The 72,089-nt window shown below is 31.4% G+C and overlaps 1 protein-coding gene across 2 annotated transcripts; it reads right to left on the bottom strand.

Annotated features, from left to right (window-relative positions):
• Positions 1-27,032: 27,032 nt before the first annotated feature.
• LOC115721273 (uncharacterized) lies at positions 27,033-55,375 on the bottom strand. Of its 2 annotated transcripts, XM_030650539.2 has the most exons (11): positions 54,824-55,371; positions 54,528-54,630; positions 54,396-54,409; positions 54,024-54,248; positions 53,368-53,439; positions 40,607-40,696; positions 40,229-40,267; positions 39,924-40,028; positions 27,673-27,838; positions 27,371-27,480; positions 27,033-27,260 (listed from the first exon to the last, which is right to left on the bottom strand). In XM_030650539.2, the coding sequence occupies exons 1-11, from the start codon at positions 55,079-55,081 to the stop codon at positions 27,171-27,173; spliced, it is 1,272 nt and encodes a 423-aa protein (XP_030506399.2). In that variant the 5' UTR covers positions 55,082-55,371; the 3' UTR covers positions 27,033-27,170. The 2 variants fall into 2 exon arrangements, with proteins under 2 accessions (XP_030506399.2, XP_060959779.1); XM_061103796.1 differs by lacking the exon at positions 54,396-54,409 and having other exon boundaries at positions 54,024-54,265; positions 54,824-55,375.
• Positions 55,376-72,089: the final 16,714 nt, after the last annotated feature.

Here is a 72,089-nt window from a genome sequence, read left to right as displayed (position 1 = left end):
CACTTACCTTAATGGTTTTAACCATTGCTAGAAATTAATGAAATTTTTAAAACATTTCAAATTTCTTTGCTAAAAGGTATAATCTAGAGTTATCGTTTTAAGAATACAACGAAAAAACTCATATCCACCCCTGAATGTACATCCATCTACGAATGAGATGAACTACTTTCAGTGGATATAGGCATATTAACTCTTTGCAGAGATTGATCTTGTCAAATCCACTATGAACAAGATACAAATGCCATAGATTAAAAAAAATGGTAGTGTCTTTTGATGACATAGGTTTAGTTACATCAAAGAGTTCTTAGAATAGTGCAAGTGGATTCTGGTCACAGAATACCTAACTCATATTCCATACAGTTTGAATCCATTAATAAAAGATGGATATTAAACACGTGAGAAAGTGTAACTGTATTGTATCTGGAATTAGAAATATAAGAAAATTTCTGTTTGGATTCTAAAATTAAAGTCAAAGACTTAAATTCAACCAAATATGATGAGTAATTCTTTCTTGGACCACCACTACTAATACAAACTCTAAGTCAGATTTGCCCATACAAGTAGGAGATTTCTAAGATTGAGGATGTATATCAATTGGGAATAGAATTTCGGAATTATAATCATATGCGTCATTTAATTTCTTAAGAGAAAATATAGAATGACATGAAATGATTTATAGACCATTCAACCAATGATATATTTTTAAAGCTAATTCGAAATGAATAAGCTAAGAGGAATTAGGATAATTTCGTTTATAAATAAGAATCCAACGATGCTTCGATTAGCGAAAGACAAAGTAATCTTATTTATGTAATCTTCTTGTTTCATATCGTAAAAATACTAGTCTAAGGTGTTATCAATTGATGAACAGCTAGATGTTGCATATACAATATTTATCTTTCGAGATCTTACACTATTATGTATGTCTAATGGTGAAAATCCACTAGGGATTTATCTCATTAGAAAAACAAACATGTTAGACCAACAATGAAGATTCGAAATTAAACTACAACTTAATAACAGAAGATAACATGGTTCAATATAAATTCATACACAATTCAGAAATTATAAGCATATAGCAAGTAGGAATGACTAGTGAAAATACTAAAACATACAATCCTAAATAATTTCCAAGGTTTTCAACAAACTAATACAGTGTCCCGGTAGGCGAGAGTCAAAGCATCATTTATTGAATAGAGTTGTCAGCTCATCTAAAATAGAAACCATTCTAGCAACCTTTTATTCGATCAAAATAAGAATCCAACATTGTCTCGGTAGACGAGAGTCAAGGTTATTCTCATTTTATGAGCTTCCACCATTGTTTCATGTTTCATAAGTTTATCTCTAAGTAGTCACCGTAGCGGAGAGTCTAATAGAGACGAAAACTTACAAAACACTTATCAAATGAAATCTTACGGTGTTAAATGAGTTCAACGAATAACCATCCATAGGGGGACGAAGTCTAGCGTCTCGAGGTTATATTGAAAACATTTAACTTTTGTAAGACCAACAATGGAGATCGAATATCTTAATAATAATCAAGCTCATTATTTAAAGTGAGTTGTATTTTCTTTGATTCTCTTTATTTAATTTATTTATTTTAAATATATATTTATTTAAAATTTCCAATTTAGAATGAAAAATTCTTAATATAAATTTTAATTTAATATTTATAAATTTTACTTAGATGGATATGAAAATAACATGAATTATTTCCATCTTAGTAATAATTTCCAATAAATATTTAGAAAAATATTCAATTTAAGTTGTTACAAAATTAATTTAAATTAATTTACAACTCAAATTTAATTTTCTATAAATATATATTGCATTTCGAAAAATTAAAGTATTTAAGAATACAATTTTCGAAAATGCATGTTAAAATAAAAAAAAATTAATCCTGGAAAAATTATTCTAAGTTAATGTTGGCCCAAAATTAATTAATAAAATTAATTTACAACAAAAAATATAATTTTCCTATTTAATTAAATATATAAGAAAAATTTCAAATATTTAAGTATGATGATGAAAATCAACTTAAATATTAATTTTCTATTTAATTAAATACACTAGAAAAATACTTCAAGAAAAAATATCATCTATCTAGATTTTCCTTTGACTAATTAATTCAATTTCTAATAATATACTTTAATTCAATTTATTTTAAATTAATCAATAAATGAAAAAATTATTGATTTAAGTTGATCCAAGAATTAATTAAAATAAATAATTAATTTACAACTTAATCTATTTTTCAAGATAAAATTCGAAATTCTAGCATTTAAGAAATGCAATTTCGAAAATTGATTAATAAAATAAAGAAAAAATATATTTTGAAAATTATTTCAATTTAGTTGAAAAAATAAATTTCAACTAAAAATAATTTTCTATTTAATTAAATGTCATGAAAAAGAAATATTTAAGTATGATGATAAAAATCAACTTAGATATTCAATTTTCAAATTAATTAAATGTATTAAATTCAAGAAATAAATAATTAAGTGTAGAGAAGGCTTAATTATTAATCTCTAGTTTAATACTAGGAAAAATATACTTAAAATAAATTGTACCAAAATTAATTATTTAAATAATTAATTTCACAATTTATAATATTTTCCTATTTAATATTAGATATAATAAGTAGTCTAGAAATAACTATCTAGAAAATATCTTATTTGACTAAGTATCTTTTCCACAAAATTTGAAAAAATATCTAATTTAAGTTGTATTAGAAAAAAAAAATCTAGAACTTAAATATTTTTCAAATTTAAATTTAATTAAATATCAAAAATTAAGTTGTAACCACTTAATTTGAAAATATTCCATTTTAAGTTAATATTTGAAAAGATATTAACTTAAAAAATATCTAAAGAATTTTAATAACCAATGCCTAAAATTCCTCAACTTAATTTTGAAATTTGAAATTCAAAAGATATTCAGATTTAAGTTGGTTAGTTGTAGATAATTAAATGTCAACTTAAATAGGAATATTTAATGAAAAATTTTAAATTAAGTTCCAGAAAGAATCTAGATGGTTATAATTCTATATTTAATTAAATACAAGAAAATACATATAGTTTAGCTTAGAATAAAGAATTCTTTAAACTATAATTTTTTTAAATTAATTTCAAAATAAATGAAATTAATTATGTTGCTAATCAATTTTATTAGGTTAAACTACTGTAATTAACCTAGTACAGTTGTTCAATCAGGCAAATGGGCCTTCACAATTGGGGTGGTTCATGTGAGGGGGTGCTGGGTTCAGTATGTCGTACCCACTTCTATGGCTCCCAACTCTCACACAAGGCCAAAAGAGAGGAATTTAACCTTAATAAGAACAACTGTTATTAATTGAATAGGCCCAATAACTAAATGGGCCTAAATAAATTCTATCAAGAACTATGATAATTTATTTTAGCAACAACAACCTATATGCATCTATAATAAAATTAAACACATAGGCTCACACAGGCACACTTTGGATGGGTCCTATCATGTTGCTAGGTCATACACAGATGAAAGAAGATTGTGAAAATTACCTGTTACAAATTATTTACTTGACCAAGGGAGCCATCAGATCATTAGATCTGGCAAAAAGTAACCATGGCTATTTGCAATCAAGTAATAATAGGTTTTGAAAACTTACAAACAAGCTAAAACCACATACTCCTGCAACAAGGTTAGCTGGATAGTTGGATGTAGGATTTATTTAATTTTAAATTAAATAATTAATTTCGAAATATTATTAAAATGGATTTTCGAAAAAAAAAATTTAAAAAAAAATTTCGAAAATTAATTAAATATTTAAATTTAAAATTAAACCTACAATTTTGAAAAATTAGGTTTGAACCAACCTAAATATCATTTCAAAAATTTGCTAACTACTTTTAAATTTTAAATATTATTTTATAAATAAAAATTAAATAAAAAATTAGAAAAGATAAATAAATATCTTTTTCAAATTTTAAATGTAATTTAAATAAATAAAATAACAAAATTTAAAAAATTAGCAAAATATCTTATATCATTTAAAAATTACATGATTATAAATATCTTATTTTAAATTTAAAATAAGATAAGATATAATCAAATTTTAAAATAAGATAGATTTTTAAGCAAGAAGATAGATACTAATTCTATTCAAATTCAAATTACACTAATATCTTGAATTAAATTTAAAAAATATTAAATTAATTCAAAATGATAATTAGAATTGAATTAGGAATAGTAATAGTATAAATACCAAACTATACCAAAAATCGGAAGTTAATTCTATGAAAAAGCATGAAAAATCGAAGAAAAACGAAAAAAAAAGTGAACTGTACAAAAAAGCATAACTAATTCAAATAAAATCCAAATTAAGTTCTGTAAAAGGGTAACTTGCTTAATTTTTTCCATACTATCCAATAAAAATAATTCCAGAGATGAAATCGCAACTATTTTTCACGAAAATTTTACAAACATCAATCAATCATCAAATAACACTCAATACAACATGATACCATCCAAAGAACATACAAACAATCGTTTTAAAGTCCAAATTTCTTGCAAGTAAATCAATTACCATGGCTCTGAGGCCAGTTGTTGGAAATTTATTTTACCAGGATCTTAGATCTACTCACAAGTATGTTTATTAACATCCTAACTAAGAACTTTCTAAAACGATAAATTAAACACATATAAAGTTTAAGAAACCTTACATTGGGTGCAGCGGAATATAATGACTCCTTCCGTTCAGATATCTAGCCCTTGATTCCTTTCTGTAGCAGAGCATTATCAATATCTGAACCTTGATCTCTTTCTCTGAATCTTTGATGCTGAAACTCCTTTGCTGATGATCTTTCTTCACGATCTTCGTCACTATGATTGAGGTATTGCTTGATGTGTGTGGGCACTACTCTAATCACTAAGGATTTCGAAATATTGAAGAAGAAGAGAGGGAGTGGTCAGCTAAAGATAGGGAGAGAGAAGGCTCAGTTTTTTCTGATTCAGAAGTCTGAAGAAAAGTGTAATTTTCCTGAAGCCTTCACTATCTATTTATAGCATTCTACTAGGGTTAGATTTGAATTATATGGCATTAAAATAATGAAAAAATCAACTTAAAATAGCTACAAAGGTGGCCGGCCATACACTTAGTGGATTGGGCCTTGCTTTTTGCAATTTTGCAATTTTAACACCTTTTGTATCTGATTTTCTCAAAAATGCCAATTTCCTATTCAACCATTTAAATGCCAATTCTAACTATTTAATAACTATAAATAATTATTAAATAATATTGTCATTTATCATATTTATTAATTGAACCATACAAAGTATCATAATTAACAAATATGCCCCTATTAACTCTTTCTTTACAATTTCGCCCTTACTTAGTGAAAAATTCACAAATAGACATAGTCTAATTTGAGAATTATAATTGATTAATCAAAACCAATTACATGAGTCTTACAAGCAATATTATCTCAACTAGTGGGGGAACCATGGGTCTATATAACCGAGCTTCCAATAAGTAGATCAAGAATTTAGCACTAAAATTCACTAACTTATTAATTCTTCGTTGAATCCACGCATAGAACTTGGAATTGCACTCTCAGTATATAGAATGCTCTATATGTTCCACCATATAGACACATCATTAGTTATCCATTGTTATAATCCTAATTTGATCAATTATCCTCTATATGAATGATCTACATAGTAAAGGGATTAAATTACCGTAACACCCTACTATGTATTTTATCCTTAAAACACTTGACCCCGTATAAATGATATTTCAGCTTATGTGAAATGAGATCTCCACCATTTATTTTCGTTTGGTCAAGCTCGAAGGAGATCATCCTTTGCTTACTATTTGCCAGATAGAAGCTATAGATTCCATGTTTATGCTAGCGCTCCCACTCAATTGCACTACCGTGTTCCCAAAAAGTACGTATCACCCTGACCTAAAAGTAGGCTTAACTAACAAATCAAAGAACACGAATAGCCTTTCAAGATTGAGCCTAATCATAACAGGATTAAGATCATTTGATCTAGGATCAACTTGGCGATATTGACTTGAATAGATTTTACGGTAAGTTTAATTAAATCTAAGTCAAAGTTCAATATCGGTCCCTTCCGATGCATACTCCATGCATCCAACCTGAGCTTTACTTTAACCAATGTTCTGGAAAGAACATAGTATTTCTCCAAATACAAGTAAACTCTTGTTGTAGATTATCATATCAGTAAAACCCTGTGTCTGATAAATCTAGGAAACTTTATTCACATAGTCATGTTTACTTTCCAATGTGTTGACGGCACAATAAACAGGATCAAGTATGTGAAAAGGGTTTCAGATGAATCTATACATTATGTACATATAATCATGAAATAAATCATGTGAACCATGCAACATTAAATGTTATTTCTGATCTATATTAATAAGTAAATCTGATTATATTGAAATGAGTTTTATTTAGGGCATAAAACCCAACAATGTATGACCTAATGCTCCAGCTAGGGGAAATGCACCTCTTTAGCCTGCACCAGTTGTAGCCAGGCTCAAGGTTATGATTGGAGGCTCTCACCTTGCTTGGAATTCAAGGAAGGCATTAGAGAGATGTGCAAGGTCTTTGCAACATGAACCAAGATATCCAACAAATTTTGAATGCTACAAGTGTGATCTCATCACATTTGGAGACTCCGCCTCCTATCATGTCAGCTACCCTTACAATGATCCTTTGGTTGTTGAGGTGAAAATAGCAAACATGATGGTGGCAAGGGTGATGATCGATGTTGGAGCATCCTTAAACATCTTATTCAAGCAAACACTAATCCAGATGGGTTTGTCACTTGAAGACCTAGAACCATGCAAGCAACTAATGTATGGTTTTAGCGGAGCTAGCATAGCTCCATGTGGTAAGATCAAACTACCACTCATAGTCGGCACTACCCCAAGGAAGATCACAAATATGGCAACAATCATAGTGGTTGATGTGAAGTCTCCGTACAATGTGATGCTCGAAAGGCTAGCCCTATACAACCTTTGAGCTATCTTGTCAATATACCACTTGACCGTCAAGTTCCCAATGGCAGCTGGTATCTATTATTTCCTTGGCAATCAAGGAACTTCCCACGAGTGTTATAACGCTTCATTATCTCTTGCAAGAAGACCTCCTCTTCTACTTTGGCACTAGGGGAACGAACAAGACCTCTTTTGCAAAATCCAGAGAGATGACAACGACCTATGGTATGCAAAACTATGGAGAAGAAAGAGACAACCTAAAACCACTTGAAAGTGCGCCCAAGACGGGGAGGACATTGACCCCATTTTAGGGAAATTAACTTAGGAGTTGGTCTGACTGAGGAACTCAAAAAACTTCCCCTCAACATAATCGACACGACCAAGGTTGTCAAGATTGGAACACACCTGATGAGGTTTTAAGAGAGATGGTCAAGGCTTGCTTCAAGAGAAATCAAAACATTTTCACCTAATCAAATGAGAAGATGACTAGGATCAAACCCCAGGTCATTTATCATGCCCTTATTATGGACAAAGTAAATTTCTGGCCTATACAATAGAAATGCAGGCTCCTTGAGAAATAGCGCTCCAAAGTTTGTTATGAGCCAGTGTAGTGGACTTTCAGGGTTCTTGGAGTAAATATTTGCCTTTGATAGAGTTTTCCTACAATAACAACTATCAAAGTACTATAGGGATGGATCCTTATGAGATGTTGTATGGTAAGAAATACCATTCTCTGATTCATTGTGATGAGACTAAAGAACGAAAGTATTTGGGTCCTGAGTTAGTTCAGACCAATGAGGCAATAGAGAAAATCAAGGCTCGGATGCTTGCTACACAAAGCAGGAAAAAAAGTTATACTAATCCTAAATGTAGAGACCTAGAGTTTTAGGTGGGAGAACAAGTTTTCCTATGTGTCTCCCCAATGAAGGGAGTTAAGTGTTTCAAAAATAGGGCCAACTTAAGGCCTAGGTTCATAGGGCCATTTGATATACTTGACAAAGTCGGGCAGACAGCTTATAGGCTAGCCTTACCACTACCATTATTAGTTGTGCATAATATATTTTATATTTAGAAGATGAGGAAACATGTATCAGACCCGACTCATGTCTTTAGCTAAGAAGCCCTAGAGCTATAGTCAGATATGTCCTATGAGGAACAACCGGTTAAAATACTCGATAGGAAGGAAAAGTTTCTTCAAAATTAGACCATAGCATTGGTCAAGATACTCTAGAGGAATAGTAAGGTGGAAGAATCCAACTAAGAGTTAGAGTTTGACGTCAGGACTCAATATTTAGAATGGTCTAGGTTAGATATTGAGGATGAAATCCTTCTAACGGGGGGATAATTGTAATGACTACATACTTAGGATATGGATTAGTAAGGCAAGTAGCATTAACTAATTTTATTATATGATTAAATGTGATTATTATATATTGTGGGCTCTATTTTCAAGAAATAAAAATTAGGGTTATACTTTCTCAATTTTGGAGATTTTATTACACTCTAAGTGTATCTTTTATGTTATATGTGAAAATTTATATTTTTGTGATTTTTACTCAGTAACGATAGAAATACGATAGTTTGGCCATTAGAGTCACACAAGTTAGTTTAGAATCTTTGATTTAGCGAGGTTTATTTATTTGATATTTAGAATATCGAAGTTAGGTAGGGTTGTGGTGTTGGACCTTTTTACCCTTAAGCCTTAAGGTAACTTAAGCATGAAGTAAAGGGGTAAAATTGGAATTTTTCTTATGATTATTGGTTTGCCTTGTAGTGGTAGTAGTAGAGAATTCCTTTGTCATTTATGAGCTGATTATTAAGATTAGTAAAATATTATTATGGATGACTTTAGAAAATTCAAGACAAAAACCCACCTCTCTTCTCTCTCTCTCTCTCTCTCTCTCTCTCTCTCTCTCTCTCTCTCTCTCTCTCTCTCTCTCTCTCTCTCTCTCTCTCTCTCTCTCTCTCTCTCTCTCTCTCTCTCTCTCTCTCTCTCTCTCCCTCCTATACTTCGGCTCTAAGAAAAAACCAAGGAACCATGCCATTCTTTGTCAATTTTTGTGGGATTCAACAAGAATTGAAGAAGTTTTGGGATGCTAATCCAAGGTACAACCCTAGATTTTTTTCTCTTTGAGTTTTGTAGTTTTTTTCTTTGGTTTGACCATGCAATTTTGAAGAATTGGCTATGTTTGGGGATGTTTTCTGAAGTTAATTGAAGTTGTTTTAAGTTTATTTGAGATAGATTATTGTGGTGTTCAGCAAGTTTGAGTTCAAGGACTAAAACTTGATTAAACAATGGTGGCTTTTGTGTTTTTGTATTATACTTGGTTTTGTTGCTTGAATTATATTTATTGGACCCTAATTAGGTATTCTGGAGAGTATCTTGAGGTTTTGGGGTCAATTTTAATTTGAAATGAAATATGGTGTGTTTCTGCTACAAAAAATGGAAGACCGTTTTTAGAAACGGTCTACCATTTTTACTAGCAAGGACCCAAAGAAATGATCGATCGTTTTTACAAAAATGGCTTGCAATTTTTCAAGTAGTTTTTTGAAGTCTCGTTTTTGTGTTTCCTCGATATTTCGGGTATTGCCATGCTATTTATAGATAGGGAAACTTCTAGTTTTGAATTTAGGTCCTAAAAAAGGTTTTAGCAATTTGTTTACACATTTTGTGTGGTTGTGACTTAGGGCCTCCGTTCAACAAGAAAATTTCAATTCAGGTTGATCGACGCACTTGAATTAGGAAATAAGGTAAGATTAATATAAGATATGTATATGTGTATATGTATGTATGTTATGTGCATGTTGTATTATGTGATTTATATACTACAACCACTAGTGCGGTTGCGGTACGGAGTGCATTGGTACAATATATGATGTTAAGGGGTATGAAAAAACATTACCAACACTAGTATAGGACGAGTACAGAGTGTGTGTGATTCAACACTCAGTTGTACTCGAGTTGCGATTTAGCTCAACCAACACTAGTACGGGATGAGTACTTAGTGCACGTGGTATAGAGGTCATACTTCTGTGAAGAACATTCTTAATCATTTGTTTAGCCTTGTAGATAGGTGTACATGTGCCTAAATACAAGTCAGTAATATGTTATATGTTTTATGCTTTTCTTACTGAGTTTTTTGACTCACAAATATGTTTACATGTGTAGGTAAAGGAAAGGAGAAGGCTGAGCACCAGTGAGTCTAGAGGTTGAGGATGATTTTACATATTAGGATGTGTTGACCTCAGATTTGGCTAATTGACAGTAGAGCCGTATTTAATACTTATGCTTGTCACATGTTACAGAATAAGAATAATAAAGTAAAATAGACACTAGATTTATAGAGGTTCACCCCATTAGTTAGAGGGTAAGGACCTACTCTCCTTTTAGTTGTATTGATACTAGAGATAATACCACTCAGATCACAATAGCAATGAGATCTGGAGTGGCTCTCTTAAGATTAAAATGTGAGTATCAAAGGTTGCAAATCTCTAGTGAGAAGGATTCTTGGGCACGTGAGAGAGAGGTGAAGAGAGAAGTGAGTTTTAGACTTAGAGTTTAGAGCTTAGAGAGCTAAAGACTTAGAGTCTATAGGCTTAGGACTTTAGACTTAGACAACTAGGGTTAGACTAATTCTCTTTATATAGTAAAGCTTACATGAATATTAACCACTTATATCCCTTGAAAATAGGAAGATAAAGCCTTATTTACATAATTAAATAATAAATAGGATAATTATCCTTAAAAAATAAGGAAGTTGCTAATATTTTCCCCCTATTTATGTGGGTTGTCAAGGTCGAACTCGCCACTTAGCTTGCTATCCACAGATGAAGGCTACGCATTAAAGGCTTGCCAAGAAAAGGCTAGCCAGCCATGCTCCTACCATGGTCTGGTCGGCCATGTGCTTGCCAAGGTATGTTGGTCGCACATCAAGGGCTTTCAAGCCTTTGCATGTATTGGCCAGCCTTTGTAGGTGATGGCCAAACTTTGTAGGTGATGGCAAACCTTTGTGGGGGATTGACGGCCTTTGTACCACTTTCTTTGCAGAGGTCAAGGCTTCCTTGGTAGAACGAGCTTTTTCTTGGTCTGATAATCACCTTTGGTCAGCCAGCTTGTGCTCAAATCCTGGCCGACCATATAAGTTCATCCTGGCTGGCCTATGTACTCCCCTTGGCTGGCCAAACATAGTTGTCTAGCTTCTTGATAGCTTATTTAACACCTCTCACTTATTTCTTAACGGTTCTGCCATGCCCCATAAGGAGACTTTATCCTCCTATTGACAATTTTTTATTCCATGTGTACTTTGTTTTGGCTTACGTGGACATGCCACGTCAGGTGGAAAAAATTTGGAATAATATTTGCCCCCCAAAACCCTGTTCAATCATCTGGTCGGATAGGGACTTCCAAATTCTTGTCTTGCTTATAGTAGCCTCTATCGAGCACTCTTATCTAGTCGAGTATTGGATTTTCGCATGGTATGCATTTAGATCTTCTCTCTCCATATATGCCTCATCTTTTTTTCTTTGACATCTCTTCTTTGAACCTACCATTGATAAGTTTCAAGCTTTTTAAGCTTTTAGAAACTTTTTGATTCTCACATTAGATTGTATCTTTTAGGTATTTTGATCTGCATGATAGTTATGAAAAGATTAAATTTTGACCTTCGTTGTGATTCTTGACTCTTTGAGTCATGAAGAACATATTCAAGTGAAAAACACAAATTTTGATTAAAAACTAACCTTGGCCGACTCTCGGGGTCTTATTTGAGACTTGGCTAGCCCTAGGATTCAATCATGGGAGTTGGCCAACTCTAGGGTTTCACCCTAGGAAGCTAGCCTATTCATGCTTGGGTTTTCTAGCCCTAATCGGTTCTTGGCTGAGTTGTGGGACCCTGGTCAACCCTCTCAAGGCTTGGGAACCCTGGTCGGCCTGGCCTTTCGTTCCAAGTAGGTGGCCAATTTTTTGTCCTCTTTTGACCTTGGTAAGAATCCTTTCATGACCTTGTAGGCATATACAACCTTAGTCTCATGCGTGGGTCCTTTAAAAACTTTGTATGAAACTTAATGGTAGGCTGATTTTTGCCCACCTGATGTGGCATGTCCACGCGACCGGTATTAGTGCCACGTGGGAGTATAGCTCGTCAACAAGAAGGCCAAGCCATCTAGTTATCACTACAACCAACAAGAGGTCCGAGTACTTAGGAAGGACGACGAAATGACGGATTAGGCACCTCAAGGGGATTGGCCGGCCCTATGGCCAGCATAGGTCAGCATAGGCCAGCCAGCTTTTGGACATCATATGGCCGACCAACATGCACTCTGCAGGTGCACGACCATCCAACCTTTTTCCTTGCAGGATTTTGGTGCACAACTTTCATCCATGGACAGTAAGTAAAACAACGAATTAGGCTTTAACCGCCCACAAAAATAGAGGAAAATATCAGCAATTTCCCTATTTTCAAGGGGTAATTCAGTCATTTGTATTTATTCATTTATTGTGTACATAATAGCTTTATTTGCCTAATTTTAAGGGATATTAGGGATGTAAGCTCTCTTATATAAAGTGCATTAGTCAAGCCCTAAAATCCTAAATCTCAAACCCTAAGCCTTATGCTCTAAGCATGATAACTCATCTCATCTCTCTCTCTCTCATACGCCTATTACTTTACTCTCACTTGAGATTTGCTATACTGATCTAAGTGGTATTATCTCTGATATCAATACAACTAAAAGGGGAGTAGGTCATTACCTGCTAATTAAGGTGGCCACACCTCTATAAAATTCTATGTCTATTTACTTTTCTATTCTAATTGTGTAACACATGGCAATCATCAATATTAAATTCAACTCCGCTGTCAGTTGGCCACATCTAAGGTCGACAAGATTAAACAAGTAATAAATTTTAAATCATAAATTAAGAAGAGTCTTAATTAAAATGATCAAAGAGAGTGGACAAATAGGAAATTGTCTAAATGAGTGGGAGTATTAAGTATGTTGGGAGTATATTTAAAAGACCATTCATAAGGAACTGTCTAATTGAGTAAAGATATTAAATATGCTGGGAGTATATTTGAAAGACCATTCAAGAGGTGAATCTATTTGTGTAAAGTTATTAGAATTTAAGATTAAGGGAGATAATTAATTGAATGTATATTATAGTATTATTTGAGAAACGAGAAATAAATATTCTTATTATATATAATCTTAAATTAAAAGAATCACTTAATTGTGATAAGGATGTGAAATGAAATAGTTTATTCCATTCGTCCGACTTGACTAACAATGGGATCTATTGAGTTCATTAATTATCTTAAAATAAAGTTTTGAATAAACATATTTAATATATAGAATATTAAATGATTAATCAAACAAAGTGAACCTGAAAGAAATATAAGAGTAAATAAACAAAATATACTAGAATCTAATTCTGTATATTTATCCAATAATGAAGTGGTGGTCTTCGTGATCTAGGACTGCATCATGTGGAGGGTCTCATTCATATGACTTAGTCTGAACAGTCGAATAAGATATAATGTCTATAAGAGTTATAGAATCAGCTACACTCTTAGTGCAAGTGAGAGATTATTGGGATTTATGCCTTAAAAGTAAGTAATTAATAGATAATATATTAGAGAATATATGAAATACAATTATAAGATAAATGATATATTAATTATAAGAGTATAATTACTAAATATCTAAAAATTCCTTATTCATATGGAAGAGGTATAATCTTGTATGGATGTACAAGAGAATTATGATTATACGATATAAATAAAATAAGTCGGTAGTGTATTAAATTTTTGAGAATCTTTAATAAGGAACTTCCAAGTATGATTTACTATACACTGTACTTCTAGTGTGTGTGATTTTGATTCAGATCACATATGTAGATGGACATGTAGTAAAGGTCTGTGTACAATCAGATTATGCATGACTAGACCGATATGTAAAAAACATCTTTCATTAAATTGCCATTTACCATGAAAAAAGTTATTCATATCACAATGATGATCATTAGTAGATCAACCTGAATCCTGAATATATATGAACTCCTACTTTTGTATTGAGTTCTTTGATTCACTCGTTAAAGTTTCTAAGAGAAGATGATTCTTATAAATTCTATTTTGGGATCTTAATAACATGAGTGGCAAAAAACATGTTATACAATAGTGGAATCGAAGATTTCTTAACGGATTGAATATTAATTTCCTTCTAGTGTTAATTCTGGGAGTACTAACAGTTAGATCCAAATCTTATAATGAGTTATAGATTAACGTTCACATTAAATTAATGGTACATAAGGAATCAAGAGATATTCAGAATAGTAAAGTGGTATTTTGACCAACTCTAATTATGAACTAATAATTAAAGAGTGAGCTACTTATATTGATTATATATATATAAACTACAAGTAAGAATTTAGTAAACATAATTATATACTGTCAAAGAGTGAAATTCCATTTTCATAGTAGATTAATAATATAATTAATAAATTAGATTATTATATTCATGAGATTGATAATAATTTTAGGTTTATTAGAGCTTTGAAATATAGATTCATGGTCCCTGAGTCACCTCTATACAATATTGTATCGGAGAAGGTTTTATTTAATGAATGAATTTCGAGTAAGAATTAATTTCTATGGGAAATAAATTCTTAAGGGAAAAATATAATTTGTGAAATTAATATTTTGATTATTTATGGAAATTATGAATTGTATAATTAATAATATTTAACTATATAGTTTTATTGGATAAAATTATATTAATTAGTTAAATATAATAGTATTATTAAATAATATATAAGAGAGAAATAAATTATTTTAGAGAAAGTAATATTTATTTTAATCTTAGTGAAATAAGATATTAATGCGAATTAATCAATTATTATTTATTGGTAGAATAAATAATAAATCTTATTTATGACAAAATTAAGAAATTAATTTTGGATCTTAAAATATGGCCCACACTTGTAGGCCCATTCTACACGTGTAGGGTGACATATAAAGATCCATAATTAATTTAGTTTAATTATTTTATTGGTTAAAATAATTTAAATTAAATTAAGTTAATTATCTTTTAATTATTAATTAAATAAATTATTTAATTAAAAGGTTAATTATTAAAATAAAAGATCTACTCATATTTGATATTTATATTTAAATTTAAATTTTGAATTCAAATTAAATTAGATATTTTATTTCAAACAAATGATTAAAGATGCTTTATTTATAACACTATATATAGGATATATAGGATCATAAATTAAGAGCACAGAAATAATCTAAAATAGATAATTTAAAGGCAGAAAAATAGAGAGAAAATAGGAACTGATTTTCTCACTCTTACTATCTCTCACATGCCTACTCTCTTTGTCTCTCTCTGTCTCTCCTCTCACATGTGTACGCACCATTGCTAGTGTGTGTGAAATCAAAACTCTAAACTTTATTACAGCATCTTATGAGTTTGAGTACACACTATAATATCTAAATTTGTTCATCGAATAAGATCTAATAGTCCATTCTATTAGAATATTTCTAATTAAGGAAATAAAATAATATTATTGATTCTGATAAATAAATATTTTATATTCATTGAATCTGGACAGAATCAATTACGTAATATTCTATATATGGTCAGATTTCTATATTCATTACCTGATTTGATTTCCTGAATTAATTGTCAAAATATTCTGACAATTAATGTGGCACAGATACTGATGGAGTATCTCACCTATAAATATAGGGTCTCGGTCCCCGAGCTCCTCACTCATTCTGTTCATAATAGCAAAATTCCATCTAAAGAGAGTTGAGAGAGCGAGGAAGCGCGATTACCCACATCAATCGGTTTCTTTTGCAGATCATGTTTATGTGGGACTAAAGCTCAAGAATCAATGGCTGGAGGTTTTTCGATCCTTATTCATAGTGTATATATGTTTTATTAATTCCGCACTTTATATACGCATACATATATTTCAGTTTATAAATATTAATGTCTAACAGTTGGTATCAGAGCGGTTTTATCTCTGCCTTGATTGTATTTAAGTTTCATATATATATACACACGTATATACACTCGGTATTCATATATATGTTATATATTTGTTTTTCGTATATACATTCATATATATATATTCACATTATATATATATTTTCATACGTATATATCTATATACATTCAGTTTATATATATATTCATATACATTCTGTTTATATATACATTCAGTTTATATATATACACATTCATATTCAGTTTATATATATATAAACTTACATACATATATATCCATATACATAAAAGTTATTCATATATATATACATCTTTCATATATATATTTATATATTTATGTATGATTATATATATTTTCATTATATATATTTTATATTGGATTGATAATTTTATGTGATATATATTGTATACGTATATATGTATATATACATAAAGTTTTAAGTTTCGTTCTTCGTTAAAAAAAAAATATATATTTATATATATATATATTTTTTGGGTGTATATTTTAAATCTTTATTGCAATATCACATTCATATAAAATTATAGAGTGATTTCGTGCATGAAAAAGATTGAATAAATATCAAAATCTGGAAATTTTTTTTGAAGAACACCTTTGGACCCAACTCATCTTCATTGGAATTAAAATCGACTTTTACGTGTTTTAGATGCATAAAATCCACATAGATCTCTTTATTTTTTTATTTGGATCATTTCGGAATTAAAAACACGTAATTTGGTCGTCTAAATTCTCTTCACCGATCGGGTTTGGGTCGGGTCCGTCGGACCCACGTGCAGAAAAACGGGTCAAAATGACCCGGGTTGACTGAAGAAGACGACCCAAACGACGTGTCGTTTTTAAGTTTTTCTGGCTGCTGTCGTTTGCTAAAACGACAAGTCGTTTTTCCCTTGTGGAAAACGACGTGTCGTTTTTCAAGTATTGTTGCTGCTGTCGTTTGTTTAAACGACATGTCGTTTTTCAGCTGTGGAAAACGACATGTCGTCTTTCGTCTTCTGAAGCAGCCTTCAGATTCATAAAACGACGTGTCGTTTTCCCGTGTGAGCAGCCAGCCTTCATTGTAGTAAAAACGATGTGTCGTTTTTCATATAGCTAAAAAACGACGTGTCGTTTTTCAGGGCAGATTTTTCAAAAAAAAAAAAAAAAGGAAAATTAAGAAAAATTTAAGAAAATTCCAAAATTTTATTATTTTGATTTATTTTTGGAATTTTATTTTATTTCCTTATTTTTGTTGATTTATTCAATTAACTTACATTTGTTTTAAACTTTCCATTCTTATTTAACATATATCTTCATATATTATATGTTATTTAGTAATAAATTATTATGGAAAGTTTTTAACTTGGTAAATTAATTACATGCTTTATTTTTACATGTAATTATAATAATTGTGATATTTTAAGAATGTAAATATTTAATTATTCTACAATTAAGTGCGCAATTATTATATTTGTTTACCAATTAAGTAATTTACTGATTGAATTAATTGATAACCTGCCATTAAGTACATTCTTTAATTTTGCATCTAATTCATTTCATATAATTAATTGTACTAATTTGTATATTTACCTTATTTATACAAATTTATTATTAGTACAAATATTTAAGATATTATATGGTCATAAATGCATAATTAATTTCATATTAAGGAATTAGCATTTAATTAGTTATCATACATTAATTGTATTATTTTGTATTTATTTAACAAATTAATGTTTAATGCAATTAATTTAGATCTGTATGATTTAAATGCTATACATAAATTCCTTTTATAGTGCTAGATATATTTAGAAATATTCAAACATTAAGATAGGTTGAATATTTTATTTAGCAATTAAGTTTCATAAAATTTCATAAAATATTCATAAAACTTTATAAAATGAATAAAATGTAACTAATTTTGTGGTTTGACATAAGAAAACATGAACTTGGGACAAATGCTCATATCTAGAACGGTTTTTAATGATCTTCGGACGACCACACTAGGAGCACTAATCTCAGTGATTGTCTATTATGTTAATAACGAAATTACTTTTAGGTAGAGCCCAATACCTAATGTCTAAGTGAAAATATAATTTTAAATAATTAGAGAGTAGCCACAGCATCTTTAATTATATAAAATTATATATAAATTAAAATTCACCTTAATGGACAAAACTTGTAATTAATTATTTGGATATAATAATTTTACCCCACAGGGATTTTATTATATTTGTATAATTAATTAGGATAATATGTAAAATTAAATTTTATAATTTACCCCACAGGGAGTTATGGGGATTTAATTTAATAGTGTTATCACAAATTTAATAAAGATAGATAATAAACTTTATTTTCCTAAACTAATTGTTTAATTAAATCTATCATAAAGTTCATATAATTTTATTAAATTTAAAATTTAGCCCACAGGCAATTTTGGATTTAATAAAATTTTAATCTTCAGTTTATACTTTGGTGTCTAGTGAACCACATAATTTTAAATAATTAGGGAGTAGCCACAGCATCCTTAATTATATAAAATTATATACATTAAGTGGATTAAGATCACATAATGGACATGAATTATGTGAACATAATAATCTTACCCTACAGGGATTTTATTATATTTACATAATTAATATATCAAATTAAATTCTCTTAATTTATCCCACAGGGAATTATGTAGATTTAATTTAATAATTTTATAATAAAGTATAAAATTTTGAAACATTTATAAATAATTAAGTGTTTCATACCTTTCATTAAGATAGAAATATTAAACTTTAAGTTTTTCATAAATTGTGTAAATCTATCATAATCTACATCTAAATCTAATCTTATTAAATTAAAAATTTAGCCCACAGGCAATTTTTGTTTAATAAGATTTCATATTTAAGCATGTTTATTTATTGGTAAAAATATGATTCATTTAAACCTCAAAATTATAAATGTAATTTTATTACATCACTATTCATCAATTTCTTCTATACGAGTAGAAATTTCCAATATTTATTCTGATAACTTCATCTAAAATGTACAGTTTTTACTCTATAATTAAGAAAAATAAATCACACTTTATTATCACCAATAAATTTTAATTTATTGTGTATGAATTCATTCTAATATAGTTAATGTGATTATTAACACATAGTGGATTATTTTAGAATGTTATTCCACATTCATAATTTCTTGCAAGGTTTACAAATAAACCTAAGAAAGCCAGTAACTGTGAGCAAATCTTATCCATAGACAAGATAAGTTCTCACATTTAGAAGTTTAAGGAACAAGCAATATAGTAGTGACTTTGTTTTAAAATTGGCAAAGACCTTTTTTGTTCCAAGATTCTATTGAAACTTGATTTAGACACATTTAGAGGTCTTTACTACAAAATGATGTCACTCATAAAGATATGCAAGTTCAATCTGACAATAAGAAATGTGTTATTAATAAGGATTCTTCTACATTATAGCACTAAAAATTATGGAACATATATCCATAAATAGAATAAATGTTAGTAAATGGTGGGGATATTCATTACACTGATTTTACTAACTTTATTTAGAACTTGTGTGAAATTCATTAAGAATATGTATTCCAACAAGTCAAAATCGGTGCATATTAGAATTCTATCATATTAGAAATCATACAAGTCAATTAATTTTGAAGACATGGACTCAAATTTTGCATCTCTTTTTTAATGATTACTCACATAAATTATATTTCTACGAAAGTATAGATTTATATGTTTCAAAGACATTTAAATCTTAAGTAGAGAAATAGTGCATTTTGCATATTAAGATAGTGAGATCAAATATAAAATGGAGAATACTACATTAAAATTCGTGAGTATGGATAAACTCCCAGTCCATTTGCAAAGTTTCTTTAAAAGCATGTGTTCATTGCCCGATACATATGCCTGGTACACCTAAATCATAGTGTGTGACAAATTTAAGAAACTAAGCATTTTTTTGGACATGGGGTGGAGCCTACATAGCAAACTCCGAACCTTCATAAATCTTTGTCTATTGATACTCTTCAATGGGCGTACATATCGAATCGTGTTCTAACCAAAGTTGTTTCTCAAATATACTTTGAGTTGTGATAAGGTTGAAAACCGACTGGATGACATGTACACATTTTATAAATACCCATATATAGTTAGAGTACAATTGTTGAAGAAAAGATCTGGGCCCAAAACCATAAATGAGCATATTTCTTTTGAAAAGCTATAAGGTTTAAGGGTTACATATTTTATTATCCATCTCACAACACTAGAACTGTGGAATTAAGAATTGACTTGATCAGTGGGAGTGATCAATCTAGGAACCTAGTTTCTGAGAAAGATCATTCATATTTTCTCAAACTTCCACCTCAAGTGTTAGATTAATTATGATTCACAACAACCCTTAAGGTTAATGGTTATTGAGAATTCATAACTAATCATTAATTAATAATCTACAAGTCATTGATACAATTCTAATAAGTTATGTTATTTAGTAATTGCTTATAATTTCTAAAATAACATGCATATTGAACCATTTTCTCTTTTAAGAGTTTGTTGGTCCATCCTTAAGATGACTTATTAGAACGATAAGATCAATGTTTTCTAGTGATTACATTTTGTACAATAAGAGTTCAACTACAATATTAAGTTGAGACACAAATTAAATTATAGGATGATAAAGAATTGAAGTTGTAGTACAACATGCCATGAATGAAGAAATGAATATCTTAAAGAGCAATAAAGTTTATCTTTAGTAAAATTGCCTAATGGGTGGAGAACATTAATTAAGCATAAGTTTTCTCACCAATAATATTCATTAGGCAACATTGAGAAACATAAAGATATAAAAGAATATTCATTGCTAAGAAGTTCATTTTGAAATAAGAATCAATAACAAAGGAGATTTACATTCTCACTTGTTTTTATAAAAGATTCTATTATAGACCTTGGCATCTGTTGCTCGTTTCAATTCATTAATCAATTCCAAACAGTGAACTAGAGGAGAAGGTATACAGACTGCCATAAAGATTTTTCTCTAATAGTGGTGAACATATGCAAGCTTAAGGTGTCTACCTGTAGATTAAAACAAACATCTCACAAATTGGTATTAAATCATCTTTTCCTTTAGGTTTGAAAAGAGAATTATGGCAATAATTATATACCAGAAGGTTAGTGGGAGTAATATTTATTTATACGTAGACAATATGCTACTTGCAAATGATGATAAAAGTTTTCTATATAAGTTGAAATCATTCATATCTTAAATTATTATTTTGAGATAAGGAATATAAATAATGTATATAATTTTAATTAATTAGAGAGTAGCCACAGCATCTCTGATTAAATAAAATTATGTATTATTCATCAGATATAACTTTTATCTTTAAGTGTGATAAATTCAACTCGAACCAGCATCAGAAAAATGATCTGGAGTGAGAATAAATTAAGAACATTCATTTGCTTCTATTTTAGAAGCCTAATGTATGCCTAAGAGTCTGAATAAGACTTTGCATTACATTTGTTTCAGGATCGTTAAGTAGTATCAGAATAACTAAAGTTAAGACCACTTTATTCTTCATACAAAGTGATAAGGTGTCTTTAAGATACTAAAAATTATATTCATACATATTTTGTTAAGATGAATTGACCATCTGGAAATATAGTTAACCAATCAGATTCTAACGTACTTCACTGGTTGTATTGATTCACGTAAATCAATATTTTATTACAACCTTAAGATTACCAGTAAGATTATATTATGGAGAATCTTGATTGTTATTTCTACTATAGAAGTTACATTCATTTATTGTTTTGAGGATACATCTCGTATGATGTATTATAGAGTTTCATAGTAGGCCTAGAGTTCAGAATTACAGTTTCATTAGGCCATTAAGAAAATTTTGCGATAAATTCGGCTACAATATTTATGGCTAATAACTCTAAGAGTACTGGTCGAAGCTAGCATATCGACATTAAGTATTTAGCCATAAAAAGGCGTGATAAGTGGTCATTAATCACGCAAACTGAATTGGGTGATCGCATAAATCCTTGACTAAAGGCATGCCGCAATACAAATTCAAGGATCATAAAGTAAATATGGGATTCAGTTAACCCATATGCAGTTTTTTATATTTGTACAACCAAAAATTATTCAATGAAACTCTAATTTCGATATTTTCTCATATTTATGTGCACCTTAATTTCATCTGAGAAAATTATCGTAAGAGGACCTGAATAAACATAAGGGTTAGGGTTTATTCACTTAAGTACATTGCCACATAAAGTACATTGTTATATAATAAATATATCGCAATACATGGAAGATAATACTCGACTTATAATGAGGACATGTCGCTATGATTCGTATGTTTATTATATAATGAGGAACGTTTGGGTTTGAATGTTTTAGTTTAAATGCTGACCAAGTGGGAGAATATTAGAATATTTCTAATTAAGGAAATAAAATAATATTATTGATTCTGATAAATGAATATTTTATATTAATTGAATACGGAACGTAATCAATTACGTAATATTCTATATATGGTCAGATTTCTATATTCATTACCTGATTTGATTTCCTGAATTAATTGTCAAAATATTCTGACAATTAATGTGGCACAGATACTGATGGAGTATCTCACCTATAAATATAGGGTCTCGGTCCCCGAGCTCCTCACTCATTCTGTTCATAACAGCAAAATTCCATCTAAAGAGAGTTGAGAGAGCGAGGAAGCCCGATTACCCACATCAATCGGTTTCTTTTGCAGATCATGTTTATGTGGGACTAAAGCTCAAGAATCAATGGCTGGAGGTATTTCGATCCTTATTCATAGTGTATATATATTTTATTAATTCCGCACTTTATATACGCATACATATATTTCAGTTTATAAATATAAATGTCTAACACATTCTATTCTTGAGTGTTGAGGTTGTGGCTTGGAAAGTCAAGGTGTGGATTCTTCAATGCAGTTCTTGGATTGGATGTGCGATATTTATACAAAAAGAAACAAGGATACCCTAATAGGCTTCAAGAGGAAATTGAATTTCTTTCAGTAGTTAAATTTAATCTATATCTATTATGTTGAGATCCTTAGGCTTATGGTTCATATTAGATAAAAACTATTTTTTTATCAAATCCCACTTCAGCTTTTACAACTCTGATATGGACTGTAAAAACCAACACTTTTAAGCAGATTTCTAGCTCTGTAAAGACAAGGTTTTGAACCCCTTTAGTGGTGAGCATGATGCCATATTTATATCCAGACATGCAAACCGGGCTAGGTTGACCTAGATAAGTAGGGTTTTTCTAGGATTAAAGCCCAATGGTGGGGTATTTACATGATTAAAGCTATTGGGCCTTAAAGGCAAGACTTAATGTCAAAAATTATAGGTGTGACACACCGTTTCATAGTACTAATGATGCTACTTATCTATCTGTGAGCTTCCGTTCGGTGCATGGGGAAACAATGATGTCAAAGTAGTGGCCATTGCAATCCCTATTATAATTGTACCATTTTGCAAAAACCCCTCCTCATAGAAGATAAAGGAGACACTCAGCAGATTTGGTGGGATCGTTTTAGAATTGTGTCTCGTGGGAAAGTAGCCTGAGCTGTTACATAAAACATGCCCAAACTACAAGGCTCTTTCTTGGAAGGAATTAGCTCTTGGTAGGAGGTTTGGTTCTCAAAACAGTTTCCAAGGGCAAAAGGTCTTGGCCTTGACTCCTTATTCTATCCTCGAGCATTGACCCAGGAAGTGGGGATGTAGCTAGCTATTTTGGTGTTCCCAACTTGTGAAATAACTTTGTCCTTTTAATGCCATCCAGAGACCGATTTTGAAGCAGTCTTTTCCAACTCAGTGTCTTTGAGTAGGGACCATCTAGTGGCTTTAGGGTGTTGGGTTCTTGGTTCATGAGAGATAGCAGGTGGGCCAAATCCTATCCTTTGTTTCTAGACTTAAGATGGGTTAGTTTAATTCTATGAACTTCACCGTGGGGGGCCATATGTCGAGATGGGAGAAACGGATAACACAAAACAATGATGTCAATTACAATTTCTTTAAGGTGACAATTTTGAATATACCGAACATGTATTTGAGTAACAAAACCACGTGCCCTAGGTTATATATAAACCTAGGCACTGGTAAGTAGGTGTGCATCACCAGCGTGCAAGGCAAAATACTACTTGCAGCTGATGATCATTCTGGGAAGGCACAACTGTTGGAATTTATTTTACCAGGATCTTAGATCTACTCACAAGTATGTTTATTAACATCCTAAATAAGAACTTCCTAAAACGATGAAATAAACACATATAAAGTTTAGGAAACCTTACATTGGGTGCAGCGGAATTATATGACTCCTTCCGTTCAGATATCTAGCCCTTGATTCCTTTCTGTAGCAGAGCATTATCAATATCTGAACCTGGATCTCTTTCTCTGAATCTTTGATGCTGAAACTCCTTTGCTGATGATCTTTCTTCACGATCTTCCTCACTATGATTGAGGTATCACTTGATGTGTGTGGGCACTACTCATACACTAAGGATTTCGAAATATTGAAGAAGAAGAGAGGGAGTGGTCAGCTAAAGATAGGGAGAGAGAAGGCTCAGTTTTTCTGAATCAGAAAGTCTGAAGAAAAGTGTAATTTTCCTGAAGCCTTCACTATCTATTTATAGCATTCCACTAGGGTTAGATTTGAATTATATGGCATTAAAATAATGAAAAAATCAATTTAAAATAGCTACATAGGTGGCCGGCCATACACTTAGTGGATTGGGCCTTGGGCTCTGCAATTTTGCAATTTTGCAATTTTAACACCTTTTGTATCTGATTTTCTCAAAAATGCCAATTTCCTAATTCAATCATTTAAATGCCAATTCTAACTATTTAATAACTATAAATAATTATTAAATAATATTGTCATTTATCATATTTATTAATTGAACCATACAAAGTATCATAATTAACAAATATGCCCCTATAAACTCTTTCTTTACAATTTCGCCCTTACTTAGTGAAAATTTCACAAATAGACATAGTCTAATTCGTGAATTATAATTGATTAATCAAAACCAATTACATGAGTCTTACAAGCAATATTATCTCAACTAGTGGGGGGACCATGGGTCTATATAACCGAGCTTCCAATAAGTAGATCAAGAATTTATTACTAAAATTCACTAACTTATTAATTCTTCGTTGAATCCACGCATAGAACTTAGAATTGTACTCTCAGTATATAGAATGCTCTATATGTTCCACCATATAGACACATCATTAGTTATCCATTGTTATAATCCTAATGTGATCAATGATCCTCTATATGAATGATCTACACTGTAAAGGGATTAAATTACCGTTACACCCTACAATGTATTTATTCCTTAAAACACTTGACCCCGTATAAATGATATTTCAGCTTATGTGAAATGAGTACTCCACCATTTATGTTCGTTTGGTCAAGCTCGAAGGAGATCATCCTTTGCTTACTATTCGCCAGATAGAAGCTATAGATTCCATGTTTATGCTAGCGCTCCCACTCAATTGCACTACCGTGTTCCCAAAAAGTACGTATCACCCTGACCAAAAGGTAGGCTTAACTAACAATTCAAGGAACACGAATAGCCTTTCAAGATTGAGCCTAATCAAAACAGGATTAAGATCATTTGATCTAGGATCAACTAGGCGATATTGAATTGAATAGATTTTACGGTAAGTTTAATTAAATCTAAGTCAAAGTTCAATATCGGTCCCTTCCGATGCATACTCCATGCATCCAACCTGAGCTTTACTTTAACCAATGCTCTGGAAAGAACATAGCACTTCTCCAAATGCAAGTAAACTCTGTTGTAGATTATCATATCAGTAAAACCCTATGTCTGATAAATCTAGGAAACTTTATTCACATAGTCATGTTTACTTTCCAATGTGTTGACGGCACAATAAACAGGATCAAGTATGTGAAAAGGGTTTCAGATGAATTTATACATTATGTACATATAATCATGAAATAAATCATGTGAACCATGCAACATTAAATGTTATTTCTGATCTATATTAATAAGTAAATCTGATTATATTGAAATGAGTTTTATTTAGGGCATAAAACCCAACAACAACACCTAAGAGTTCTTGGAACAAGGGTTCATTGAGGTTTACTCAAGTGGAATTGTTAGAAAGCTTCATGGTGTGCAGGTTTACCCCCATATTTTAACCCGATCACTGGTAACCTGGGGGGTTGTCGTCCTGGGCACCACTCAAATGTTTCCGCCACTAGATTGATTTGTTTAATATCAAAAAGTGATTGTATCCTCTTATTTGATGAATACAAAGAAAATGACTGCAAAACATCTTTTATGAGCATGTAGAAAGCATCCCAAGTCAACATATATCAACCTGGATGTTGGGTCAAGGTCGAACTATTTTGGAATCTTCTTCTTTCGTATCTCATTATTTTCCTATTTGAAAGAACGCATGTGAATCCTAATTGTCTAAATCAAAGATGATTTGCTTAGAGATGCGATTTAGGTAACTTGGGCGCCTAGTGAGTGCACACTATCAACCTAGGCGTTGATTTGGGTTTGTTCCCCTCTTGGCCACTAGATGCAAAAAATCTATTATACACATCGTTCCTTGATGAATTTGAGGATTCATGGTTGGAAAATGTTTTCGAAAACCTAAACATTAATTGTCATGTGTCCAAGATTATATGATGTCAACCAGGATGCTGACTTCTACCTAAGTACACTCTAGGTATATTGTAATCCTAAAATTGGTTTAGTACATCAGGACATAATTGTGGCATATTTTATATCTAATTTTTCATAATTGAGTTGTTTGCTTAGACTATTGAAGGATGAAACATGGAAAGTCCTTGGACAATTTAAGCTTCTATCTATGCTGCTCCTAGAATGGAAGTGACACTGCCCTGTCCGGGAACCTGGGCCCATGGTTGGCAAATCGAAACTTCTTTCTTTCTATAATCCTTTTCATCTCATCACTCGTGATAATCATAAGAACAAACTAATAATGCTATCAACTTCAATTAAATGATATTAAATTATTTTATATGCTAGAGTTGAAGTAATAATATATTAACGTATATATAGTTTTAGTATTATTGTCTTAGAATATGATGAGGAAGCCTATGTTTATGGTATACATGGTGGTATTGTAGGCTCCATAGCGGTGGAAATATTCCTATCACACTTGTCCGGACCAATGGTCACCACAGCTTCATCCTGAATGTTATGATTTAAATGTTAATTTTTAAAATTCAAACATAATATGAGATAGAAATAAAAGTTGGATATATGATTTTAACATTGATATAGTTTATGTATGCACTCACCTTTGCAATATTTCTAAAATATGTTGTGGTGTAATTTCCAGTAGGAAATAATGCCTCAATCAGATCTCCTAACACCAATTGTGGCTGAGAGATGGCTCCATTGTACCAATCTAATCACATCAAAGATAGTTCATAATCTTATACTATCTACATGTTAATACATTATAATTTAGAATCTCAATCATTTTCTCATTTAAACTTCTATAAGGATCCATTTAGAAGCTATGCAAATTATAGGAGTAACTACAAAATATAGGAAAACTGAAAAAAATATTAGTTTGTATGGAATATAGTACAATTACCAAGAATGTTTGAGTTAACAATTCTTTTATCATATCTCCATAAGCTTTTGCCGGTGAGGAAAGCGAAACAAGAATGATCTTCAACATTTGTGTTTTGGAGAAAGGTTGACAATTTGTAGGAAATTGGATCCGAAGCTATTGTTTCATCAATAACCACATCCACCGTCTATAGTGACACCAAAAATTTAAACAAAATAGTATCATAATAAATCAATTACTTAATTATGGAATGATTTATATGAACACAATGTTTGACACAATTTCTCAACACAAATTTTGGATCTTTAGATGAAATTAATCCAACCATCCATGTTAAAACTCATATAAGTACTAAATTAAGAAAAAAAATATTTTATTTTTTATTTAATTTCTTTTTTAATTCTAAGCACGTAGGATTAAATTAAATGGAGCCAAATCATCTGTCCCAATTTTTCCCTGTCTCCCTATCCCAATCCAATTAAAATGCTCCACCTCAATTAATTTAAAATGTACATCCCCTTTTTCAATAGAGTTAATATATTTAAAGACTATTTTATTTTACCATTAATTTTTTCTCATGAAATTTTTTTTTTTGGGTTAAATGTTCTTTTCATACTTTTTTTTAATAAAAAAAAATATACAATAAAGAAACTTGAATAAAATAAAATAAATTCCGTTAGAAAAAAGAAGAAGAAGAAGAATAAAATAACATTTTAGTTAAAAAATAATATAATTTTATATAAAAAAAATAGACCTATTTCTTTTATTTCAGATTTTTTTTATTAAGAATCTTCTTTTTTTTCTTAAAAAAATTAAACTATGTTATCTTTAATATTTTTTAAATATTAATATTAATAATATATTATTTTTTTTTTAAATGTATTAGTATTACAATTTACGTTAATATTAATAATATATTAGGGTAAAATCTAATTTATTCAAGTGTCTTCATTATTTTTTTTTTAAAATAATGACATGACAATAAATTATTATTAACAATAAAATAAAATGGTCCTTAAATATATTAATTCTCTTTATTTTGGAAAGAAAAATATATTCACTCTTTTAGGAAATATACATTTAATTGAGGTGGAGCATTTTAATTGGATTGGGATAGAGAGACAGAGAAAAATTGGGACAGAAGATTTGGCTCCAAATTAAATACACAATACACATCATTGCTCATTATTTGTCTCTCTCCTTCAGTTTTATAGAAAGAAATCAAAGAATCCAAATGGCTACCCGTATTAATCTTTTTAAAGTTAAACTTTTAGATAAAACTTAATCCTAATATAAAATTTTTGAATTAAAATTATTATTATAGAATGCAATTGGGAGTGGCATTGTATTGTCTAGCATAGTATATCAATATCACCTTTAGTGGTAAAACCGTCCAATATGATTCTAGTTTTCATGGACAATGAGTTCAAGGGGAGAGAAAAATAGTTCAATAATTCTTACGATGTACATTTTGAATCATCATATTCAATTTGATGGTAGGATTAGAATTAAAAGGAAAAATAAATAAATAAATAAATAAATGGAAGGCCTTTATATTTAATTTAGTACTTATATGTATTTTAATATAGATGGTTGGATTAAGTTTCATCTTAAGGTCTAAAATTTGTGTTAACAAATTGTGACAAAACTTGTGTTTACTGAATCTATGCCCTTAAATATATATATGTAAAAAGTACATATATATTCTCTCCAAAAAAAATACGTACATATTAGTTACTATACCTGTAATTAAAATTATCTTTATAAATTTTAAATACGTGTAATAAAAAAAACGATAATATACATAAATAATTTTTTAAATTTTGAATGCTATTATCAATTTAATTATATTTTAAATCAAGTATTCTACTAACTTTATTATACCTAAAATTGATTTTTAAACAACTTTTGAGATTGAACATTCATGAATAATGATATTTCTTTTGTACTCTTTCTTATCATGAGACACATTTGGATTTGGATGATCTAAAGGCAAACTTTATGTTGTTTATATGGCCTAAGCAATGAAAAACAAGAGCATCCAAACACTTTTAGCATATTGTAATTTGGTGGTTGATTCTCAAAAAGTGAGACATGGTCAAGAACAGGGGCAGGGAGCCTATTTATAAGATAGGTTGCTGAAGCAAAAACTTCTCACCAGAATGTTAAGAGCATATTAGCTTGTACAAATAGTGTTAAACTAATATCAACAACATGTCTATGTTTTCTCTTAACTCGACCTTATTGTTGGTGAGTGCGAGGGCATGAATTTTTTTGGACACTGCTTATGGTTTTGTATAAATTGTACAATGGTTCATATTCTTTGCCAAGGTCAAACTGCACAAATTGAATTTTAGTGTGAAATTTTCTTTCAACAAAGTTATTGAATTGAAAGATTGTGCTGACCTTAGATTTAGTTTTCATAGGAAAGATCCAAACAAATTTGGTGTAATCATCCATAAAACTAACATAGTACTTAAAGGCATCATTAGAGGGGTAAAAAGAGGGGCTCCATACATCGGTTAACACAAGTTGAAAAGGATGAACAATTTTATTTGTAGTAGGTTTGAAACTAAACTGATGTAATTTGCCAGTTTGGCAAGCACTACAAAAATCAAGTTGTTTACATTTGACATTAGGAACAACTTGAGGTAAAACTTTATTCAAAATAAATTGAGATGGATGACCAAGTTGACAATATCAGATGTTAGCAATTTGTGACTTGTCATGAACATGGTTGCTAGTAGCGGTATGATTCTAAGCTTTAGGCTGGGAACTGAAAGAGACAGGAGCATTATTGATAGAATCTTGAGAATAGGTGGGAGAGACTCGAAGTTTCTAGAGATCTTCACTGAGATGGCCCTATAGAAGAACATGGCTGGTTTTCTTGTCCTTGATAAGACAGCAGGGTCATCAAATTCAAGAATGACATTGTTATCTTTAGTGAATTTAGAAATGCTAAGTGAATTTTTGGTAACATTAAGCACATGAAGGATGTCTTGTAATATGAGAGATTGGTTTGGAAATGTGGTGGAAACAGAACTTGTGCCTTAATCATGAGTTGATAAGGAGGAACCATTACCTACAACAACCTTTGCTTTCCATTTGTAGTCAGCAGCAGTAGCAAGATTGTCTGCATCATTTGTCATGTTGTGAGTGGCTACACTGTCCAAATACCAGGCTCTTAAGATATCTGGAGTGGAGTTGATTTTAGATAGGTGAGCTTGAGGATTGTCACCATTCTTGGAAGATGATGTTGAGGCAGAAGCTGCTCCTGTGAATGTTATTTAAACTTCTGGTAGCATTTAAGGGCAATGTGGCCAACACGACCACAAAGTTGACACACAGGTCTGTTACCATGGCCTCATCTGTTTAAATTGTTGGATCGACCACCACGATATGCACCATGAGAACCTCAATTTTAATATGAACCTCTGGTGTTGCTGAGATTCACATTGGCCATATTGGCTTGAATATTATGAAGAGAGTCTATTGTGTGTTGTTGAATGCCCATCTCTTGACTTTGCAACATGAATTGAACTTTTGGAAGAGAGAGTGGTTTAGATCGAGAGGTGAGGTTGACAATCACAGCTTCGTATTCAAATCCTAGGCCACCAAGAATGTAAAGAACCAAATCATCATCTTTGATGGATTGACCAGTAGCTGCCAAATTCAGCATGTTATTTCATCTTCAGTATATATTCTTCAATCGATAAGGAGCCTTTCTTGATTGTTTGAAAAAGATTTTGAAGTTGGAAGAGTCAAGCTCGAGATCTTGTGGCAATAACCAAAGGTGGTCCAGATCTCAATTGAGGTTGCACAATGGATAACATGTCCAGGCATGTGTTCAGTGACAAAATTCATTAGCCAATGCATCAAGAATTGATCAAGACGAAGCCATTGTTGAAAAGCAGGGTTGGGAACATTACCTGCAAGGAGAGCTAGAGGTTGAGGAATGGTGCCAAGAAAGTAGCCACCAAGTTCATAGGCACAGGCAGCTACAAGAACCAGGGATCGCCAATGAGTATAGTTTGTACGATCTAATTTGAGATTTAGGGGAAGGAGGTGATTGTTGGGGAGGGGAATTTGAGCTTGTGCTTGTTCGATTCTTGAACCAGTTGGTGGATCGATTTGAACTCAAGGACCATTGCCATTATCGCCATTGTAACCTTGATTAGACATGGCTTTGATACCATGAAAGAACTCTAAGAAATAGAGTTCAAGATTGAGCAAGAAAGAGAAATGAAAGAGAGAATGAAGGTAGATACAGTGGAAATGAATGCTCAATCTTTAACTGGTTGAGTAGAGCTTTATTTATACTGATTTGGATACAATACAATTTAGAGTAAAACTCTCACTAACACTAACTACCTATAATAGACTCTTAACCAAATTTTACAATAGACAACAATAACAGCTATTAACTATTTAATATTCTAAAAACTTTGCTCTTAAGATTTTGAAGAGTCCATTTTTTACTTAAAAAAAAAAAGAAAAAGATCTTGTTGGTACATCCAAAAAATTAATCTCAATATGAAAAATCTCAAGTCTCCTAAAACAATTTATTACTTGGCCTTCCATGGCTTTCCTAACAAAAGACAAACTTTATTACTATAAATAAACACTGTGATAGGTCATGTAAATCTACTTTAATTGCAGAAAATACAAAAAATAGAGATTTCCTGGCCATACCAAACACATCTAGGATAATTCTTCAAAGCAAAACGATCTACTTTATTACAATGTAATCTTGAATCATAATACTAAGGTAGCCTTCTAAGGCCATCATCATGGACCTATACATTAACCACACCCTAATAAATAAACTAAAGTACTTTGATTCTTAGAAATAGCCAGATCCAAACTACCTTTAATACGATTTGCCAAACACAACAATAATCTTATAAGACATTTTACACCAACAACTAGGTTAAAAATCTAGAACTTTATTAAGAAGTTTTATTTTGATGAGCGCACACAGATGAGTGTGGTAAACCGTGTGCAGCCAACATTATTATTCAACACCTCTAAGCACACTTTCACGATATCAAGGTCCACTACCACCCAGTAACCATGATAAAACAAAGAAGTAAAATCATCACACCATGAAGCTTTAAGAACATGAATTTGAGAAACTGCTCTATCCTTACACATAATAGTAAAAGGCTTAAGTCAATGCTCATTATTCAAAAAAAAAATTAGTTTATTAGGGAGACATTGCTAATTTGGAGTTTGAGGCCTCTATTTCGAACCATCGAAGTAAAAGTTGCTAAACAAACATATGCGATGACAACCAACTCATTAGTTTTGTCATGTAAACAAAAAACAAAAAAAGCCTTTCATCTTGTTATTTTGTCTCTTTTTTTTCTTTTAGAAGAAGGCTTGTTGAAAAGGCAAGCATTGTCGTCTCCATGTTAGAGCCAAGGGGCTCAACTCCTTTACTTACAAAAAATTTTATTTTTAGCAAGACAAGCATTATGGCTATTTTCCAAGTTCTTAAGAAGTAACCAGTTCTCTGAACAAGTAGATCTTGATAAGTAATTAATTTTTAACTTAAGTTCATTAATTTGCTTATGCGGATCTTTGTTCTTATAATTTCACCTTTAAAGTCGTTGCTCACGAACAAGAATATAATGATGATGCTAGCTTGAATAAGAAATAGGCTCCTCATTTCCCTAAGGATTAACATCAATTTTTCAATAATCCTCACTATTAGACAAAGCTTGCTCATACTAAAATTTGGAGGACTAAGTCTTGGAACCCCGTGAAGTGGTATAAGTATTAAACAACAAAAGTAAATTTTTATAATCTGAGTTGTAAGACTTAAAATGGTTCACTTTTGAGACCAAAAATAATTGATCCCACTCATTATTATTCCCAACCTTCTATCAACCCTTTCAAAAATAGGGAATTCTTTCGACCATTACACCATGAGTAGAAGCCACCTTCAATTAATGTCTTTAAAGCAACACTCGTCAATAATATTGCAAAACATTTTCACTAATACTTCAATTAACAAGCCTCTCATTTCTTATTTGATTATCAACAATCTTATTAAAGGCAACGCCGCAAACCCAATGGCCACCATATTTCTCTTCTAGATGACAAAAGAGAGTCCATGAGTGTTTTTATTGTTCCAAGTCTAGGTTCAGGTCCTCATTGAACCATGTTGTTCACACAGTAATCAGGCCAACTCGCTCGTATATTTAAACGAAATAAAATTTAGAAGTAACTAAGTAAAATAGAGAACACACGCATGAATTTATAATATCCATGTGACTACCCAAAATTTGATTTTCTCAAAAAAATTCTCCACTGATCTCTCAAAAGCTTCAAAGATTCTACTATTTCACTTGGTCCACACATCCCTATAATAATGCCAAAAGTGTAGACCTCCACAACTTAACTCTTCTTTTGCCCCTACTAGTTTGCGTAGCAAACATGGAAAACTCAATTTGACTTAAATTCTTTGTATAATTAACACCTGATTTTTTGAGTGTATGTGCATTGTAGTAACAAATGTTCAATTGTTTCATAACTAAATCTACAACAAAAAATTGGTCAAAAGAGATGTCCATGTATGGTCTTCTCTTTTCCAAAACCTCATGCACACTTGCTTTTCTTAAAGCCACCAACCAGCCCAAGACTTTTACTTTTACAGGTACACTACTTTTCCAAAGAGTTTTGGTCCAATCTAAATCAATTGAACACTAATTTGAAGTAAACTAGAGGAAAGAAAATTTACAAGAGAATGATTCTCCAAATTTTGGCGTCCAACCTCTACAATCAATTGATATATGGGCTCAAAACTTCCCTGTCCAAAGATTTTCTCCTGAAATTAAAGTCTCAATTGATCACCCGAAAGCTACCTTCCTCTACTATTGACATATCTTTGATGCACATGCTCTTTGATCTAGCCAAAATTGCTAATTTCGGGTAGGAATTCAACAATGAGTTCTCTCCAATCCACACATCTTTCCAAAACCAGATTCCCTACCAGAAATGACACTAAACTTAAGTAATTACCATATAGCCATGAAATTCCTTTCCAAGGTCCTCGGAGGACATTCTCTCACCTAATTTGGTGTCCCAAAAGTTATCTGATATTCCATAATGACTTTTGATCACTTTATGAGTGAATCTTTTTCACAAGGAAATCTCCATAGCCATTTCTTCAACAATCCCTTGTTGTGTGCATCCAGCCTCCCAATTTCTAGTCCCTCTTCCGCTTTCGGTTTACACACTTCCTCCCAAGCAACCAGGTGTTCACCTTTCGAAAGATCACCACCTTCCCAAAGAAAGTTTGTCATCATCCTCTCAAATGTTTGTAGCATCATCTTTGGTGCTTTTAATATAAAAAGGTAGTAAATAGGATGAGAGGAAATAACTGATTGGATAAGTGTTAATCTCCCCCGCCCCCTTGTCAAGAAGGAACATTTCTAACCATCCATCCTCTTTGTACATTTTTCAATAACTGGCCTCCAAAACTCAATTCTATTAGGGGATCCCCGTAAAGGAATTTCAAGATATTTCATTAGCAAGTTTCCTACCTGACACTCGGTGGATAAAGCACACCTAGAAATCACGCTCTCCTCCAAGAAAATACCTAAATATTTGACTCTTTCTCATGTTAACTCTCAATCCTGAGATCGCACAGAATGTATTAACCACTAAAACTATATTACTCAATGAAATCTCGCCTTTTACAAAAAGTAACGTATCATCTACAAACTGTAAATGGCTAACTTGGATCTTCTCCTTCCCTACCAAGAATCCAAATAACTTCTTAGACTCTCCTGATTTGTCAATCTTTCTTCCTAACACATCACCACTAATATAAATAGAAAAGGGAAAAGAAGATCACCTTACCTAAGCCCCTAAAACCCAAGATCTTTTATCTTGGTTTTCCATTTATAATTATGGCAACTGAAGTTGATGCCATACATTCCCTAATCCACATCCTCCAATTTTCTTTGAATCCTTAACTTGAGTCATATTAACCTCGGGTTACTTAGTTCCAACATCAATCTCTTTTCATAATCATATAAATCACGAGCCTAGACCACCAACTAGCTGAAGCGATCACCCCCTACAAGAGATAAGACTCTAGCAAACTCAAAAAGCGTAAACCTTATTACTTGTAGCATCAAAAAAATATAACAGTCTCTTTGGAACAACTTTTGTCATCATAACCTACTCCACACTTAAAGCACATATAAAGTAACAAATCATAGTGGAAAGGTAGACAAATATTTTTACTTTCACTAGGAATAAGAACATCGTACATAGAGGTGTAAGAAGAGAATGTCAGATTTTATACTAAAAATACCTGTTAGAGAGTCCCACATTTCTAATGTGTAAAAAAATAATAGAATATATAAGAGGAATGCGCTACTCCTCCCATTGCCAATTGGTTTTGAGATGGAACCTCATGCACCTTATTATACACTCACCTATTCTACTACCTAAACCATACACTTTCGCATGTTAACATGGTATCAGAGCAAAAATAAACCAAAAAAAATCTCTAGCGACTATCCAACCCAAAAAAAAAACTGATCGAAGTAGAGCCAAAAGAAAAAAGGAGCCACCAAAAATCCAGAACAAAAAAATGATCCAAGAGCCAAAGTAATGGAAAAAAAGCCACTTGTGATCAGCAAGTATAGTAAGCCAAAAAGAGCCACAGTGAGCTAAAAGAGCCACTTGTGATCGAGTTGTGCAAGATTGGTGAGCAAAAAAAAAAATAGCCACCATCTTGAGGGGGAATGTTAGAGAATCCTACATTGATAATGTGTTGAAATTAAATACCATATATAAGATGCATAGGCTACTCCTCTCATTGCCAATTAGTTTTAAGATGAAACTCCATTCATCTTATCCCACATTCTAAGTAGTAACATTCCAAAAAAAACAAGTCAAAAGAGTCGCTTGTGATTCCGGGATAGTAAGCCAAAAAGAGCCACTGTGAACTAAAAGAGCCACTTGTGATCAAATCGTACAAGATTGGTGTGCAAAAAAAATAGCCACCATCTTAAGTGGAAATGTTAGAGATTCTCGCATTGATAATGTACGTTGAAACTAAATACCATATATAAGATGCATGGGCTACTCCTCTCATTGCCAATTGGTTTTGAGATGGAACCTCATTCACCTTATCCCCAAATTCTAACATGGTATCAGAGCAAAATAATAAAAAAAAATCTCTAATGACTATCCAACCCCAACGAAAAATAAACCGATCTAAATAGAGCCTACAAAAGGAGCCACTAAAAATTCAAAAAAATTGATCCAAGAGCCAAAAGTCAAAAAACACAACTTAGTGTCTGCAGAAGTTTATGCAAGAAATCATTATCTAAATTAATTATCTAAATTAAAGAAGGAAGAGAAGCATGATGTTTTGTGTTTGGGGTCACTTATAGTTTTGATGCATTAATTTAGATAATTATGCACTAAAGTCTAAATAAATTATATTAGCATATGGTATATGTTGGAATATAATTTTGGAGAATTATCAAGTATTATCTTATATGTTTTGAGTCACATAAAATCATAATTAGTTTTAGACTATAGTTTGGTACATTGTTTGGAGACTAATTATAACCTTGTCCACACCATCAAGCAAAATTTCTGGATAAATATTAAGTTCCTTACATTTTCACAATTCTTTCCTAGTGATTTTGGCTATGGAATCAATGCTTAGAATCCTTGTGATTTTTCTGTAGAAATCTAGAAGAAACAAGGAGTAGAAAGTTTCCAAGTGTTCGGCAAAGGAGGTAGACACCTCCTCTCAAGTTTGTGGATATTTCTTGATATTGTTCATGCTTAATTATGTTCTATTTATGGTGAATTAATTGATGTTTAGATTAAAAGGATGTCATTTTATGATAGAGTCATTCTAGGTTTGATCCTTGACATCTTAGTTTTGATTCGAGGATGTTTTGGGTTTGCTCTGTTGGTAATAGAAGATGAAAAACACTCTTTGTTTATTAGCTATCTCACTCGGCAGTAATGCCAAAAATTATTTAATGTAAATAAAAATGGTCTATTTATAGAGAAGGGAAGAAAAGTAACCCTAGAGAAATGGGCCAAAAATAAAGGCTCAGTGGGCCACAAAAACTAATACCCTCCCCTCAAGATGAACTATATATGTTTTTTAAGTTTATCTTGGTTACAATAGATTGAAAATAGCTTGGTAAAAGAGGCTTGGTGAGGATGTCGGCAATGTTATTTTTGGTGGTGACATGAATTAGCTTTAGTGTGCCTTCTTGGGTCTTCTCTCGGACAACGTGGCTGTCAACCTGGATGTGCTTTGTGCGTTCATGGAATAAGGGATTTTCGGAGATGTGAATGGCAGCAGTGTTGTCACAGTAAAGGATGGCGAGATCTTTGTGCTGGATGCCAAAGTCACGAAGAAGTGCCAACAGCCAAGTGATCTCACAAGTGGCATGAGCCATAGCCCGATATTCAGCTTCAGTGGAAGAACGAGAAACGGTGGACTGATTTTTTTTATTTCCAAGAGATGAGAGATCTGTCAAGAAAAATACAGTAGCCAGAAACAGACCTTCTAGTGTCACTGCAAGAGGCCCAATCAGCATCTGAAAAAAGTTTTAGATGAAAGTCTTTGCTTGACATATCAGTAGCACACCGCTAACATCAATGGAGTTTTGGTCGGGGGTGGGTGGTGCTCTTGGCTGCGGGAGTGGTTGCTGGTGGCCCTAGGACATCGTCATTAAGATTTATAATAGTTTTAGAATTACCCTAGAGGTTGTAGCACTCAAACCTGACTGTCATAAAGGCTCCTTGATGTTATTATTTATATAATATGTTTGATACTTATTGTTATGATAAGTAAGTTGGGTTAGTTTTAGCTTATTTAGTGGGCTTTTGTAGTTCATTAGTTACTCTATTTGTGTAGGTAAACCACGAAACTAAGCATGGTGTTGGGAGCTGTCAAGATTCTGTCCAGAATATGCATATTGTTAATTCTGACTTACTGGTTGGTGAGGGTCACATTCTTTTGCATTCAATAGTATTTCTCATGAACTTTTATTACTTCTAATTTCTAAACAATTTAATCTTTGTGTTGTTTGGTACTGCTTTACGAAACTATTTTAGTTTTTAAGACTAATAACTATGATCTTATTTTAAATTAGTAGCTCTAAACTCAAATTACTCTTTTATAAAGTTTATCATGTAGTAGTTAATTATCAATATTGACATCTAATTTTCAATAGTTTTCGTTAGATGAGCTTCATTCTTGAAACAGAGCATTAGGGGCAACACACGACAAGATGAGCTTCATTCTTGAAAGTTAAAATCATGAACAGAGCATATGTTGTTACCTTCTTTATCTATTCCTCCAAAATCTTCTCCCCCAAATTTCATTAACTGTTGAGAATCATGGGGTTCCATCTCAAAACCAATTGGCTATGAGTGGAGTAGCCCATGTTCTTATATATGGCCTTATTCTCTACCATTTATTTTATGTGGGACAATATCCACAACATTCCCCCTCAAGATGATGGCTATGTTTTGCTCATCAATCTTGAACCGTGTCAAAGTGGACATGGTTACTATATGTATAGGTGTGGATCGGATAGGATCACTTGCCCGCAAGGGATATGGCTCTGATACCATGATAGAAGATGAAAAACACTCTTTGTTTATTAGCTATCTCACACGGCAGTAATGCCAAAAAGTATTTAATGTAAATACAAATGGTCTATTTATAGAGAAGGGAAGAAGAGTAACCCTAGAGAAATGGGCCAAAAATAAAGGCCCAGTGGGCCACAGAAACTAATATTAACGGTCACAGATGAGTTTTCAGGAAAGGCTTAAAAAGTTATGATCCGAGGAAAGCCTTCCCATCATATATATAGTTTCCCCACCTTTGTAGCACTGCCTGTTAATCTAATAATAATTTATTGTTTATTTTTATTATATATTACCTATAAATTTCAGAATTTTATTTTTACATAAACTTTTATGTTCTGGACTATAAATGACTATTATGTTATATGAATATTTTTATGTTTAGGAGCTATTCTTTTACTTAATTTTCTTCTTTTTTTTTCATGGCTCTACAACATATTGAATATATGGGCTGTATTTCTTCCAAAAAAAAAATATACATGCCCTATAATCTAAAATCACTTAAATATAATTACTCTGTCATGTGTGTATAAACTTGAAAAGCCATAATCATACATTGACATTATATATTTTTAATGAAATATATCTTACGTTCTATACAGTAATACAATATAACTTACACATAAGATGGCATGTAGTTGTTCCAAATCATCGGAATTGGAAATATTATAGCTGATCTTGTTGATAGAGTCATCAACATTCTCCCCTCCTGCGTCTTCTACATACTAATGATTTGAAGTTCATCAACCATTAAAAATAATAAATGCATAATAAGGGTATTACAAGTTGTTTAAACTATTCTTTTCAATTATTTCTCTTCATTAAATATTATTACTTCCTATATTTAATTAAGACAGTTTATTTACAACCTTGAAATTGATATACATGAATTACTATTTGTTTTGTTTAAAGAAAAAAGGGGTACCTTTAACTTGAATGTTTCTTTAGCGAATGACCACAGTCCCTATAAAGAATATGAATCTGATCAACAAGTGGTTAATTCGACATGATTTGCAGTAATTGAAATAAATGAAAGGATGATGTACTAAACAACATACAAAAATTATGTATAGGACATTATGAAAGCCCAATACAGTATAACTACAGTGACAAAAAAATATTTTAGAACCTAATAATAAGTTAATAATAATAATAAAAAAAAAATATCTATTTCATAGAGATAATGTGATATAATAAATTAGCTAGATTTATGTTTTTCTTTTAACACTGAAAGTCACTTGCAATATCTATAAACAAGAGATTTAGGTAAGGAAGTTATACTATACTGGTATGTTTTGAGTACATTGTTATATTCCATCCATGCTACAATTGGTTTGAACGACGATTTCCTGCTTGAAGATACATTAGTCAAGCATAAGTAATTTTGTTTAATCTGCAAAAGAGTAAATCATGTGTGAGTACATATAATAAATTGAAATTATTTTCCATAATTAATGTTTTTACATCTATTTTTTATGATGTGTAAGAAATCTGCCAAAATCTTATTACATTTTATAATTTATGCATGGCTTTTCATGTTGTCATATGTCAAATATGGGGAATCACTTATTGATAATCTTCTTTGATCTCTAGCTTTATTGTTTTTTACTTGTATAATATAAATCATAAAACAAATATTTACCTAGAAAAATTTATTATTGGATATTATTCTCTCAAATACTATTTTTTTTATGAACCAAAAAACTTCATTACACCAAAATTATTTCTTACAGACTGAAGAGACTTTACAATTAGCCTCAAAGTACTTTCTATAGAAATAATTTTGCAAAATAAACAATCTTTTTCATTTTTTTACAATGTCTCAAACCACACTGACTCTGCCTTGGTTATCTTCTTAGATTGAACACAAGTTATTCTATATTTTGTCACCAGCTTAACTCTGTGTACTAGCTGCTCCGCCAATTGTAGTAGAGAAAAGGAATCGCACGACGTATATTCTCGTCTATAAATAGGAGACTCCATTATTTAAAAAATATATGGATTCTTGATCATACCATACCAGTCGAAACTCTGCCAGATTTCCAAAATACTCTCGAGCTTGTGACTGCCAATCGAAGGAAAGAAGAGAACGACAATTCATTTAGGAGGAATTGTGTAATTTTGTAGAGTTGTAATCTTTGATTAGATCAATCTTGGTGTATTGAATTGTAATTGGAAATACAAATTTGTTGCTGAGCTAATTTTCAATGTCAACAGCTGGCGTTGTCTGTGGAAATAATTTGAACAAAAAGTTGAGGACTAGGCTACAATCTAGAATGGGATCTAAGAAAGCGTAGCAAAATGTGTAGAAAATTGTAGTTTCAAATGAAGGAGATATGTCAATCTAGATCATTATTCTTATCGCTGCAGTGGCAGTAGAAATAAAAGAGATAAACCAAAGAATGACTATGCAGGACAAACTTAACGAGGAACTACGACGTCTCACGGAAGAGAAGCTTTGATAAGAACATCACATTGTTGAAGAAAGACATCAAGATGAACAAGACAAAAATCATTAGCATCATTAAGATGCGACTTAGTGTTTGCAGAAGTTTATGCAAGAAATGGCATAGGCGTACAAAGATGAACAACACTCAAACATCACAAGACATTGGGGAAACAAGATATATAGATCCATCTGTGGGAATCATTTGAACAAAAAGTTGAGGACTAGGCTACAGTCTAGAATGGGATCTATGAAAGTGTTGGAGAATGCGCAGAAAACGGTAGTTTTTAATGAAAGAGATATTGCAAGATGGATCACTATTCTTATCGTTACTCTGGCAGTGGAAATGAAAGAGATAAACCAAAGTATGACTATGCAGAATAAACATAACGAGCAAGTACGACGTCTCATAGAAGAGAAGTTTTGACAAGAACATCACCTTGTTGAAGAAAGACATCAACATGACCAAGACAAAAATTATTGTCATCATCAAGACGCCACTTAGTGTATGCAGAAGTTTATGCACGAAATGGCAAATGCATGCAAGGATGAATAAAACTCAAACATCACAAGACGCTGAGGAAACATGATATACAGATCCTCTAAGAAGCGAGGAAAGGTTTTAAGAGCAACTGCAGTAGCCAAAATCACCTACAATATGGGAGAAGAAAGGAGAAACCAACCAGAAACATTTGAAAATAGAAAAAAAAAATTGCTCGAGGAGAAAAGGATAACCACTACAAAAAATGGAAAATCTACGTCCGTACAAATATCCAAAAATATTGTTGGCGCAAAGCGAACACTTTAAAAACACTTTCACCAAATGTATGGTAATAAACAAAAGGAGGTAGAGTGTGATCTCAAGCAAAATAGAATAACAAAGAAGTTTCCATTAATTACAATCCAATCTCGATATTATGAACTTGGGCGATCTAAAGATGACAATTGTTATAATGAAAATAAAAGATAATGAAGGAAGTCATGGATAAAATTGGAGAAGGCGAGCTAAACAACCCAAATAGAGCGACATTGGAAACTTAGCAAAATCTCCATTCACAAGATGAATCATAGAAGATTCGAAGCTTAAAGACTTCAGAATGCTAACCTTTGCATTATTCGATAGAGTATGCGATCCATTAGAACATGTGCTTCAATTTGAACACAAAATTGCATTCGAGACAAATAATCCAGCAATCAAGTACAAGGCCTTCTCCACAACTTTATGGTTCAAATAATAGAAGAATTGATTGATTAATTCATTCAATGAACTTGTGTAGCACTTCACTACACAATTTGAAAGAAATACCAAAAGCAAAAAATAAAGGAAGAACCTCTACCATATAGAATAGAAGAAAGGGGAACATCCCCACCAGTCCTTACAAAGGTTCATGACATAATGTACCAAGTGAGCGAGGTAACTCCAAAAGACGCGACAAGCTATTTCACCAAGAACTTGTTGTTCGCTGTTAAGTGAACAACTCATACTTTCAAAGCTAAAAACAATTACAGAAGTAATAGAGAGAGGTGAAGGAGTCTTTGAGCTAATGGAAAAGCGAGATGAAGAACAAAAAAGAACAAAAAAATGGGGAAAGCTAGAAAATAAGAAGAGACAAAAAGAAAAGAGAGTTGCTCTGATCTCAAGTTTTCCTGAAGGTAATCCTCCTCCATGAACAAGGGAAAAACGCTATAGAAGCTCTAACATGAGGCCAGAACATAATCAAAGGGGATATGTTGAGAAGAGGTCAAGAATTTAGCCAGATTTTAAAGTCAAGCTCAATGCAAAACATACTCAGATCTTTCATAAAAATCAAGACAAACCAATATAGAAAGAGCCTTACAGGATTGTTGTGCCCATTGAGAGAATGGTTAGACAAAACATTTTGCCTTCCATAATGATGTAGGCTATCACACTAATGATTCAAGGTCACTAATCAAATAGATACAATCAATAATCAAGGCAGGAGGTCTCCAACAATATTAAAAAAAGAGTCAGGGAAGATGAGTTGAAGAACCTTATACTGAAGAAAAAACTGAAGGGAAAATAAGGCAAATAACGTGGGAAGAGCATGCGTCATCTAAAGCGAAAGCAACAATATTGATGCAGATCCCCATGGTTCTAGGGAATACAGAGCCAACCATTCACCACGAAAATATCACCCGACAAGAGAAGTGAATTATAGAAAGAGTAAAGAGGATCTAAGCTCAACAGCACAAGGTCAACTACATTCTTCCTGAAGAGAATATTTTCCAACTCTACCAATCACTTTTATAGAAAATCACTTTTGAGGAGTGAAGTTATCGCATGATGATGATTTGGTGATCCAACTACAAATTTCAGATTGTATTTTGGACAAAATCTTAATAGATGGAAGGATCAACATATATATACTATTCTATAAGGCACTTATTAATATGGGGGTAGATGAGACCTTGCCAGTACTCTCCATTGAGAATAACTAGGTCTACCCCATGGGAGCAATTAAACTCAATGTAAGAGTCGTAGGGAGAACTTTTAGAGTGGATTTCATTGTGATTAAAGAGGTATCTAGATATAATGCAATCATGGTGAGAGGATTGCTACACAGGATGCAAGGGGTGGCCTCTATGTTGCATCAGATCTTCAATGTCCATCGTCTAATGGAGTGCACATAAACATCAAGGGATGTCAAAAACTAGCCAAAAGTTGATGCACGCGGATGAGGAATGTCAATGGAGTGATATGGGAAATTGCGGCTAAAGAGAATAAATAGCAAACAGAGGGCCTCTTACAACCATATCTAAGGCACCTAGAGGGGGAATAAGAAAGGATAAATAACAAAAAAATGGACCCTTACAACCATATCTAAGGCACCTGGAAGGGGGAAGAAGAATGGAGTGCAAGAGATATCACAGAGGATGAACTGGAAGACATCCCACTTGATTTGTCAATGTCATGAAAATAGTGCTAGTGAGGGTGTTAATCCTAAAAATTAGCATGGCTAATCCTTGAGATTAGCCGACCATTAACCTGAAGACTAGCAGAGACACCCTAAAAGAGGTACCCCACATGTGTGATCTCGCATGGCTACATATGTGTCCCGACATGCCCCGAGAAAAGTCACTCAGCCTTGGCATGAGGAAGGCCACTCGTAAATGGCATGAGGAAAGTCACTCGGCCATGGCTTAAGGAAGGTGACTCGACCACGGCATAGGGAAGGTCACTTGGTCTTGGCTTGAGGAAGGTCACTTGGCCATGGCTTAAGGAAGGTCACTCAGCCTTGGCTTGAGGATGGTCACTCGACCATGATTTGAACAAGGTCACTTGGCCATGGCATGAGAAAGGCCACTTGGTCTTGGCTTGAGAAAGGTTACTCGACCATGGCATGGGGAAAGTCACTCAATCAAGTGTTGAGAAAAGTCACTCGACCAAGCTTAGAGGAAAGTCACTCTACCAAGTGTTGAGGAAAGTCACTCAGCCAAGTGTTGAGGAAAGTCACTCGACCATGGCATGAGGAAAGTCACTCGGCTAAGTGTTGAGGAAAGTCACTCGGGCAAGCATTGAGGAAAGTCACTCGGCCAAACATTGAAGAAAGTCACTAGGCTAAACATTGAAGAAAGTTAAGCATGCATGTCACACGGCATGCCCAACCATGCATGTCACTCGGCATGCTTAAGAAAGCATGTCACTCGGCATGGTCAAGCATGCAAGTCACTCGACATGCTAATGCATGTCACTCAGCATGCTCACGCATGCATGTCACTAAAGCATGCAAGTCACTCGGCATGCTCAAGCATGCTTGTCACTCGCCATGCTCAAGCATGCATGTCACTCGACATGCTCAAGCATGCGAGTCACTCGGTATGCTCAAGCATGCAAGTCACATGGCGTGCTCAAGCATCTAAGTCACTCAGCATGCTCAAGCATTAATGTCACTCGGTCAAGGTAGCATGTAAGCCACTCGACCAAGATTTGCATGCACATTAATTAATCAAGCATGCAAGTCACTCGGCATGCTCAAGCATGCTTGTCACTCGCTATGCTCAAGCATGCATGTCACTCGACATGCTCAAGCATGCAAGTCACTTGGCGTGCTCAAGCATGCAAGTCACTCGGCGTGCTCAAGCATGCAAGTCACTCGGCGTGCTCAAGCATGCAAGTCACTCGGCGTGCTCAAGCATCCCAGTCACTCAGCATGTTCAAGCATTAATGTCACTCGGTCAAGGTAGCATGTAAGCCACTCGATAAAGATTTGCATGCGCATTAATCAGACATGCTCTTGTCAATGACACAACCACGCCAAGTGAGATTTTTCCCAAGTTTTGATGATGAAGGCAACGAAGGTATGATTACAAGGAGAAGGTGTGCATGCAAGATGAGTACAACCACGTCTCCTACAAGTTTTGATGCTAAGGAGGTACGAGTAGTAGAGGCACCACACCTGCAAGGCCTAATATCCCGGCCAAGGGTGCACAACGGCCACTACCCCTGTAATTTGGGACCACCTAACACCAGACAAAGGTACAGAGTGCAAGACCACCATCTACAACCTCTTGCATACAGACCATAGATATAACCTTGTCCCTTGGGACCACCTTTGTATGCCAGGCCATTAGAGCCAATAAATGCCCCATTATCAGAAGTGAAAGGGGGTTGGAAAATAATTGCAACACTTCACTCTAAGAAATACAAGCATTTTTCTTCCTCCATTGTTGCTCTGAATATTTCTTCAAGTTTCTATATTTTTATATTTTCATCTTCATTCTATGTCTTGTGTTTGAGTTTCGATTTTTCAGGCTTAAGTTAGTTGACGAGTGTCAATTATTGAAGTGGGAAAATTTGAAGGAATTGTTTTTACTCATATCTTGAAAATCAAATTTTACACACACTCAAGCCAAACTTGTTCTTATTTCTTTTAGTATACTTGCAATTCTCTCTAGATTCCTAAATTATATTTCATCTAATTATAGAGAGAGTATTTTGTATATTACCATGTAAAAATTCATTCATTGTATTGAGGTGAGGTTGACATCGATATTGAAAAATAACTTGGGTATAACTGAGGTTGATACCAATTTTGTAAACAACCAAATTAGGTGAGATTGACACATCAATAATCTAGTGAGGTTGATACCCCGTTGAAAAAAACTATTAAGTTTGGGAAAGACCCTAAGGAAAAATCCCCCTATTTAAGGACTCGTCATACACGTTAACTTGGCCCATTAATTGAACTCAATGCTAGGTCCATAGCTTTAAAGATCAAAGATGTACGGAGCTTGAGTTCTCCCAATCCTTGTAAAATTAGGAGTTTGTAATTTCTATCCTTAAACTCCTTACATTCAAGTTTACTAATTGATTTTACTAGTATTTGTTTATTTACTTTGCATTAAATTTCAACCTTTGTATAAGATGTATTGTTGATTTTTAAATTTTTAAATAATCTCTCTCTTAGAAACATAAGCTTACACATAAAAAAAAAAAAAAAAAAAAAAAAAAAAAAGCCATGAGAGATAGGAAAAAGTTAAACTATTATAAATAAAGATTGAAAAACATATTCGTACTTCATCTAATTTTCACTTAAATATAAGTGGTATATACACCATATAGTAACTTTTCTCTAAAATTTATATTTATACTTTGACAAGAAAATTTTTACATTTATACTTTTTCTACCTATTTGTTTATTTTTTTTTTATTTTTACTGTTTTTTATTAATTAATTTTTTACAAAATTTTATTTTATTATTTTTTTAAAAAACAATACAAAAATTTATTATGTTTTTTCTCTCTTTTACATTTTCTTATTATTCACACCAAAACTATTTATTTTTCTTTAATTAATCACAATTTATAAAAAAATCTTAATTAATTTCTTTTTAACCTTTACTAAAATATGATCTTTAACTTTTACTTTTACACTTTTTCTTATATTTTTTTTAACACTCTTTTTATATCTTACAAAAAATTAAGCACTCCTCTTATATCTTTTTATCTTTTACATGATTAATAAAAGTAGTATTTTTTTTAGATGTTTTGTAGTTTATGCCGAGTTGATTTATGAATAATTTGTATATTTTAACAAGGTTGATATCTTGTTATTTTTCTATTCATTTATACCCGTCTTTTATTTATTTTATAGTTATTTTATAATTATCTTTATGTTATTTTTTAGGTGTTTTGTAGTTGTTTTATAGTTATTTTTGTATTTTTTTTTTTGTACAGTCGTTGTTTAGTTTATGTATATTTTCTATGGTGTACATTTTTAGTTTAATATGTACAATTTTTTTGTTGTATATGTATGCATTTGTTTTGTTATTTTTATGTTATTTTTTAGTTATTTTTAAGTGAGTTTAAGAATTTATTTTTGTTCAACGGTACTTTTTAGTTATTTTTTTATGGTCTGTAATTTTTGTTTTTGTATGTGTGTTGTTTTGTAGTTTAAATATATATATTTAATTTATTTTTGACACATTTTATTAAAATATAATGATAAGATTTTTTTGTCTTTTTTTTTTAATTGACACAATGTGCAATAGTTTATATTGACATATTAATTATATATTACCTATTATATTATATACCCCAATTTTAAAATCAATTTTATTATTTTAATTATTAATGTACTTATTTATTTAACTTTTAAAAAATAAATTATCATTTTAACAGCTACTAACTCGAAAAGGAAAAGGAAAAGGGAAAAATGTTGAAAGTATGAAGTTGTAATTAACAACAAATTCTATGAAAAAAAATAATGTAGTAGTACAAAAAGATAAATCAAGTTGTCAAAATTAAGTAAAAAAAGAAATTGTAATTAATACAAAAACATGTTGATGAGTTTATAATGGGGTGTGCATAAATCATTCAATCCAATGACAACCGACCGATGCAATTACAACTGACCGCCAAACATTAGATATCCAATTGTGATCGGATCAGATTGGATGTTGTTTTTGAATATCCAATTGGATCGGATCGGATGTTAGATGGGGTGATCGAAAATCCAATACATCCAACATCCAATAGAACAAATTAATATTTTCATTTAGTTTGGATGAGTAATTAAATTTTATATTGTTATACGTAAAACATATATGTATATATAAAAATTAACATTAAAATTTTACTCTTTTTTTGTTTGACTGGATGGATCCAATCGAATCCAATACATACTGGACCTAAAATATTGGATGGATCCGATCCGATCAAAAAAATATTAGGTCTAAAATATTGAATAAACCAAAATTAAACAAATAAATATATATAAAATACAACCAACGGATACATCTAATGGATGTTGGATCGATTGGATGACTGAAATTAATTAGATCGGATCGGATGGTAAAATTAAACATTCAATATATAATTGGATCAAATTTGGATAGGCCTAAAAATATTAGATGTGGTCCAATGAAAACCCTTTTGATATTATTTTGCATATTACACTTACTAAAGCATTGATTTTGTTATTTTGCGTTGCCCTGTAGTTATCTTTTTGTTGTTTTATAGTTGTCTTCATGTTATTTGTTAAGTTGTTTTAATTTTTTTTTTTAATTTTACTGAAACACAGTATTTTGTAATTATGAAACTTTAGCATAGTATTTTTGAAAACTTGATAGAGTAAAAATATATATAAAAAAATGTAATAGTAAAAATGATAAAAAAAAAATTGGTATTTTTCAAGATCCCTTTAGACAATTGGAGTTGAAGCCCAATAATAACATGTATAGGTATAAAATAATCTTACATATATTAAAAGAGCCAATAAATATTACTATTTATGAAAAGGTCAACCAAAACTAATCGTTTAATGGGATTGCACCTTTTATTCCTTCTATGCACCTATATATATATCAATAAAATTATTCAACAATCAAAAATTTACTACACTTTCTATAATTATATACCCCCTCTCTCATCTATTCTACATTTTATCACTATTTTCTTCTTTTTCTTTAAACTTATTTATGAATCTACATTATTGAAGAAATCAGTATATTAGTTTTTTTTTAAATGTATTTTGCAATTTAATAATAAGAAACCACAATAAATTTCTTTAAATAAAAATAATTTTATTCTAAAGAGGAAAGTAAATTTATAAATAATTACCAAAAAAAAAAACTAATAATGTTTAAATGACTACCAAAAATACTATTTTTAGTGATATTTTCACTAATAGTCCAAACAAAATTACTTGTTACTAAAAAGTAATATTTAAATATAAATTGTTATTAATTTAATTTTACTCACAATATATTATTAATAATTATAATTTTTGTGACTAATAATTTTAGTCACGGATTTTTTAGAAATAAGAGCATCAACAATAGGAGCAATTTTTAGTGTTGCTTAAGTAAACCCATTATTAGCTCTTACCCAATTATTATTTTTTTTGAAATTATTTCACAAATACAAAAACAACAAAAAACTTACAAAGATACGGTTTCATGGAATTTTAAATATTCTTACGATTTTTTTGATTTTATTTATATAAAATACGGTTTTTTTATGTTGTACTCTTGTTAATTTGTTGTTGATTTTTTATTATCTGTATGTTATTTTTTGTTGTTGTTTTGATGTTATTTTTATGTTACTTTTATGTAGTTTTCTCGTTATTTTCGTGTTGTTTCTATAAAAAATTGTAAAAATATATATATATAAAAAATTAAACGTAAAAATGTAATTTTTTTTATATTTTTACCTTATGTAATTATCTCAATTTTTTTTTTCATAAAAAGAAAAGAAAAAAGCAAAGCACCATAACTATACAACAACGACTCAATTACGTTAACTTTACAAATTTCTCTACCTTTCTCCTCTACCTCCACCCTGAACAAGTAACTCCCCATACAACTCCCATTGCTTTAATGTAGGAATGATGATTTATGTTAACTCACAATTTTTTTTTTATTTTAATCACAAATTTAATTGTTACCAAAAGTTTTTTTTTTTTTGAAGTGTATATTAACTTAAATACGCATATGTTTACCATGACAAAAAATACATATTTTTAATTAATATTTATAGCTTACAATAAAAAAATTACTGTTAGACTTTCACGCCCTACCTCATCTCATCTCTTTCATATATTTATCTTTTTTTTTTCTTCATTTTTTAAATTTACACTGTTAAAGATGAGCACATTAATTATTTTTTTTTAGAAAAAATGCATATGGTAATTTAATAATTAGAGACCATAAGTAAATCCTTTTTAATAACATTATCATATTTTGAAGAACAAATTAAATTATAAATAATTACAATATATATTAGCATAGATCTGTATATTTTATTATGAAAAAAATACATATTTTTAATTAATATTTATAGCTTTCTCCGATAATATCTCATATTATTTATTGTTTATATCTCATGTGTATTTAATTTAATAATTATTTTAATTATAGTAATAAATTTCGAAATAACTAATACAATTATATATATTAGCTTAATATGTAATTTTAATTTACCTTTATCATTATGTTTTTCATATTAAATATCTTTGCTAAATATTAATATATGCTTATGTGAATTTAATATAATATTTATTAAAATAATATTAATATATTTTAAATTAATTGATACTTAAAAATTTCTTTAAAATATAAAAAAAATTCGAATAGAATTATACATAGTAATGATGGTTTAAAAAAAATGGTAATGTTGGTAACTATTACCTTTTTGATAGTTGCTATTTAGTAAATTTTTTGTGTTATATATTTTGTTTAGAAAAATTTTGTATTCTACCATATTTAATTTTAATTGAAGGAACTTTTTATTATTATATCAAATTTTTATGTATGTGTAATTTCTAATTTTACTTTAAAGTTTAGTATCAAATGCATTATTTTTTAATTTTTTGAACAAATCAAATGTATTACTTTATTAAAATTCTTTATTATTATACCATTTTCTAAGTATGTATTTTTTTTTCTTTTATTTTAATGTCTTCTAATACATATTGTATTAAAATTATATGTTCGATATATATATAACATAAAATATTATCAATAATAATTGTAATAACTATTTAAAAAATTTATTATCAAATATATTTATGATACAAATTATTGATATTCATAATTTACTTTCAATTAATTTTTTGATAATACCTACGATCTTTATATATTTTTTTAAATAATTTATCTTCATAATAATAATATATGATTTTTCTTTTTTTTTTACATACAATCTTCAACTCTATATATTACACGTGCAACGCACGTTCAAAAACTAGTATTACACAAAAAAACAAAAACTGTAGTTTGCTATTTCGGTTTTTTTAATGTGAAAATTACATGATTTATGACTTCTTAATAAGTTAGAGAAATATATAGCATGTTTGGTATTGTATTTTTTTTTTTGTTTTCAAAAAATTATTTTTAGAAATGAGAACAAAAAATAATTTTTGCAGTTTTTAAAATATAAGTTATGTTTGGTTAATGTTTTTTAAAAACAATATTAACCAAAAAAGAATTGGTTTTTAAAACAGTTTTCAAAATTCTTGTTTTTTTGTAACTTTGTTTTCTCAAATCTGTTTTAAAAAAATAAGGCCAAACAAATCAAATTATTTTCAAAAAATAATTTTCTATTTTTAAAAAGGCTAATTAGTAATTTTTCCCCCCGAATTTTGACATGTACTAAATTATGCCCCCTAAACTTTTTTGGCCGTTAAAAATTCTCCCTGAACTATTAAGATTGTTAAATTTAAGGACTTTTATCTAATTTCATTCAATTTTACTATTTCAGTGATTGTTTATGTGCTAAAATATGCTCCCCAAACTTTGATATCTACCAAATCATGCCCCTCAAATTTTAATATGTACTAAAATATCCTCCTGAACTTCCATCCATGTTAGAATTTTTTTACTAAAATTAGATAAAGGTCCTTAAATTTAACAATTTTAATAGTTCAGGGGGAATTTTTAATGGCCAAAAAAGTTCAGGGAGCATAATTTAGTACACGTCAAAGTTCGGGAAAAAAAATTACTGATTAGTCTTTTAAAAATAAAAAATAATTTTTTTATTATAATGCCAAACATGCACATAATTTTTTTTTTTTCAAAAACTTATTTAATGAATTTCTCTTTAGAAATTTTTAATCTATAGGTTTGTTTTCCCATATTTTCGAATAAAGATAGATTTATGCTACAATTTTATTTTTAATAAGTTTATTTTTTTCATAAATTTTTGACTTTTTTAAATAAAAGTAATTTGACCGTAATTTAAAAATGATAAGTGTAAACCCATAATTTTAAAAGTTTCACCTTTTCTTTTCTGTATTGACTTAAAAATAAAGAAAATTTACATAATACATCAACAAATAATTTTTTTTTTTACAGTTTTATGATTTTTTTTTTATTTACATTTTTACGATTTTAAATTGTTTTAACATTATTGTAACATTATATTATTTTTTTCACTATGTGAAAATTACAATTTTTTAAAAATAATCGTATAAACAACGGTTAAATAAATTTTTTGCAAAAATAAAAAATAATTCAAAATTCCGTAAAAGAACATAAATTTTTGGTTGATTTTGGTATTTTTAAAATAATTCCAAATAATAAATATATACATTGACACATAATCTATATATATTTATATTAAAGTAAATTAGAAAGATTGATTGAAAATATTCTTACGATGGAGTACACATGATTGGCTCTTTCCTCAACGTTTACAAAACTTCCCAAGAACTTGATCCACTCCGCCCTCTGTTGTTCACATGTCCATATAAAAGCATCTAATTTCTATAAGTGCTTCAAAATTTCACCATAAATTCGAGAAGTCAATATGCCTAGATATATTAAATTTAATATTATGTCAATAGTACTGTCCAATTTTAGAATACTCATAAAAAAAATAATTTTTTAAAGGGATACTTGTAACAAAAATATTTAAAATTTTAAGTTTGTAAGTAATATAAAAAAAAATAAAATAAAATAATATTATAAAATTATAATTTTCATTCACTTTTATCCTGAATCAGTTAGTATTTTATATTTGTAACTAAACTTAATTTTAAATTTGTTGAAATAAGATTTAGAAACAATTAACCCAAAACTAGAGCTCCATTTCTTTAATTTAGCAAACAAGAATTTTTAAAGAAAGAAACAATTTTGACTTTTATTCAAAATATTAAGCCCGAGATTATCTACTGTGAGTAAATAGCTCACCTAAAAAGATTAAGCCTGAAAAATGTCATATAAAGTTGTTGAAACATAAGACAAACACTTTTCCAGAGTTTAGTCATTTCATTTGCAGAAATATTAGTTATTGGTTTGTAAAAGGGTTTCACCTGCAAAGGGGTGTCCTCTCCGGAAGGAACACAAGCAGCAAAATTACAGGCTTGGGATTGATCAGTGTCAGCAATGAAATGGGCTCCGAATTGTGCAAGTTGTTGGGTATCACCATCACTTGCGTTTATCATTTGAATCCCTCCACTTTCGTAATATTTTCTTATGCATTCTGATGCAACCACCTCGCTAGTAATTCCCTTAAGCCTGTCCACTACACCAAGTAACTGCATTTCAAAATTTTCTACATAATTCAGTTAATTCCATTAAAAGAAGAAAAAAAAACAGAAAATTTAATAACGTTTTAAATTTAATTCCCTCAAAAAAAAAAAAAAAAAAAAAAAAAAAAAACTTAACTGAGTTGGCAAACTCACCTCAAAAAAAGAGACTGAAAAAAGAGGAAAAAAGAAAGGGGCAATGCTAGTTAGGACAAGAAATAAAAAATATAAGAGATCATACATTAACATATCAGGAATGGTAATATGGGAGAGCTATCAAATTCATACCTGGAAAAGCACTGGGGTCAACTGAATAATTGGATAATGGGATGACGAAAGATTTGATCCTTGGAGTGCAGTACTTTGTTCTCGATGCCATCCTCGAATTACTCTGCACCATGTTAATGTTTTGAATAAAAATCATAATTATTAGGGTAAACTTATTATTTTACCTTACTCAAAAATGATTTAATTATCATAAAAAATTTAATGTGTATAAGCTCAAAAATATATCAAAAGTTAATGAGTAGAAAAAGATAAAAAGACAAAAAAAAAAAAAAAAATAGAAAAAAAAAGGTTAGAACCTGAATGAGAAGGTAGCTCTTGCCGTCTACGACATTTTTGATGACTTTGAAGGTTTGGCCATAGTAAATATGAAAATTAGAGGCATCCTCCACTTTGGAGAAATCTCCCACTTTCTGTTTTGCAGCCACTGCGCTGGTACCCGTATTAAAATTCACTCCGTCAGTTGTCCAAACGGACCAAACCACATTACATAATGACATTATCAAAACCAACAGCAACATTTTCTCAACATTACAACATCCCCAAAACCAAAACATGATTTGGTCCAAGATTAAACCCCTTTTTACTATTACTACAAATGTTCTGTGTATGTAGTAAGTAGGATAAAATATTTGTTTAAGAGAGAGAGACGATTGTTGGGAGTGAGAGTGGTGGTGGAGGAAATTCTTGAAGGCATGTGGTGTCAATTATGAATTTGTTGGCAGGATGTGGGTTGCAAAATAAAAATAATTACTTATTTAATAATTTGAATAGAAACAGACCCGTGAACCCATTTCCCTTTTTTCTATTCTTTTAGGCGTGAAAAAATTTGTCATATTCTTTCTATCACTTTGTTGCTTGTTCTTTAATTGTTACCTCTTGATATCTGAATGATGCCATATCATGTGCTGGGCACTACAATATTATATGAAACAATATGTTATAAAATATTATATATAGGATGCCAAAATAGGAAAATTAATTATTACAGTAAATATTTTTTTAAAAAATAAAATTTAGTGGTAATAATTGATTAAAAATAAGTATAGTTAGCCGTGGTTGGTAAAATATTGTTTGTGGCAGTTAAAATTCCATTTTTTTTGTCTGTGGCAGTTAAAGTTTCACATTCATGTTTTCTTCAAATTTCTTCTTCCCATCTCGATGTTTTGCTCTTATTTTCCATTTTCTTCAGTGATGATATTTTCTTCTTCTCGTAATGATCACTGACATCTTAATATTTCATTACTTCTATGGCTTTCCTATTATTTGTGTCATAACTTTTGTGTTCATTGAGTTGGCCAATTTTTCTTTCCTGAGTCTTTGATAAATTATTTTACCAAATCAGTAAATTGTTACGGTCTGATTTATGAGGAGATTTGCGGTGTACTCTAGATCTTCCTTGTGAATAATATCTGTGATACCATCATTATTTACTATGAGCACGCTCACTTGAACTCCATCATTGCTATGGATGTTGTCTAAAGACAAGCCCCATAAATTGGATTTGATCTCACTGGGTTTGATTCGACTGACACCGTAATTTGCCTGAAAATCGTTTATGGATCTTAATCAACGATAGTATTCATAATTGTTTAAACTTCTCTCTCTAAAATTGATAAGTTTAGATATGTTATATTTCGTTTATGGAATCAATTTTGCTTCATCTTGATCAATAGTAATATCATTTCACTATTAGTGATTCAAGTTTCACAGTATGTTAATATTTGATGATGTTTGATCAATACTACAATGTTAGTTTTTAGAGGCAGTTTTTTCACCCCCATTTATAAAAAGAGAAATTAAAGGGTGTGAAAATACCCGCTATGTTCGAAATTGACATTTAGATGCGGCTTTTTGATAAAAACCGTAGGTATAAAATTGCATTATACCATTTAGAGGCGGTTGGAAATTAAATATTATTTTTTTTTCTGAACGACCCTATGGCGTCGGTTCCTGCATAGGAACCGACGGCATAGGGTACACGGTTTGCTGACACGTGTACCCTATGTCGTCGGTCCCTATGAAGGAACCGACGCTATAGGGTCGTTCAGAGTATATTATGTTCGATCGTCTTCTTCCTTCCCACTTCTCTCAGCAACCAGCAAAACCAGAGAGCAATATACCCAGCAAAACCCTCGCCGCAGCCCCCTCCTCACCACCATATCTCCCCCATTTCTTAACCTTTTTAGCCCATTTTTTTTTTTAAAATCCTCCATTTTCGATACTTAATAACATACACCTAAAAAGTTTTAATTTTTTACCCTCTTCCAGTGTCATCCGAACCCAAATAGTAAAGTTTGGGTTTGAAATCCGCCCACCCATTTTTCTTGAGAAATCCTTGAATCTCAACCTCGTTTAAGGTATAAATATTGCTTCTATTCTTTTTGTATTATGTATATTGTTTTATTTTTTGTTTTTGTAAATTATTATTTGAGTTTTTTTATTTTATTAGTAATATTATTGTGTTTTATGTGTATAGTGCCGGGATTTTTTACGGTGGTCGTCGGATTGCGGTTATTAGGTAATAATTTATACCTCAATGTATAGTATATATATGTATTTGTATATTTTATTGAATATTTGTATATAATGTGTGTATATATTGTGTGTATATAGTGTGTGTATATTTTTTTATGGAAATAAATTTAGTAATTGTATTTTATATATTTTTTGTAATATATATTTATTGTGAATAAAATGACATTGGAGGGATTTCATTAGTTTAGAAATAAAAATTTTAAAATTGAATTAGTGTGTGATATAATTTTATTTTTTTGAGATAATAGTGTGAGATATAATTGATTATATATATGTATGTATAATTTAGTAACTAAGTAATTTGTTACAATTTTTTATAACTAGTTATAAGTAATGAAATAATTAATTTTGTAATTTCGTTGTATTTTTTTATATTGTAGGGGTTCGGCATAATTTTGTGTGTAGCGTATTTGGGCTTGCAATTATAGGTATATACTTTAACTAACTTTTTCTTATTATATAATTAATTATCAATGCATGTTAGTTGAGTTTGAATATTTTAAATATTCATCCGTAGTGAAGTAGGTTCTGCGAATACATGTACTGCGGTCGGATGGGTGGATAAATTTTGTATTGTTTTATCTGTTTTGTTTGTTATTTTAGGCACTTGTAAAATTTTTGGGAACGTCCAATTACAGTCGTTATGCTGCCGAAATTTCGGTAGAATTAGGATAAATCTTACTAAAACCATTCATAATATTTACATAACACAAATAACTAGTTAATTATAACATAGTGATAAGAAGTTAGGTCACATAAAAAATAATAATATTCACATTTATGTAAACTTTTTAATTTTACCAAGAGTAGAATCAACTAAACAACCTAATAACATGAACTAATCTAAAACGAAAATTTGAGTAATTTATAAATTAATATGAATAAATTGTGAGAAACTTAGTAAGTTACATTGTGTAATTAGTAACTAGCTATAATTAGTTAATAAATACATTAACAAAATAAACATATAAAATCCTTCTTTTTTTATTTTTTTTTCTTCCATTTGAGAGGTTCAATGTGGATTTTTATTTTTCAAAGAAAATAAAGAGCAAAAGTTAATTAAAAGGGGAAAATATTAGTTAATACCTTTATTGCTTTACCAAAAACTTTTCCCCTCAACTTTTTTTATTAAAAATATTTAACATTTTACCAACATTCTAATCAACAAAACAACCTAATAATATGAACTAATCTAAAACGAGAATTTGAGTAATTTATAAATTAATATGAATAAATTGTGTAATTAGTAACTAGCTATAATTAGTTACTAAATACTGAATTTTTTTGGATAGGATTTTTGTTATGGATAAATCATGGATGCGTGAGGAGAGAGACACACTGCGATTTCAAGTAGGGTTCGATGCATTTTTAGAGTTTGCCTTAAAGAATTCTAAAAATCACGATCGTATTCATTGTCCGTGTGTAGATTGTTGTAATGTATCTAAAGGGAATATTACAATGATTAAGAACCATGTGTATTTACGAGGTTTCAATAGAAGTTATACTAATTGGTATTACCATGGCGAACATTTACCTAATGATCCATATCCATTAGGAAAGCGGGGGGTAGATGATATCGAGGGTAATGATTTCGATGATTATCCATTGGACTTTCTTAACGAAGCACAGGAGGAATTTCTTAATGATCCTGATAAATTCGATAATTTTCTTAGTGATGCTGATAAACCTCTGTTCGATGGTTGTAAAAAACTAAGATTACCAACAATGGTAAAGTTTTACAACATAAAAGCAGAAAATGGAGTGAGCGATAAATATTTTACTCAATTTTTAGCTGCTTTTAAAGATATCTTACCATTTGCCAACTGCTTCCCGGAATCTACTTATGAAGTGAAAAAAACGTTAAATTCTATAGGATTGAAGTATGAAAAAATTCAGGCATGTCCGAACGATTGCATTTTATATCGTAAGGAATATGGAGACATGAATTATTGCCCGACTTGGGGTTTATCCCGCCATAAAGTAAACAAGAGTAAGGATGAGGTACAACCATACGCTCCTCAGGATGAGGTACAACCACAAACTTATGCTGAGGAGTTTATTTCCCTCAACGACCAAGGTATCCTGTACAATTTCGATGACCATGCGGCCCTTAATCAGCAAGTACATCTCTGCTCTGACAACATCGACAACATTGTGGCCCGAGGGTATTTGTACGAGCATGTTGGTATAATCCAAGTTCACTGCCAGAACTACGATGATTCACATGCCCGGATTATGGTTTCGGAAATCCTGCAAGAAGACGCTGAAATCCCAGTCCCAATTGAAGAGTGCAGATATGTTAGGGACGTATACCAGATGTTCCTTCCTTGGCCTAAACACTTAATTCTAACAACCGAGGTAACTTCTCTTATAAACTAATTATTAATGATTAGTGGAGTTTGAATATCTTCAATATTCATCCGTAGTGAAGTAGGTTCTGCGAATATATGTGCTACGGTGGGATGGATGAACAAACTATTGTTATATATGTGTTATTTGTCGTTATACAGCCATGTTTAAAATTTTTGGGGTCATTCAATTACAACCGTTATGCTGCCAAAATTTTGGTAGAATTTTGATATATATTATGTTCTATTTTGTTTAGGCCCTCAAGACATGATGCGTCAAAGGGGAAAGCTCCGATGCTTTCTCCACAAGGCCATGGTGCACGGGAAGATGACTTGTTCACGGAAGAGAAGATGGCGTTGATCCCTAATTCGCTAAAATGGATGATTCATGAATTCCTAAGGCTCAAAGATAAACGTGATATAATCACAATTCCTGTACCCCGAGGATTCATTGCACCGCATACCCAGATCACGTTATCTGGAGAGGATTTGCAGCAGGTTGCTACGTGTGACTACATCGGCAACCAGGGAATGCTGTTTGGAATGATGTATACTCTTCTTTAATCTAATTAACCTTATATCAAATTATAGTTAAATTATTATAAGACACTAACACTTTTTTTGGCAGGCACATATGGGAGAGCATCAACGGTCTGAGGAAAATTTTCAAGTTTTACGACCCAGAGCTTCTCATAGTGCATGGGATCACCGATGAAGACAAGAGTCAGTCTTTTGACGATGCGACAAGACGATTGGCTAATTGGTTATCATTAATGAACAACAACCACCAAATGTTCTTTATTCCTTGGAATATCGGGTAAACTTTATTAAATTCTTTAGTGCTAATTGTTCATTTCTATATTATGTCTTCAAATTATTTTTATACTATCTTACTTATATTTCAATATAATTTTCTAGGATGCATTGGACGCTAGTGGTGGTTACGCCAAGGAAAATTATCCACTTAAACCCTTTAAGTGGCCGCCCAATTCCCGAAGTAATAGAACAAATGATCGGAAGGTAATAATTTAATGACTTCTTATGTAACGAATTTAAATTAACTAACGAATTGAAATGCTAATATAATTTTTCAAAATAGGGCATTCATGTATATAGGGAACGCACATGAGTATCTTGGCACGTGGCAAGGAATTAACCAAGCAAACTGTCCAAGACAACCTAAAAGCCAAGAATGCGGTTTTTATGTTTTGAAATATATCACTGACATCGTCGCACGTGCCAACCCTAGCCGTTACATACAAGATCAAAAAGCTGTAAGCTTTAATTATTGATTATAGTGTATAAATTCTATAATAACAAATATAATATACATATACATAAACTAATATAAATTTTTTATTTTTTTAACAGTTTGGGGGTAAGAAGCAATACGATCCAAAAATAGAATTGTTACTACTACAGCGAAAGTGGATCGAACAATTGATGGCGGTGATTCACGGTGACGATTGAGGTTGAAAGATCCAAGAATTTTTTTTCATTATGTAATTTTTATAGATTAACTTGTAGTTAGATTTATTAACTTTGTTAAGCAAAAATTTCACATTTAACATTTTAAAATAAATGCAAAACACAATTTCACCTATGCTGAATTTATAGTATAAGAGTTTATTAATTTAAGTTCGACCCATCCAAGATTATAAGAATAATCTCTTAATTACAATCCTTTTATTTAAAGGAAATACCCTTTGATTCTAATTACAATGACATTAAATAATTAAAATAAATTTGGGAAATTTGGGGTAAATTTGGAATTGCAGCTGAACTCAGTCAATTTAATTAACCGAGCTGCCTACATACCTTCTTTGTGAAGGATCAAGCCACTTGTAGTTCAGAAATATAGTATTTTGAAATTTGGATATAAGAATTTCGGTAGATGACCACTTTCAGGAATCTTTTGCTATTTTGAAAATTTAGAAAAATTCCTAAGTGTATGACCTTTTATGGAATTTTGAGAGTTGTGTTTTATACCATTTTGCGGTATCGGGGACTGCACTTAGTCTTAGCAACTAAGTTGCCTACGTATCAAGTAAAACGTAGTTCCGAACTTTAATTTTTTATGAGGTGAATGACCTCTCTTTTGGAATGCCATTTAATTTGCTATGGCTTTGAATTTTAGTGCACTTTTTAATTTTTAGGTAAAATTACCATTTTTGAGATTTTTATGAGGTTAAGACCTCTTTGAAATTTGGTGAGGTGAATGACCTCTTTAATATTCCAAGATTAATTTTAGTGAGCTCATTTGGAATTTTGTGCCATTTTATATGGATTTAGAAATTTACCACTTTTTGTGATAAATTAACTTATGGGATCTTTTATCATCTTTTATGAATAAAAAGATACTTTAATTATTAATTCCAAAATTTGGGGAATAATAATTATTTATCCCATATTAAATTAGATAATATCTCATAGTTGAAATTCAATTACGTTATATGAATTGAATTTGGAGAATATCTATTTTTCCTAAAGTTTAGTTAAGGAATATATTATATGAATATTCTAATTATATCTTATTTATTGTTGGGCTTAAAAAAAAAATAAGATATTGAAGAACAAACTCATATAAATATCAACTCCTCTCTGCCTGTGACAAATTACGTGTCATTGGACTATCTCATTCAAATATCACTAAGTAATATATAGATATAAATATTTATATGTATATATATATTACTCATCTCCTTTTTTTAGTTTTCTATCTTGGATTTTCAAAGATTTTCGGCATCTGACGTAAGCCAATAAACTTTCTGCTCTCTATTAGTTTTTTACACACTGCCATAAACAAGTATGCATAACATGTATACGTATAGATAACGATCCACTTGAAGTATCATATATAATATATATTATATATAATATATATAACTTTCATCGTGATCGGCATTGCACATATATATTTCATATATAGGCCAGTGATAAGTTTCGAATAAGCCCGCACAGCTTTTTTTATTTCATTTACCCTGACCGTATATATAATTTTTCTTCTTTTATATATGTTATTTTAGATATACATATACACATTACTTTTTTTTTTGTTTGTTCTTTAGTAGAGAGGCTTCGCATCATTGCTTTGACAAAGAGTGGACTCATCGACTCAGTGTATTTCTTTTTGGAGGTATGTTAATCAATTGATCTTTTTATCATCTTTTGTAAATTTTAAAATTTTACCACTTTATTTTGTGATGAAATTCAGTTTTGCAATCTTTTTATTATTTTTAGAAATAAAAAGATAATTTGACTGATATTTAATTATTTATTCCAAAATTTAAGGAATAATAATTTATCTTTTATCAGATACTATCTCAAATTTAAATTTAAATTGGTCAATTTAAGATAATATCTTATTTTATAATTCAATTCTTACTTAACATTGAATTATACAATTGAAACATAATATATATAGTACACGCGGTTTAATTTTCTGTACTGGTGGACAGGTATATACATATTATATATATAAAATATTGGTTTACACTGTGTCCCCTCTCAATCTGCAGTACCACGATTAGGTAAGTATTTACCCATTTATTTTCTTTTTTTGTTTTCTGTCAAGCATGTACATATATATATATATTTGGACTTAGGAATACCCTTCGGTTAGGTACACCAGAACATGCATATTTATTTAAACCATATTACATTCACTTTTTCTTTTTCTCTGACAGTCGTACACGCATATAATTCATAAAGCCCTCTTTTCAAAATATAGATACATATATCTGCATATATTCAATACCCAACAAAATTTTAGTGAAATTTAGATCACTTCGATACTTTTTGGTACATTCACAAATAACTCATATACATGTATATATATATATATTACATGTTTATATGTATTCCTATACCAATCTCACACTTATATGCATGCCATATGTACTAATTTCATAACTTGACCAGATTTTTGTGCGTACGTATATATATTATTTTGCAAATTAATTCAATCTCATTTTTTTAGGTTCTTTTAATCACCCTTAAATTCACGACTGCGCGGGATTCTTTAACCACACAAATTTTTTTGACTGGTCTAGAGTACCAGTAAGGTATTTATATTTTTCAATCAAAATATATTTTATTGCAAATAATTTTGATAATGAATTTATGAATAAGAGCATCCATTTTTTTTGTGGAATGAGGGATTTTATAGATGAGGGCATCCATAAATTTAATGGAATGAGAGTATTCCATAAATTTAAATTTAGTGGAATAAGAGTATTCCATGGATGAGAGCATCTAATTTTTTGTGGAATGAGGGCATTCCATGGATGAGGGCATCCAATTTTTTGGTAGAATGAGGGCATTCCATGGATGAGGGTATCCAATTTTTTGTGGAATGATGGCATTCCATGGATGAGGGCATCCAATTTCATTTATGGAATGAGGGCATTCCATAAATGAAGAAAGAAATAAAAAAAGAACAAGAGAGGAGCAAGATAAACATCAAAAGAAAAAAAGAAATAGGAATGAGTTCATTCCATGAATACTTACCCTTGAAGCTTTCTTGATTGTCGCCAAAAAAAAGTATCGTTTATATTTTTTTTTCCTCTGTGTTTCTTTTCTCTCTTTCTCAGACTTTTTTTTTCAAAGTGTTGATCCTTTTTCTGTTCTCAACTTCTTCTATTTATAGACCCTATTTTTTCCAATAAAATTATTATTTTTTTTTATTTTGTAACGTAAAGGATGAGTAAAAATAGGGGAGTGGGGAGTTGAGATCCTATTTTCTCTCTATTTGACTGATATTTATTTTTTTATTATTTATTATTATTTTAAAAACCAATAATGAAATAATAATAAATTTATTTATTCCTTTTTTTTTTTTATCGTTCAACAAATTTATTAATATTTTTAACTAATTTTACATTAGTGTTTGTGTAATATTTAATTACTTTTATGAAATTAAATTATGTATTTTACCCAAATTTAAATAATATTTAATTTACATTTTAAAAAATAAATATGTAATTTAAATTAAATAAAATAATATATAAATTAATAAATATATAATTAAAATGTAATTAAAATTATATAATTAAATTAAAAAAAATGGAAAAACTGAAATTCGCGTACCTATGGCGTCAGTTGCTATGCCACATATGGCGTCAGTTATTGGCTAGGAACTGACGCCATAGGTACCCCTATGGCGTCAGTTCCTAGCTAATAACCGACGCCATAGGGGTACATATGGCGTTGGTTCTTATAAACCCTTTAGCGTCGCCCTGATCAACGTCGGTAGCGAATTTCGCAAAAACCGATGCTGAAAGGGCTTAAAAACCGCCTCTAAAGGGGGTTTTTGTAGTAGTGGATGCTAATGTTAATATTTTTGAGAAATATCATAATGTTAATTGAGATGTTCATTGGAGATTTTGTTGTTCGATTTGGTCAGTAGTTTTGTAAGTTCATGAGTATTATAGTTATAGAGTTATTGGAATAGAATTTTTAGTGTTGACAACTTCAACTTATATGGTTGCTTTGCTAGAGAAGATATTTTTACCAAACACGTTTTTTCTTGGTTAGTACATTCAGTCTTACTATAAATAGTTTTTGATTATTTATTATTTGCTAATTTTTTTTATATTTTATGCAGTTTGGAAAATTGTATTTGGAGAGAGTGAAACAAGTATCAACTTTGATCTTAAGAGTGGAAGATAGAGCTTTTCAATAATTAAAGTAGAATGTGGCAATTTTTGTGAGTTGAATATAATTTCCCCTTTAAAATTTGTAATATATATTGATTTTGACTCCTTAGCCATGGTGTGCTTTTGGTAGGAGACATTTTTTTTCCAGTGATTTTGGATCATTAAAGGATGTAACAAGTATGTTATTTAGATAGAAGTGTCCCTGATCCATGTACATTGGATGGCCAAGTGGTTGGCCATGGATTGGATGCACATGCTTTTTGGATAGATAAACAACTTGCTCGTATAGATGACTTTCTATTTCATTCTTTCTTTGGGATGTATAGTCCTTTAGCATTGTTATCCCAATTTTTGTCCACCTAACGTGGCATGTCAACGTAGGCAATATTAACGCTGCGTGATAGTACAGCTCACCAACAAGAAGGTCAAGTCATCTACATAGCACTTCAACCAACGAAGATTCCAGACAGTACTCAAACGGGATGACGAATGACAAACAAACCACCTAAAGGAGGTTGGTTGGCCCTATGGCTAGCATAGGCCGGCCAGCTTCTGAACAGCACAAGGCAAGCCAGCTTGCATCCTGCAGATGCATGGCTAGCTAGAACTTGGTTGGGTGGGACTTCAGTGTACAACTTCATGCGTGGTCAACAAGCTAGACTGCGAATTCAGTTGTCACACCCTAACTAACTTAGGCGTATTACGTGATTTTTAAACATGCTGTGCAGCTCGTTGTTAATCAACGAGGTTTATGGAAAAACGTGATTAATTAAAATTTTACTTTTTAATTAAACTTATAAAACAATATTACAAAAGACTCGGGATCCCGATTATAAAATCATTTACAAAAAGATTTAACTGTTTAACTGATACACAAAATAAATGTCGTCTAACGACCAGTTACAAAAATCAGCCTCGCTGTCCCGATGATCGTACGCTCCAGGCCTAACCGCCCCGACATGTACAATCTTCAGAAGCTCGCTCACGGTCCATCAGCTTTAGCCTTGCCTTTACCTACACATAAACGTAGAACTGTGAGTCGACAGACTCAGTAAGAAAAGCATAATAATACTCATACATAATCCTAATTGCCGTGTCCAACACGATACTGAGTCCCGCTACTGCCGTGTCCAACACGGTACTGAGCCACTACTGCCATGTCCAACATGGTACTGAGTTCTGAACGTTCATAGGGACGGTACTATTGACACGTAACAACCTGATCGGTCGAACCGGTCATACTCCGGCTGCTGGTCATACTCCAGCCTGTACCGACGTGTTACTATATCCTCCTGATCGGTCGAACCGGTCATACTCCGGCTGCTGGTCATACTCCAGCCTGTACCGACGGGATACGTCAATAGTACGGAACCACCAACCAAGTGTCAGCCTGATCGATCGAACCGGTCATACTCCGGCTGCTGGTCATACTCCAGCCTGTACCGACGTGACAGGGTTGGATGGTTCGAAGCCAACATACAACTAATGTAATCTAACAGGCTTCCTACATGCTCGCTAAACATGTAATCTACACATGCATACTGTTATACTATTTTACCTGGATTCCGAATTCAGGTGTGCCGGTCAACCTGACTGGAACTTTAGCTGAGCGGCGGATTACAGGCTCCTAAACCATAAAAATCACAACACTATAAGTGACACGCTAAATCACTTCCCGGGGACATAAACTAGGAACTAAAAGTTTCCCTATCGATAAAAAGCATGGCAATACCCCCTAAAACATAAAAACGAGGAAAAACACGGGTTCTGAAAATTCCCCAACCGGTAGACCGGTTGCCCAACCGGAATTCCGGTTCTGGGAATTTTCGAAGCCCATCCGGAATTCCGGATGCACAACTGGAATTCCGGTTCCTCGCAGACAGAATTTCAAAAATTCATATCTCAACCAATTCAACCCCAAATTGATTTAAACCTTCCAGACCTACTCCATACATCCCAAATAACATTTCTAAAGCATCAAACCTACCCAGAATGCACAGAAATGGAAAACACCATGTGAGCTCCAAGCTTTGAGTTTAAACTCAAACTTGACTAAAGCTCACTCACAAGCCTCAAAACTAGCTTAGAACCACATAATCAAGCATAAAAACACTGCAGAAAACAAAACCTAATTCATGCAATAACTACAGCCACCAAATCCTCAATTTTTTACTTTGAAAACCTTAGCTTCTTAACAAGAAAATTAACCAACTCAAGCAAGAACAACTAGCATGCATTTCAACCTAACTAAACATATTTAATTCAACATTTTAGACATAGAAACAACAACAACAATAAGCAGCAGCAACATCATCAAAAATCCTCCATGCATTACTCATCTTTTTCATCAAAATTTCAAGAAAACAAAGGAAGAAAGCTAGACAAGAATTACCTCAATTAGAAACACTCTAACTTGCTGAAAATCACTTGAAAATGAAGAGGAAAATTCACTCTTCTTGCTGCCTCAAATGGCCGAAAATGAGAGAGGAAAAGAGAGAGAGCTTTTTGAGAAATTTGTAATTTTTCTAAGTTTGGGAAAAAATGAAATAAAAGCCACATAATCCCGTTTTATTCAGCCAACAATTAATCAAATAAACATTTATTTTTCAATAATAAATTCACTAGAAGACAAAATACTAATGGGGCAAAAAGACCATTTTGCCCCTCCACTTTAAAACCACATAAATCATACTAAAGGGGTATTTTTAGGAAATTCTAAATTCCCGGCCATTCCCGACATTCCCAATGTCTAATAAACCGTCCCAAACTACTAACATGCTAAGTTGTGATTTCTACTGAGCCAAACGCCGAGTTCCAAAATACCGGGCACCGGAAATGCAAAATATGAAAACTACTGAATAACATAATCATGCATTTCTGAATTCCATAAATAACAGTATAATAAATTATTTAAATGGCTATAAATAATTTCCATAATTAATCATAAACAACTGCTAATTTCCAAATTACCTAAGCGGGCTTTACATCGGTCTTAACAACCCACGAAAATAAAGAAAAAATATATCTATTTTTAAGGGGCATTTTAGTCATTTATATTTTACTAATTTCATATGTAAATATCTTCTTATTTTATGTGAAATAAGGGTTTAAGCTCTCCTATATAAAGGGCCCTAACCAAACCCTAAAACCCTAAGTCAGTAAGTGCTAAGTGAAGTACCTAAGCTAAAACTCTTAAGTCTGAACTCTCTCTCACGCTCACCATTGCTTCTCTCTTAACTTGAGATTTACCAACTTTGATTCCTATATTATATCCTTAAGAGAGTTATCTCAGATCCCACATATAGTGATCTAAATAGTATAATCTCTTGGTATCAATAAAACTAAAAGGGAAGTGGGTCATTACTCGCTAACTAAGGGGGCCAAACCTCTATAAAATGATGTCTTTGTTTTACTTTCTTATTCTTATTGTGTAACACGTAGCAAGCATCAGTATTAATACGACTCCACTGTCGGTTGGCAAAATCTGAGGTCAACAGTTTGGTGCTTTAATTGAGAGTGAGTTGATATCATATTTGATCAAATGTCATGGTTAACACGAGGAGAACTCCGGTTACACCATCTACATCATCAAGTCTTCCTAAAGATCCTCTGACTCTAGAGCCTAATGTCCATGTGTCCAGCCATGACTAGAATTTCTATGAACATAGCAGATGTTGTCAATTTCGCCATCTCAACAAGCACCGTGAATATAGCTACTACAGCTGGCCAAAATGACACAAACATCTTGGTGGATTTGAAAAATCTGCCATTGCCTCTAAGGGAGGACCTTCCACTGGCACGTCTCATTGAAGGAAGGACCCTTAGGGAACAGCCCTTAGGAACAACAATTGGAACTTGTCTTCGATACTATGCAGGAGAGATGGGACCAGGAATTGGTGAGCCCCATGTAGACTTGGGAGAAGATCTTGAGTTAGCCAGACATAAAGAGGCTGTTTACCTGTTGGAATATTTTACCAGGATCTATTTACTATCATGTATGTTTGATTAACATCCTAATATGAATTCTAAAACAATGAAAATAAACACATATTAAGTTCGAAAACCTTACAGTGGGTGCAGCGGAATATTATGACTCCTTCCGTTCAGATCTCTAGCCCTTGATTCCTTTCTGTAGCAGAGCATCACCAAGATCTGAACCTAGATCTTCTTTTCTCCTTCTTTGATGCAGAATTTCCATAGTCTTACATACTATGATTGAGATACCACTTGATGTGTGTGGGCACTACTCATTCACTCAAAGGTTTCGAAATTTAGAGAGAAGAAAAGAGAGAGAGGCGTGTGAGGCATTTTCTAAGAGAAACAAAGTGATCAAAGATGTGTGTGTCTTTCCTCAAGCCAACACTTTCTATTTATAGAAATCCCTCTAGGTTTAGGTTAGAATTGTATGGCATTAAAATAATGGAAACTACAAATGGAATTTCCTATGCATTAGGCCAGCCATACAAAGGGTATTGGGCCACATTTTGCAACTTTCCCATTTTGTTATTTTCCATTCCCTTTTTTTCAAAAATGTCAATTTTCCAATTTAACCTTTTAAATGCAATTCTAATTATTTAATAACTTGGAAATAATTATTAAATAATATTGCCATTTAATATATTTATTAATTTAGACATATAAAGTCTCTTAATCAATAAATAAACCTAACATATCTTTTCTTTACAATTTTGCCCTTGCTTAGTGAAAATTCATAAAGTAGACATATTCTAACTTTTAAAATTATAATTGATTAATTAAAATCAATTAACTGAGTCTTACAAGCAGTATGGTCTCAACTACTATGGGGACCATGGGTCTATATAACCGAGCTTCCAATAAGTCGAACCGAATTTACCAAGTAAATTCCCTAACTTATTAATTCCTCATTGAATCCACACTTAGAACTTGGAATTGCACTCTCAGTCATATAGAACGCTCAATATGTTCCACGATATAGACACGTCATTAGTTATTAATTGTTATAACCCTAATGTGATCAATGATCCTTTATATAGATGATCTACACTGTAAACGGATTAAATTACCGTAACACCCTACAACGTATTTTATCCTTAAAACACTTAACCCTGTATAAATGATATTTCAGCTAAGTGAAATGAGATCTCCACCATTTATCTTCGTTTGGTTAAGCTCGAAGGAAATCATCCTTTACTTCTATTTGCCAAATAGAAGCTATAGATTCCATATTTATGTTAGCGCTCCCACTCAATTGCATTACCGTGTTCCCAAAATGTACGTATCACCCTGACCCAAAAGTAGGCTTAACTAACAAATCTAAGAACACGAGTAACACTCTTGAGATTGAACCTAACCATATCAGGATTAAGATCATTTGATCTAGGATCAACAGGTTATATTGAATTGAATAGATATTACGGTAAATTTTAATATATCTAATCAAAGTTCAATATCGGTCCCTTCCGATGTATACTCCATACATCCGATACTGGTAAACTTTGCCAATGTCCTGGAAAGGACATAACACTTTTCCAAGGTGTAAGAATACCTATCACTGATTATACCATGTCAGTCTAAATCCAGTGTTCTGACAAATCAGGAAATAAACTTTTGAACATATAATTAAGATTATATTCTACTGTGTTGACAACACTATAATCTTTAACCAACTCATATGTTCTGGACTTAAAAAGAATTCATACATTATATACATATAATCATGAAATAAATCATGTGAACCATGCAACATAAAATGTTATTTCTGATCTTTATTAATAAGTAAATCTGATTATATGAAATGAGTTTTATTTAGGGCATAAAACCCAACAAACTCCCACTTACGATAATATAAAACAAAAAGTTCATTTCAAATACTCATTAACCCCTTGATATACCAATCAAGTGTAATAGTAGTAAACTCGTAATAGGATCTTACAGGTTGAATTAAACACAACCTCTTCTCCACCATTACTCTTCCTTAATCACAAAATCGTTGATAATGTGAAATTTCTCTCTATATTTCTACTCTCTTGGGATACTGGATTCTATACTTTTGGAAACTACTCTTTGGTTATTCAGGAAGTAACCCCAGTAGTTAAGGCAAGTTGGAACAGTGCCACAAAAGTATAGAACTTTCCTTAGACTGAATAAGTATCTTTCCTGCAACTTTTAACATTAGTCTCTCTCTGGTAGACTAAGAGATTTTAGATAGGTTTTTACACTTCTCCAAAATCACTACTCCACCCCCAAAGTAATCACCATCTCATCAGCAGACTTTCTAGCACACAGGCAAGTCTCAAAATCTGATGTGGTGTAGTCTAAGAGTTTCAAAAACACCCTTATTGAGTAACATATAGTTCCTCTTCTTAATCTTAAAAATTTACTTGATTGTCTTCCAATGTTCCTCTTCTGGACTAATCTGATACTTACTCATTACTCCCACTCAACAGCAGGTGTCTGGTCTAAGGCATACTAAAGCATATCTGAGACCTCTCACTGTTGATTTAAGAAATTGTTCCATGGCTTTATCTTCTTTGGAATAGTTGAGACTTTTCCTTAGATAAACAAAATCTATATCTAAGAAGTTGTGAAGCTTCTACAGATTTCCATTGGAAAGAAAATGCATCAGCATCTCATGCTTGCATTAGAGTAAGTAATTACCAGGTATACCACAAGCCATAGGTTTAGACAAACTCAAACCTATAATACTAGGAACAGGAAGTTTTGTTAAGTCCATTGAATAGACTTATTAACGAAAATTTCCTTTCATTTCCTTGTAACAGAAAACTTTAGGTTACTCCATGTGAATGGATCAAACCATAGTTCTATTGGCTTTCTTCTTAGTTTGTTATCTTGACAATCCATTAGTTGTTTAAACTCACAATGGATTTTAATCACCAGTATCTTCCAAGTTATAAGAAGGTAAAGTTCCTAGAAACTCTCCCACTACAGCAAGGTACCGTGAATTATGTCTAAGAAAACTAAATGGTATTGACCTCTTCGGTTGTGTTAAGACAACAGAGGCAGTGGGATCATCTTGTAAC

The sequence above is a fragment of the Cannabis sativa genome, chromosome 9 (genome assembly GCF_029168945.1).
Source record: "Cannabis sativa cultivar Pink pepper isolate KNU-18-1 chromosome 9, ASM2916894v1, whole genome shotgun sequence".
In the NCBI taxonomy this organism is placed as follows: Eukaryota; Viridiplantae; Streptophyta; class Magnoliopsida; order Rosales; family Cannabaceae; genus Cannabis; species Cannabis sativa.
The sequence above is the reverse complement of the archived record's forward strand: the minus strand, read 5'-3'. Positions and strand labels throughout refer to the sequence as shown.

What these genes read in the sequence shown, in the direction of transcription:
- LOC115721273 (XM_061103796.1), bottom strand. Translation starts at nt 55,081, where the DNA reads ATGTTTTGGTTTTGGGGATGTTGTAATGTTGAGAAAATGTTGCTGTTG. An exon ending in CATGGATGGAATATAACAAT is followed by an intron (nt 40,268 to 40,606) that starts GTACTCAAAACA and finishes TATTCTTTATAG; the next exon opens with GGACTGTGGTCATTCGCTAA. An exon ending in ATTTTAGAAATATTGCAAAG is followed by an intron (nt 27,261 to 27,370) that starts GTGAGTGCATAC and finishes CATAACATTCAG; the next exon opens with GATGAAGCTGTGGTGACCAT.